The sequence below is a fragment of the Nelusetta ayraudi genome, unplaced genomic scaffold (genome assembly GCF_046127955.1).
Source record: "Nelusetta ayraudi isolate G7.1 ecotype Tasmania unplaced genomic scaffold, CSIRO-AGI_Nayr_v1 ptg000004l, whole genome shotgun sequence".
In the NCBI taxonomy this organism is placed as follows: domain Eukaryota; kingdom Metazoa; phylum Chordata; class Actinopteri; order Tetraodontiformes; family Monacanthidae; genus Nelusetta; species Nelusetta ayraudi.
In genome coordinates this window covers 16147860-16206070 of record NW_027466054.1, presented here as the reverse complement: position 1 = coordinate 16206070, position 58211 = coordinate 16147860, and the positions used below count along the sequence as shown (strand labels likewise).

At 47.5% G+C, this 58211-nt stretch overlaps 3 protein-coding genes across 3 annotated transcripts; 2 read left to right on the top strand and 1 right to left on the bottom strand.

The window, feature by feature from the left end:
- The first annotated feature begins 4354 nt into the window (after positions 1–4354).
- Positions 4355–10325, top strand: LOC142896541 (germ cell-specific gene 1-like protein). Its single transcript, XM_076038250.1, has 5 exons — positions 4355–4814; positions 6258–6305; positions 7065–7217; positions 8234–8345; positions 8963–10325. Exons 1-5 carry the CDS (start codon positions 4526–4528, stop codon positions 9255–9257), a joined length of 897 nt encoding a protein of 298 aa, XP_075894365.1. The 5' UTR covers positions 4355–4525; the 3' UTR covers positions 9258–10325.
- Positions 10326–12640: 2315 nt separating this feature from the next.
- Positions 12641–21581, bottom strand: tmc5 (transmembrane channel like 5). Its single transcript, XM_076038192.1, has 19 exons — positions 21507–21581; positions 20618–20689; positions 19485–19601; positions 19285–19387; positions 18632–18713; positions 18289–18549; positions 17417–17559; positions 17144–17288; positions 16483–16635; positions 15985–16151; positions 15069–15144; positions 14882–14979; positions 14697–14792; positions 14519–14594; positions 13956–14089; positions 13682–13855; positions 13449–13527; positions 13211–13306; positions 12641–13128 (listed from the first exon to the last, which is right to left on the bottom strand). The coding sequence occupies exons 1-19, from the start codon at positions 21559–21561 to the stop codon at positions 12682–12684; spliced, it is 2574 nt and encodes an 857-aa protein (XP_075894307.1). The 5' UTR covers positions 21562–21581; the 3' UTR covers positions 12641–12681.
- Positions 21582–23532: 1951 nt separating this feature from the next.
- Positions 23533–47643, top strand: LOC142896482 (BOS complex subunit NOMO1-like). The gene is given in 48 exon segments (XM_076038181.1): positions 23533–23722; positions 24496–24757; positions 24843–24991; positions 25092–25247; positions 26169–26254; positions 26333–26478; positions 26590–26737; positions 26836–27018; positions 27676–27821; positions 27949–28063; positions 28214–28311; positions 28873–29056; positions 29140–29270; positions 29472–29627; positions 29735–29813; positions 30699–30881; positions 31889–31954; positions 31956–32114; positions 32685–32774; positions 32856–32901; positions 32996–33096; positions 33236–33342; positions 33423–33495; positions 33799–33951; positions 34083–34220; positions 35443–35532; positions 35609–35714; positions 35809–35959; positions 36064–36241; positions 37008–37149; positions 37238–37369; positions 38201–38337; positions 38448–38535; positions 38765–38828; positions 38904–38999; positions 39849–40073; positions 40151–40233; positions 40854–41013; positions 41166–41292; positions 41645–41758; positions 41844–41971; positions 42697–42838; positions 42952–43035; positions 44256–44366; positions 44477–44578; positions 45258–45377; positions 45615–45707; positions 46679–47643. Coding segments are annotated over 48 exon segments (5976 nt in total). The 5' UTR covers positions 23533–23706; the 3' UTR covers positions 46811–47643.
- The last annotated feature ends 10568 nt before the right edge of the window (positions 47644–58211 follow it).

The following is a 58211-nucleotide window of genomic DNA, read 5'->3' as shown; positions in this document are numbered from 1 at the left end:
AGTATGATTTCGAGGATCAGTGAATGGCAGATTATGAGGACTAATCCTCGGGGGGCCTATCTGTTTGGAGGCGAGTTCCACTCCTAGCAGCTCCGAGCGGAAGTCACAGCTGGAAATAAATAATAAATGAAATACAGAGGAAGGGGGGAAAAAAACAACAAATGAGGTCTTGTGTCCGTCCGGAGCTTAAAGGGCCACATGATGGTAAAAGCACGGAAACACATATGCTCCAAAAAAAGGTATTCGGGGGGGGGGCTTGACGCACTGCAAGCGAGCGGCTCTTTTAATCTCTCTCGGATACGGCGGACACTCCCTCGCTGGCCGTGCGCGACACGCACCTCTGACGTCCAGGAGCAGGGTTCTCTCTCTTCTCCCCTCTCCTTGACTCGCTCCAGCGTGCAACGCTGATCCAAACCGTACATGGATATGAGATGATCTCATAAAGTCCATATAATCATCATGTCCCTTCCACTCTAATCTGCTGCTGCACCACACTGCGATGTGCATGGCCCCCTTGTCTTGACACATGCAGCTAAAACCGTGCGTGCGTGTTTGGTGACGCACAACATGCACATTAATATTTTTTTCCTTCCCACCTCTCACGCTTTTTTATTTTTTCATTTGTTTATATCTGCGTCCTCGGAGGTCGGCGCTGATGCTCTCGGCCATGTGATTCCCGGGCTTAAGGGCCAAAGCCGCGAGGAAATGTGTCGTCTTATTATCTCCCATCAAATCCTAATGGATCAGTTGGGCCACAGAAATCCATTCTGGCTCCAGGCCCCCCATCTCTCACTTATGTAAGATTGTTTCATATAGAATATGTCACCGGCGTGTTTATGTAACCGCGGCTGATACGTGGCGTGGAAGTCAGATGGACGCGTCGGAGACAAAGGGCGGTTACTGCAGGCTCTGGGTGAGATTACAGGGCGGCGCAGCGTTTAATGAAGAGAAAGTTAATGACGGACGGTCGTCCTGCATCTCTTGACCTGCACGGCTGCTCAAGAAAAGACATTTATTAGTTTGGAGATAATGAAAGGAGACAAAGGACCAGGACGAGTTCTGTTTTCACACCCAGATGATGGAGAGAAAAAAAACCCACTCTATCCACACAGCGGAGGCTCTCTTTAAATACACTGAAACCTCTCAGTAAACTTCGAGGATCATCTGAGTATCTCACTGCCAGGTCAAGTGTACTTTCACTTGACCTGGCAGTTTTCAGTCATCAATATATGGAACATTACAACAACTACAAAACCACCAAACAGAGAGAAATCTCAAAGCAAAATCGGAGCAGACTTCCTTGTTTACAACAAATCAAGAAAATAAGGGTAAATCAACAGCACTGATACAGAGGAAGTCCCACCCCCCATAACTGAAACTACCAACACACAGTGTTAGAAAGCTGCCTTGTATCTGACTGGAAGAGGCTGGTTGTTCTCAGAGCTACTCGTAACACAGTCAGACGCACACCTGAGGCACCTGTTGCATGTCTCCTCAGTCACTGGCTCTTTGGGAAAGGACCTTCTCCTGCCCAGCCAATCAGGTGTCCGGCTGGCTTAGTGAGACCTGAACTGACTCAGGTGTGCTTGGAGTATCAGTCAGGTCAAGGCAGAACCAACAGCGTCCTGGAGGAGGAGAAATACACAGAGTCACAGGGAAACGTAATCAGTCTGCGGCTTATTTCTGCAACTTGTGCTGCTGGAGTCCAGTCTGCCTCGACCGTCTTCACCGTGCAGGTGAGGTTACAGACATCCTCTAACAAGTCAAACGTCCACTGCAAATACAAGAATGCCAGAAGACCAGGATATACATCTGCGACGAATGCCACAGCAAGACAGGAGTATTTCGAGACCATGACCCAGGATTTCACTTCAGCTGTGGTGTTTACCGACATGTGCTGTCATCGATCGCCCCGCCTGCAGTGGAAAAAGGACTCACGATGTGTGAACTTGAGATCAGGGATTAACCTCCTGTTTTCCTTTGTGAACACGGGCGACGCCCTCTAGCCACACGCTGCAGCGCACGTCATAAGCAGTGTTTGTCGAGCTCGGCTAAGCGCAGCGTCTTCCAACATGGTGCTGATACTCGCGGGGCCTCGCCGTGTTGCTGTGGACCGCTGGATTATCTGAGGGCACTAAGTGGAGCAGCCAGATTTAGTCACACTAGTTGTGTGTGCGTGTTTTTTTCTGTCTTTACATGCTAGTTTCAAGATGGTTTAAACCATTCAGTAACTCGTAACAGGGAGAAATGGCACCGCTGATACTCCGCCCCCTGCTGGCCTGGTATCAGTCTCTTTGGTATACTGACAGGTTGAAATAGACTACTGAGCTAGCTTGCGTTTGTGAGGTTCAGGACTCCCGTTTTGCTGTTGTGGCAATGTCAATGTGACTAGTCCCAGGTAGAATAACGCCCCCTGCTGTCGACCTATAGCATGCTGGCTTTTGACACAGTGCCCCCAGCTGACCTGCCTAAATAACTGCAAGAACACGTAGACCAACAGTGACTCCTCTTACCCGGAACAAGCTAGGTGACTAGCTAGTTCAGAAGGCTCTGTATGTTCTTAATGGCAGAGGTGTCATTCTTCCTATTGCAAATCGATAAATAAAAATGATTTAAAAATAACTATTTTCAAACTAAAAAGAAAATGACTAACTAATTTTGAATGGGAAAAATACTTTAAGGCAACACTTACAACAATAATATTAGCAGTTCTTGCTGGGCTATAAGACGCTAGCTAGCTAACTCACTAGTCTAGTTCATTTCAGGGATGCCCAAGAGAGCAACCACAGTGAAACAGTCCTATACCAGGCTAACTGGGGGTGCTATGTCAGTGTCAGAGCTTCCCTTCTCCGCAATACAAATCATTCATTCATTCATTCATCTTCTATACCCGCTTATTCCTATTCAGGGTCACGGGGGTCTACTGGAGCCTAGGGGCCCAATACAAATCAATCACTTGTTTAAAAAAAGGACTTTTCACTCATTTTAGAGAACAACTCCAACTGTAGTGACCTCAGATAATCCAGTGGGTCCTGACAACACGTCGACTCCTAACCACCAGCTCCAGTAGCGGCAGCAGCAGCTGGTTCAACTCATAATGGCCACAGTTATTTTTGTGCCTAAGCATGTTTAAACCCTGCGTAATTGCAAACAGCATATGCGCCCTCCGGTGACCCGTCACCATTTACAAAGACTGGACCTTTACAATCATCCACGCACGACGCAGCCAGTTGGCTTCGATTGATAGTGAGATGTGTTGGCGTGTGAAGTGTCGCAAACGACGCAGCGAGACGTGTCAGCTGTCGGGCTGGTTGGAGATGAGCCGGCAGGCAGTCTGGTCAGCGGCCGCAGCAGCAGCAGCAGCTCATCAACCTCCCTGTGACCTCTGCCTCAATCAGAGCGCACATCACTTCTCAGAAGTCCAGCCGGAATTTATAGAGGGCATTCCACCTAATTCAGAATGAGTCTAAGTCGCTGTTATCTCCTGTCTGTTATCTCACTTTTCCCCAGGTGATAAAAGATGTAAGACCCAAAGTGAAAAAGGAACTCAAAGTGGCAGTGCACACATTCTAAAACACATTGCATATAAAAGTCCTTGTAGGATACTGAAAATAAACTTTTACAAACCTTTAAAGATAGAAATAAAGAAGAATAGAAAGTTGAAAAATAGAATGACTTACAAGTGTAGTTGCATCACTTTGGTCAAGATAGGAAACAAATATATATTTTTATCTATTTATCTATATCTATATATATATCTATATATCTATGTCTTTATCTCAATATCTGTATCTATACACACACACACGTTTGCAGCTTCTTGTCAGACCCTCTACGTCGTCACAAATAACAAACTTATGGCTGGGGGTGTGGTGGCTAACCTTAGGGAGGCAATTGTGAGCCATTCCTTCCCTCTGACATCACAAAGGGCCAAATACACACTGTCTGACAAGTGGAACAAGCAATGTTTAAAGACTTCCGCATTTCTGAGGAGTCACTGTAAGACCAGACAGGCACAGGAATTAAAAGCTGTTCTTTTGCTTTGCTTTGTGCGTTTTGCTTTTGTTTCCACTCAGTCAAAGCCTTTTCCAGCTCTCAGTCACAGGGGTGATGACGGTCCCATCAGTTACTGGGCCGCCTGACTGTTGACAAGTAGAGACCGGAAGGAGGGAGAATACGCGGCGAAAATCCTCGCGGTTGACGCAAACGCGCGTCAAATCCGTTAACAACGTGACCTCCCATAGGCTGGGGGGATGCGCGCGCGCGTGTGTGTGAAAGAGAGAGAGAGAGAGAGAGTGAGAGAGAGAGAGAGCTGGTGAGGGAGGAGGTGTGGAGAGCAGCGGCAGCAGCAGCAGCAGCAGCAGCAGGTCTCACGGCAGCAGGCTGGGATGCGGACGGTCATGATGAGAGCTCCGTACAGCGCGCCCCGCGTGACGTCGCCAGGTGCGCTCGGACAGTGAGCGCGCGTCGCTCCCATGAACTTTTGGGTCCCGCAACATCTTCATCACCCCCGCCGCCAGGGACCATGAAGACCAGCCGGAAGTGCAGGACGCTGCTGTCGGTCGGCCTCAACTTCTTCGCGCTGCTCTTCTCCATCACCGCCTTCATCACCACCTACTGGTGCGTGGGCACGCAGCGGGTGCCCAAGCCCAAGTGCAGCAAGCTGCGCACGCACCAGTGCATCGACTACGGCGTGAACGAGACGGACCCCAACAAGGTGGTGTACAGCTGGGAGACCGGCGACGACCGCTTCCTCTTCCGCCAGTTCCACACCGGCATCTGGTCCTCGTGCGAGGAGAACATCCACGATGAAAGTAAGGCCAGGTGTGTGTGTGTGTGTGTGTGTGTGTGTGTGTGTGTGTGTGTGTGTGTGTGTGTGTGTGTGTGTGTGTGTGTGTTATATTTAAATACTACAGTAACTTAGGAGGCCGTGAGATAGTTTTCAGAAGATCAGAAGAGTTTACAGAGCTCAAGTTCCACCTGTTTTCTCATAACTAGTCCAACTCAACTGTAAAGTGTGTCTGCAATGACATAAAGTCGTATCCGCACATCTTCTCCAGCACATCTTCTTCTCCCTAACTGTTGGTCATATGATAGAACACAGCAAATGATTAGTGACACCAGTGGGTCACTGTCTGTTTCCTTCGCTACATTGAAACTGACAGTAAGTAACTGCGGCAGAGTTGACTGGCGATACCAGCGTCTCGTTTTCCTTGTGCTGTTGTTCCTGTCTGAGGAAAATGAACAGCCGACACGCACATCTGACGAGTGATCGCTGGAGTCCAAGTCTGACAGACTTCCAGTAGAAATCAGTCCAGTGTATTTCAGGGTAATCGCCCTGGAATATTGACATTGTGCTTAATTATTTCTGGAAACCAGCGGCTTCTGTTTTCATTCCTTCATTTCTTTATTTTTCATTGAAAATCTCCTCAACGTGCGCACAAGAGGTCAAATGAATGGGAGCATGCGGTGCAGATAGCGCAGCTCGCGGCAGGTGGCAGCCATTTGAAAGCTCAGGTCAAAGGTGAGCCGCTGCGCACGCTTTTGTCGCACGACCCGTGTACGCTGCGATTACTACACAAAGCAACACGCCTCCGTGCCTCATCGAGCGGCCCATGCGGTGTGATGGGATGGTGGGTGGGGTGGGGGTCGGGGGGGGAGTTGGGGTCTTCCAGCCGGGGCGGCTCCACTTAATGAGGGTTATGCAACAGGCGCCTTGATGAGTTTTCCCTCTAAACAGCTGTCGCCACAACTTCTCCCACCTGATTAACGAGCTCGGCACACTGCAGCAAATCCAGTGACACGGCCCCGCCCCTCCCCCCCGCACCCTCCCCGCCTGCGGCCCCCAGCGCAGTGCAGTGTGTCAGGGGTCTCTTTTCATTCCCCGTGTTCCCTCGCTGATCTGACACACTTTCCAAACACTTTCCAGACCACGCGCTGAAAGGTTGGCGGACGCCGTGCGTCTCCTCGCTCTCGGGGGTGGCGGCAAAAAAAAAAACCCAACAAAAAACGCAAAATGAGAAGCACCTGCATGAGTGGCAGCAGATGTCGGGTGGGCTTTGCCAGGGCAGCAGCTGGCGGCTGCAAAGCTGCGTTGACGACACGTCCGCCTCTTGTTCATTGTTGTGTTTGTTCTCCTCTGCTGGGACGCCGGAAATGTCGAAGAGTTGGAGAAAAAAAATTGCTTAATATTTATTTTGCAAAGCCCTGTATTGTGGTAGAAATTGTTACAGATGTGCTGTTTATGTGCGTTGCAGGTGAACGATGCCGGAGCTTCATCGACTTGGCTCCCCCTTCAGAGAAAGGTGAGTGTGGAACTCCTGGACCACCTGAACTGCCCAACATTAAAACAGGACTGAGATATTTTCACTCTACTTTCACTAAACTTATAATTTAGTATAATGCAGTAATATCCACAGCAAGCATGTAATGACGACTGAATTACCCTGTTTTGTAGATTAGCACTCACAAAGCAACAGAATTTGAGTTATTCAATTGAAAGGATGTGAGCTGGCTTTTGTGAAAACACACAATCAAGGAATGTCAAGGGTTTCCAATTTAGACTGCAGGCAGAAACTAAAAAGAAAAAAGCTCAGTCTAAAAAAATGCTGTCTGTCACTTTAAATATTCTATACAAATCCAGCATATTCAAATTTTACCAGAATCTAATTTAAGTTTTGTCCTCATTTTTCTACATCTTTCAAAACTTGAAACAAATTGCATTTGTTGCAAATATCACCGAGTGTCGCAAGTGCCACTAAAATATGTTTTGATAATTTCAGTTTTCAAAATTTTTAATTTTAAATTTGATAATTTGAAATATATATTTTCCATATCTACCTGTACACTGCACAACAGCCTAAAGACCAGTTCTAATTTTAAGTGGCGTGTCATTTTATTCTCGAAAATTAAATAAAAAGCCAATAACAACGACGTTCCGCAGACCAGCTGGACCTGGTCGGCTCTATTGATGACTGAAGATGTGGTCCAGCCCGTCTGTCCTTCACATTGCCATTGTTAAAGCTGAGAGAAAGCTGACCTCTGACCTTGGTGTGGGTGTGCAGGGATGCTGTGGCTGTCGCTGGTGTCTGAGCTGCTCTACATCGTGCTGCTGGTGGTTGGTTTCAGCCTCATGTGTCTGGAGCTCGTCCACTCCAGCAACGTCATCGACGGCCTCAAGCTCAACGCCTTCGCCGCCGTCTTCACCGTGCTCTCAGGTACGAAAGCACAAAGTGCAAATCAAAATTCATCACATTCACACATCATTCACAGCTAAGCCCACCCACAGATCTTCCCCTACCCAGATTATTGGAACAAAGTGCATATGGATTATATGACCTCTTCCTTTTTTATACATATACAATTTATCAATGCTGTGATTCAAAATAGATCCCATCCGCTTCCTTAGTTCCTTAGTTCCTTAGTTAATGAAAACCTCTTGTGGACGCAGCCAGAGACTAGAAACCATGAGAGCGGAGCAGGAGGACGAGAGCAAAGACTTTCAAATTCAAAAGTTGATGATGTGCAAAAAAAGACCAGAAAACAAATAGCAGCTGCAGTGAGCAAGAGAACTTTAAAGCTTTTTGTTTAAATGTGTGAATGCAGCAGCCAGAAGTTTCCCCCCAGTTTCCTCCAGTTTCCCCTCCAGTTTCCCCTCCAGTTTCCCTCCAGTTTCCTTCCAGTTTCCTCCAGTTTCCCTCCAGTTTCCCTCCAGTTTCCTCCAGTTTCCTCCTGTTTCCCTCCAGTTTCCTCCAGTTTCCCTCCAGTTTCCCTCCAGTTTCCTTCCAGTTTCCCTCCAGTTTCCCTCCAGTTTCCTCCAGTTTCCCCTCCAGTTTCCTCCAGTTTCCCTCCAGTTTCCCTCCAGTTTCCTTCCAGTTTCCCTCCAGTTTCCCTCCAGTTTCCTCCAGTTTCCCCTCCAGTTTCCTCCAGTTTCCCTCCAGTTTCCTCCAGTCTCCTCCCAGTTCCCTCTAATTTCCTCTACTTTCCTGTCTGTTTCCTCCAGTTTCCTCCAGTTTTCCTCCACTTTCCCTCCAGTTTCCCTCCAGTTTCCTCCAGTCTCCTCCCAGTTCCCTCTAATTTCCTCTACTTTCCTGTCTGTTTCCTCCAGTTTCCTCCAGTTTTCCTCCACTTTCCTTCCACTTTCCTCCAGTTTCCCTCCAATTTCCCTCCAGTTTTCTCCAGTCTCCTCCCAGTTCCCTCTAATTTCCTCTAGTTTCCTGTCTGTTTCCTGCAGGCCTCCTCGGGATGGTGGCTCACGTCATGTACACGCAGGTCTTCCAGGTCACGGTGAGCCTCGGCCCTCCCGACTGGAGGCCCTACAACTGGGACTACGGCTGGTCCTTCTGGTACGGAGATGATCTCACTCTCGCCTCCTACATTATTTATCATCATCATTATTGTTGTTGTTAGTTTACTGTTTCATCAGGAGAGCAGAGAGAGAGAGAGGAGGCCTTTGGCAGCGACTGGCAGCTTCCACCTCTTCTCTCGGCATCACTGTCTCTAATGAAAAAAGCCCAAAGCTCTCATGTTATGGCAGGATTAGGCTTTGGTGTCCAAAGCCCCACCACGGGCCAGATTGGGATTGCATAAGGGGATAATATTTTCGCTCATTTACAGCGAGCGCAGTATGCTGCGGAGGCTAAACAATTCTTGACCTTTTGCAGGGGCTTCGACCAACCTGAGTGAAAAAAAGTGCATGACACGCTGAATCTAAGCACGCGTGTGTGTGTGTGTGTGTGTGTGTGTGTGTGTGTGTGTGTGTGTGTGTGTGTGTGTGTGTGACACTAATCCCTGAGCAAAATATTGAGGGTCAAAATGTCAAAATGGAATCTGGACGGCAGCCCTTCACAAGAGCCGGCCCCTTAATTTATTTTTTCCATTAAATTTCACATTTTGGTTGAATTTCAGATTACAAAAAAACAAAAATAAACAAAGCCCCTCCCCTCTCTGTGTCCTCCTCCAGCATGGCCTGGGCCTCCTTCACCTGCTGCATGGGCGCCTCGGTCACCACCATCAACTCTTACACCAAGACCGTCATCGAGTTCCGGCACAAGCGCAAGACCTTCGAGCAGAGCATCCGCGAGGAGCACGCCCGCGAGGCCTTCGGATACTTCCGCGAGCGCTCCGTGCTCTCCATCTCCAAGACGGTGGACGTTTACTCCTGCCAGACCCCCCAGAGCGGCAGGAAGACCCCCATACCGGCTGACTCTCTGGACCTGAGCGACATCGCGGGCTCCCTGGGGGAGGAGCAGTGTTGAGACAAGACCCAGACGCTGAATCTGAAGGTCGTTCAGACGCTTTTATTTCTCATCCTGATGGGCTGCAGTGGACCAGTTTCGCTGTGCAATTCGAATTAGCAAAAAAAAAAAAAACTGCACATTTAGCCCTCTGTTTACAACCCCCCTGCAAAAAAGACTAAATTTTAGCTTCTTGTTGGAACTGATGATTTTAAGAGGCTGGTGTCCGAGGGCAGAAGGATCACCTGGTTAGGGCCACTGCCACCAACCATCAGTGATCTTCGTGACATCACAAAGGGCTCATTTTGCGGTTTAGCACCCACTTCCCGCTGAGGCTGAGATGTCACCTTCCATGTTGTTTGGAAGCTGTGGCAATGCCACCTGTGGCATCAACACCAGGCCTGGGGGTGTTGCCGGATACCCTTTGTGACATCACAAAGGGTTCCTTTTACAACGGATGGATGGACTTTTCTCATTCCCTGAATCACGATGATGGGCTCCAGACACAGAACACTGGTGCAGTGATTCAGTTTTCAATCTGCCTTAATTGTGTTTTCGCAAACATCAGCAGAGCCAGAAAAGGAGAAGACAATGTGGACAGCGTCACTTGGTGGTTTGAACAGAACTGTTTGTAAATTGGAGAACAATGTGCCTTGGTGGACTAACTGTACAGTTTTTGGAATTTGTGTGTTTGATGTTTTTGTATATAGTATGATTGTGACAAATTGTGTTTGTTTTATCAATTTCTTTTTTTTCTTTTCCCCCCAAAAAAACTCAAATAAGGACTGGCATATCAACTTTGACAGCCAATATATTTTGACCAGTCTTTAGTTGAATAAGTAATTTCTCAAATCAAAGTTGTGAAAATATTCATATTAAAGTCTCAGTCCAAAAATATGTATATGTATGTTTTCGGTTTCTCTGACATAACCATAGAGTTCATTGCAGATTGTTTTTTTCCCCCTGTTTGTCTTAACTTTAAAACATACCCATCATGCAATCTGCTTATTGATTGGTTGTCTGACTCAAGGAGGATTGAGCAGAAGGTGGACTCGAGTGCAAAGAGTCAAAAATATTAACAAGTAAATATTCTGTTTGCATCAAGCATGTGTGAACAATAAATTCTATTCTGGATAAAAAAGGTGTTGCATTTCCCCATATATGAATACTTTGGATTCTTTGTTTAGTTTAGATAATACACTGATAGGATTACATTTAATCATGTGCAGACTTATTCAATCCAGCTGCTTGAACATAAACCCATTAGTCAGCTTCCTCTGTGCTGTACAAATATCCATCAGTAGAAATTACATCAATGCTCAATTTCCTCCAAAACATAAATTTGCCCCTGCTGTGGCCACCCCGTGTTTTCATTATTTATCTAAAAAAACATTTAATTGAATTGTTGATAACAGACAAGGAATAAATAAATACTATGGTTTTGTCTCATTAATTGTGCTGTTTAAATTAGCGAACATGTGTGACATCAATATCAGGGTGTTTTGGTCTGTTGGTTAATGAATCAAATATTTAAACATTGCAGACGCAGATTGGATGAAGGTCCATGTTTCTTCAAACAAAAGAATGTTGAAGAAGCAACAAGGTGTAACAATGCACTGTAGGGGGCAGTATTGATCTAACAAACTGTAAAATGCAGATTTACATGATGGCGGCCTCCTGCTTTTAGCAGAGCCTGCTGCTGCTACTGGTGTGTTGCACCTCGCAGGTGCACCGTGGGCGGAGAAAATCAGTGCAACCAGGAGCACCTGGCTGGGCTGCCAGACAGAGAGGACTCGACTCAGCGTGGAGCTGCAGCAGCCTGTCGACGGTCTGCTGTTCTCTCCTGCTGCTGCTGCTGCTACTGGTCTACTTCCTCGGCGTCGTGCTCCAGTTTAGCAGACTCAGGCCTGGTTCTTTGATTAAATTGTTGCACCTCACAACCAGTGTTGGTGAGTAATCTATTACTAAGTAATCCACTACTGTAATTAAACTACTTTTTTAGTAATTGAGTAATGTAGCGGGATTACTGTGGCAAAATTGGTAATTATAACATAATCGCTTTAACAAGTAACGATTCCATTACATTTCTGAAATATTTTGCAAGCTAAAAATGTCTTATAATCCACAAAATGAAGGAATGAAATTTAGAAAAACAACCAAAAACAACAATGTCGCAAATTGATGATGCAGCCATGCATGCAACGTCATTGATATGCGATGACGCACCAAAACAAGCATGGCGGTGGCAAAAGAAAAAACAGCGATTGCTGGAAATACAAACATTATTTTCAGTTCATCTCGTCTAAATCAAAGGATATTGTGGTTCGTTGTACTTTATGTGCAGGAAACAAGACGTTCTCAACTGTTACTGTTGCGGAAAAGAGCAAAGATGCCGATGCAGGAATACTGAGAGAATAAGTAATTTAATGAACAGACAAATAAAAGATCGGAGCTCCGAGGCACAAACACAATACAACCAACAGAACAGATGCAACAAGTGCAACAGCTCAAATGAATGCAAGTGCAAAGAGGAAAGGAAAGAGAAGGGCTTTTATACAGTGGACCGGGAGGGGACAAGATAAGGGAGAAGGAGGTCCTTTATCCCTTGGACTGGGAAGGATGAGGATAGGGAAAGGGGAGGGGAGGATGAGAGGAGACAAAAAAATGAATACATCACCCTGGCGGGCCACGAGGAGAATGTCTCGAGACGGTTATACAGTGAGACATAACAGATTACACGGATGCCAAGAATACTTATTTTCCATTACAGTTACTTTATCTTTTTTTTTTTTTTTAACTAAAGTAAATAGTAATTAGTAATTGATTACTTATGAAGCAAAGTAGTTAAAGAAGTAATTAGATTACTTTTATGGAGTAATCTCACAACACTCAGCACCCATGGAGTGAAATGCTGATTTCACTGTCACACTAAATGACTGTGAATGCTGTGAAACTCTTGGTTCACCGAGGTCCTCCTGCTTCTTGTCATGTCTGTGACATCATCTGCGGTAAGTTAGCGATCAGTAGGATCAGTGCTGCCGGTTTATGTTGATAAAAAGTTTGGATTCACAAAGACACTTTTTTAACAGAGTTAAGAACAACTATTCATTTTATTCATTTGATTGTGACGTTTTTTTTTTATATACATGAACTGGATCATGCTGCATACATGGCATGAAATCACACCAAGTGGATGCATTGTGGGAGTAAATAGTTCTTATTTCAGGACATTTAAGTTGAGTATACAGTATATACAGGTGGTGCCCTGAGAGGTGGACCTGCACTCTCTTCTATGAGCACCACCAGCAGCAGCAGCAGCAGCAGCGGTGCATGGATATTCACCTCCTCCTCTGTGATGCTACACGACTCTAATGTTGATTCAATGACAGTAAAGTCCAAGAGTCGATTGTGTGATCCATCGAGTCCCCATTCACGTCCTCAGAGTTCAGTAACCGTCGTCGAATTCGTTCTGGGCCTGCTGCCGCGCCAGCATGGCCTGTATGAGGGCGCTGGAGCCTCCCGCCGGCGCCACCCCCTGCCGCGGCTCCTCTGCTCTCTGCATGACTCGCCTCATGACGGCGGATGGCGATAAACGTTCCATGTCGTCGTCATAGTCGCTCTGCTCGGCTCTCCGCCTGGCCAGCAGGGCCTGCGCCAGGGCTCCAGGGGGCGCCGACGTCCGCTGGAGATCCGCCTCCTGCTGCTCGATACTCTGGCGGGACAGCATGGCCTGTATCAGAGCGCTGGGGGTGAAGATGTCGGAGGGGGTGGGACCTCCACCCGCTCTGTATCCTCCTTCTTTTTCTTCTTCTAGCGTCCTCTGGGCGAGTAAAGCCTGGACCAGGGCGCTTGAGCCTGAGGGGAAGTTGTTGCCTGGCTCGTTGGTTTTGTGCTGCAGGACGGGAGAGAGGAGGCGAGAGGTGAGGCGAGGTGAGGTGGACAGTGAGATTTCAGCAGAGAAGCGGTGAACAAACCTCTTTTGGTCTCTTGTGTCTCGGTTTTTTGTCTGTATTGTCAGAATTATGAAGTTTCTGCAGCTTTTCCAACAAGAAGGTCTTGTCTTTTCCCTCCTGAGGAAGGAGTGGAGTGCAAAAGTAAAGCAGGAGATCAGCGAACTTCTCATCAGTGAAACCATTATAAATATGAGGGAAAGTCAGTGTGCGCCACCGAGTGACGGCGCGGATTTGAAGATTGAAGTAAAAATGCACTCACATTTACGATTTGTCGTCGGAGTCGAACAATAAGTAACTTGCGACCTTCAATGACATGCCAGATGATGTATACAGCGACTCTGAAGGTTGGACAAGAAAAAGTTTCTGATAAAAGGTCAAAAGGTTGTTTTTTTCAATTTGCTGTGTCCATGAACACGAAAAAAAATAAACTATCATACGTTAGCGTTAGCTGCCTGCTGTTGACTAACAGCATTGTCTGCACTTTGCACTTACATAACGAGGAGCGTGATGAAAAAGTAGAAGACTTCACTCCTGATGATGTTTCTGTATATCCAGACGACCCAATCAGAACCCGGGATCTCTTTCAGACCGTCTATCCAGCTGTCCACCACGCTGAAGATGTTGCTGAGTCCCCGGAAGGGACCGCACTGCTTGGAGGGGGTCAGGCTGCGGAGCGGAAGGCACCAAACGGAAGAGGTTTGGACTGGTAAAATCCTTTTTTCGTTCTTTATGCAGCTCTGCTTGCAACGCTAATGCGTTTCAGTACCTCCAGGCAGAGTAGGCCACGATGGACAGGGCGCCGACGAAGAAGGGGAAGAAGAGGAACGCGATCAGAATGGTTTGCATCTGGGCCGCTCGGCCCGTGTGCCGCGGAGGCTGGCAGTTCATGGTGATGCTGACCTGCAGCAGCGAGGACAAATGAATTTTTTTTAATGTCAAAAGGCACAAGAGCTTGTATGAAGCTAAACGTCAGAGCTGTTTCTCTCCATTTAGCCGGTTGATGAAATATTCATCGACGCTGCATCCAGCCTGGCTCAAGTTACCATTCATACGCCCCTCTGGGATTGATTAGCTTTGCCTCCTTTAATACAAACAAAAGGCAGAGGGGGGAGGAGGGGGCACGCCGCAAATCCGAAATCCCATTTGATTCTCAGCGAGGCTCATATTAGAGCGCACTGCCGCGGTGGTGAAAGCGCGGCTATTAATTATTGAACCAGGTGCACAAACAGAGTAACAGGATCTGGGGCGTTGTGCGAGTCCACGGGAGCGTGCAAATCATCGCAGCTCTCCGACACGTCGACGGGGACCTCGAGCAAACAGGCCGTTTACCTTCTTCAGGTAAAACAGGAGCAAGAACTTAAGAGTCTGGATGACGGGCAGCAAGGGAGAGAAGAAGATTCCAAGCCTTTGGAGAGGAGGGGAAAGAAAAAAAATAGAGTCAAGGTTGGTGCTTAAAACCAAGATTTAAGACTTTAATCCCAACTGAGCGAGGATAGATGTGGCTCACCAGGACAGAGTCTGAGCGTAGATGAGTTCAATGACGTTCCTGGCGACGTCAAACTCTGGGACCCCCAGCTGCGGTAAGAACCTGGTGCCAATCACACTGTCGCAGGAGGAATTAATAACACCATGCGTGTTAAGAAGTTTCTTAATAAAAAGAAGAAATGAACACACTCTTGGCGCTGAACTCACTTGCTGAGAAACTCCCCGAAGAAAGAACCCAGCATCAGGAATAAGAAGTCAAATATGACCAGGCGGTACAGAGCCTGTCCCACAAAGGACTCCCAGCACTGCGGAAAGCACTTTTAATTAGTCAAGCGGCAGGAGGACACGGATGAGCAGTCCGTTTGAAGACGCGGATCTGATGAAGTGTTCGTACCGAAAACTTGTCGGCCACCTCTTGCATCCAGTAATAACACAGGATGCCCAGAATGAACATCCTGAGCAACACATTTCTGTGGAGGTGAACAAAAATACATATATTTCAAATGGCAAACACAACTAACATCTATCCATCCATCTACTGTATCTATCTATCCATCTACTGTATATATCTATCCATCTATCTATCTATCTATCTATCTATCTATCTATCTATCTATCTATCTATCTATCTGTCTGTCTATCTGTCTATCTGTCTATCTATCTATTTTTCTATCTATCCATCTACTGTATCTATCTATCCATCTACTGTATCTAACTATCTATCTATCTATCTATCTATCTATCTATCTATCATCTGTCTATCTATCTATCTATCTATTTATCTATCTATCTATCTATCTATCTATCTATCTATAGTCAGTATTTACGCAAGCAGCAGTAAACAGAGGGCTAACGGTGCTATTTATTTAGCATCGTTAGGGTTTATTTTGCCGGGTAATAAACCCTGCTGCCCTGGAGTCTTATATCATTATTATTATTGTGTACTATCGAAACATCTGCTCAACAGTGGAAAAAAATTTTTTTGGACTGCTTTAAAATTTTTGTGTGTTTGTGTTTCAAAAGGTTTGGCTGCATCATAGGCACACAAACAAATGGAAATAATTTAGTTGTTTATTATTAATAAGGCAAAACAAGAAAACAAAATTGTTGTAGTTGTGTTACTCTTGCACTCTGGATGTGTTGCATGTGGGTAAAGTTGGTGACTGCATTCAAATAAACTGCACTTGGAGACTTTAGACTTAAGCGCAATGCACTGCGTTACAAATGCACGAGGCGTACAAAAACATTTTTTCCCCTCCATGGTATTTATGGCCCCATATTTATCTCTTTCTCTGTGGGAAGTTTCCAACCTGATGACCAGCACGTAGATCTGCCTGCTTTGGCTGGAGTAGATCTCAAACTTGTTGAAGAGGGAGTAGAAGAATGGGACCACCAGGTTGATCAGAGACACCATGAAGGGGACCAGGAGGGTCTTTGCTTCCTGGAGCGGTGACCAGTTGGAGACGTCGGTCATGTGCTGCAATAACAGCGCAAACGTGTGAGCAATAAAGTCGATGAAAGAACATACTGCGTCACTATCAGCAAGTACGTGGACAGCACTTAATGATATATTAGGATTTATTGTGGTTCACATTACACAGTGTGAGAGGTTATCATGCACAATTACCCGATCACGTCATCATTAATTGCTGCATTGTTGCACTAATGATTAATAAGACCTTTCTTATCCTTGCTTCTTAATAATAACAATAATCTTTGCATATCAGTGATTTTGCATCTGTCTGTCAAGTACAAGTAGTCAACAAACACTCTTTGGTCGCTGCCCGCCAGCTCCTGCTCTCGCCTACCTGCTGCTCGTACTGGCAGAGGAAGTAGATGCCGGCGGCGCAGCCGAAGGCCAGGCCTGTGGAGAGGAGCCAGGAGCCCAGGTGAACCCCGTACTGCTTCAGCAGCTCGGAGACCGTCAGCCTCTCTCTCTGCATCTTCTCTGACAGAGACTCCTGAGGAAGCGCAGAGATTGGTTTCACACTCGGCGTCATCTTGATCTTCCAGTTTGTTTTGAAGAGTCCATATTTGGATGTGTGGGTGGTCCCGAAGTCATGAGGTGAACAATGATTGGAGCATTTAGTAGCAAACTGTTCCGCCCATTCGCTGGTGAACTAAATACAGTTGGCTACTAAACTTAAGTCTAACCACAACTTCAGGGCCATTGTCATGCAAGATTAGATCAAGTCAGAAATATTTGCTTTCACTGATTTAAAAAAAAAAAAAAATTATCATTAATTTTTTTTTACCAGTATTTACTTTCCTGTATCTTTTTTTTTTTTTTTGGCTTCTTGCAACCAACTTTGGCGGCCTCTGCTGGTCAAATGTTAGTTTTCATGTTTTTGATACTTGCACATTGGCCTCTGTTTTGAAACTGGAAGCTCTGCCCATCTTTTTATACAGTCAGTGGTAGCACGCAGTTTTTGATGGTGTTTAATGACATATTTGCCCGGCCTTAAATACCTTGAGCTGAACACGCAGGTTGTTCTTGAGCTGCCTCACGGCTTTCTCGTTGATGACGCTGAAATCCCAGCTGCACAGGAGCTGCCAGGCACTGCTGGAGGCCGAGTTGACCAGCACGTAGTTCCTCATGAACGACCTGGCCATGCTGCGCAAAAAGAGAGATTTGATCTCTATGATGTCTGAAGTCTATGTTTGCTATTTTCCCGTAATCAAAACACATGCGGTCAGCAGAGGTTAATGAGTGACGCTCTTCTAAAAGTCAGACGTGCCAACCTGAATATGAGCACAATTCCACACAGCACCATGTAAGCGGAAATGGTGAAGAAGTAGGCCAGCTGCATGTCGTAGTCCACCAGGCCGGCCAGGGTTTCATTGCTGTAGCTGCCGTAGTACATGACGGTGAAGTTAAAGTAACCCTGCACACACACAAACACACACAAAGCCACAAATAACATAACATAAAATAACATCAAATAAAACAAATAAAAGTAAAATCTCAATAATAGTTTCAACCTAATCTTGTCCCCATTTTTCTGATCAACCAAGCCTTCTCTTGTATCCCATAAAAATACCCAAAATAATCTCCAGAGAAAATATTTAACCCTGTGTTTACAACCTCCTTTAAAAATTGTTTTTGCTACTTTGTGGACTTTCCACCTGTTTGAATGTGAATGAAAACAATGTGGTCAGCAGAGAGGCAGAGGGTTTCAGCACCCGGCAGTGTGAGGTATCAGTGCCCTCTGTGACATCACAAAGGGCTTGTTTGTCCCTGTCAGAACCATGTGTTACAGCTCAAGGCTATCTGTAAAGAGGGGGCAGCAAATGATGCACTTGTCTCATCCCTGGGGAATGCACTGACAATGAGCCGTCTTGACACCATGTGATGACTGACAAGGATGAACGCTAACAATGAAGGTGTTGACAAAAAAAAATATCCAAGTGACAAAAAAGACTTTTACAACTGTGAGGGAAAACTGTGAAGATGATCAGTTGGGTTCTTGAGATACCTCTTTGTCAAACTGTACAGCTTTGAAGAGATACATCTCCTGATCTCTATGGCTCTAAATTAGTCAAAACATTCTGAAGATTACAGTAAATAAGGATCCCAGGGATCAACTGAATGAGAGATAAGAGTTGCTGCTCACCGCGCCAGTGAGGAGCTCCAGCCCCCTGAAGCTCACGTTGGCCGGCACGTTGGGTGAAGGGTCGAACACGAGCAGCGGGATGGTGATGAAGCCGAAGTTGATGAGGAAAGAGAAGAGATTGAAGAGGAGGAGCCACTTGAGGAAGAGGAAGTACGAAAGGACGCTGCTGCCGAAGGTGCCTCCGATCTCCTTCAAGGTGCCCTGCCATAACTGCAGCACCTGGTGGGCCGACTTCAGGCCGTAGCCCAGCCTGCGGAGAGACTGAGGGGTGGGAGGCGGCTTCGGTCAACACACCAGGCTCAGTCAGCCTCATAGTCAGCACACCAATGGCCGGGAAGCTCACCAGCGACACGGTGTCAGTGAAGTCAGCGCAGCACGTCAACTTGTGAGAATCTTGGGCCGACTTGAAGGCCAGTACTTGACTCCTGCGGACGACAAATTTAAGCGTCATCCTGCTCATAATCTGATGCAAACAGGGAAGCAAGAGAGTCTAGACCAGCAAATAAACATCCATGTTTGTGTTAAAAGGCAATAGAAAGTCAATTCATACTTATTAAAGCCAATGCAAGTATGACTCATAATTGTCATACATATGTATAACAACCTGTTTGCATTGTTATTGATGAGAATCACAAAGACCAGCTCAGAAGTGTAAGTAAATTTATTTCTAAACACACAATATATTCAATAGCCAGTTTATTTAATAATTTAGCTGTGAGAGCAAAGTATGATGTTTCTTCTCAGGAAGAACTCAACACTGTAATGGGCTGTATGAATGCGGTTACCAGAATTGTGTGATTAAAGCTACTAGTGAATTAGTGAGGTCTTGAGAGGGGGTTTATGGTCCCCATGACCGCTTCCCTTGCTCTTGCATTGAGACACCACAAATTGTCTCCGTTGAACCCTTGTTTTATGGTTCTTAGCCGAGTGTAATGGTTAACTTTGAGCCGGACAAAGCTTGCGTGCCCTCATTAATCTTCACCGCTTGCAACACACCGGATATTTTGCTTCTCCTCGAAGCTCTTCGGGAGGTCCCGGATGGCTCGGACTCGCTCTTGTGTGGACAGGGCCACCAGCTCCTTAACCAGGTCTTGTTCCTCTGTCAAATGTCAGGTAACAAAAAAAAGAAGAAAAAAATGTCACATTTGCGCAGGAATGCACTCAAAAAGGCAAAATTAGGCATCCGCAGTGGTTACCGTTCTCCAATTCGTCCACAATGGCGTTCTCCGTAATGGTGCAGTGGGCGTAGTTGGCGTCAGGGAACATGCTCGTCCTTCTCCTTGCCATTCCCCTCCACCTTACACTCATGGTACCTGGATACACAAGGCCACAACACATGGGGTTTTGAGTTGACAAACTTGTGAGTACACCACACCAATATAAGTTGGGAGAGGCCAGGACAGGCTAACATGACCGACTTCAAGTGATACTAGTAAACTTTACAAACTTGAATCTGTTGTCTCAGTCTTATCCAGTGATACAGTATATCGGTCCCTATTTTTTTATTATTATTTTTTTTTTAGACCAATTACCATTCTGGGCTAATGTTAACGCTGACAAGGACAAAGTTGAAAGACACGTAGAGTGGATGATATTTATGTTGTTTTTTTTGACTTTCAGCAAACTTCTGAACTAATTTTTCACAACACATTGATATGTAAAACTGACATGGCACATCCATGTGGTATTTCACTGCACACAAAAACCTTGCAGGCTTCTAAGATGTTAGCGAGCGCGCTTAGCTCGGTATGCTCATAGCAGAAAAAATAGACAAGAGAAGACGTAGCAGATGGAAAGAAAGCAAAGATAAGTGAGACAAGTGTGAATTCCCACTTCAGGGTGCTGGGCAGGCAATCAAGGTTATACAGTACTATACTAGACCAGCTTAAAAAAAAAACTATGATATCAAAGTGTGACTAGTGGTAACAAGTTAGAAAAGTGTACAGTAAGCCAACAAAATAGGCAACTGTAAATTATTTTTATGTTTCGTTTGACATGTGACTTTTTTTTTTTTAAGGCAACTGTTTTTCCACAACTGTCGAAGGCTCACAGCCAAATAACTAGAAAACCCCTCAGATGGGGATTTGTTTTTTCTGCTTCATCTGCCTGGTTGCTCTTCCTTGTAGGCGTTAATCATTTCCCTGCTTTGCCTCCACTAAAGAGGCGTCATAAATAGCAAGCGGTTGTCGAGAGGCATGCGCATGAACGTCCACATTGATCTGAAAGCACAATCTAGAAATGCTTTTTGCTGCCAGCCCAAAGGACTGACCACTGACAGGGCTTTCTGTTCTAAGAACAAGCCATTAGCATTAAAGTTTGTTCTGCTTACCTGACATTGAAGAAGGTTTTCGAACTTCCCGAGCACTGTGAGAGTCATCTGGGATGTGAAACACATTGTGATCTGTGGACACAAATGCCAACACAGGTGTCACTTGGCAACACACACAGAGAAACAAAATCTGCTGTTAGCCAGCTATCAGGATAATGCTGCGGCTTTTCCCTTCAGCAGACCTGTCAGTTCAGATCTCCATTGTGAGATAACTAAAAAAAAAATAGATGAATTTAAGATAAACTCATAATTGAGATTGTGGTGTATCTATTTGTCTTATTTTCCTGGAAAATGTACTGAAATAAATTGAAAAATTTCTTTCAGTGTCTGTTGTCCAAGACGCTCTGAGATGCTGCACCAACTTGCGTCTCATTGGCTGAGGCCATTTACTAAGATAAGGTAAGAGGAGATAAGATATGCTTTATTGTCTGTCTCAAGGGCCCCACGAACTCATTCAATTCCCATCACAACATAATGAAAGCAACATTTTTTCTTACAAGTTATATTGTCTGCTTTTGAGCTAAGCTGAGGAACGGTGAATTCCTTGGTTTGATAAGACTTTGCAGGAACTCTGTGCTAACGAAGCATGCAACGTCATGACAATGCTAACGTTGGCAACAATATGTAACCCAGCACCAATGAAAACATTTTTGATTGACATTGAACATTTTTCAATTATCTGTTTTATTAAAAACCCCAGTAAAAATAAATAAATACACAACAACCCCAAAATGTCAGTGATGAGTTAAACTCAGAAATGAAAATTTATACGCTTCCGTGATATTATACTGAAAACCTTATAGGATTTCCAATTGAAACACATAATCAAAAATGTAATTTGCTGACTGTGTGTCTGTGTTCCAAAGACACACTCGATTTGTCCACTCACCACCGGTGTCACGCTGCATTCCAGAACTGGGGTGTCGAGCTGGGATCGGACCCATGGGGATGTTGTCTCTGCCCCCCCAGCCGTCTTCCCTCCAGCCACCCGAGGGTGCTCGTCGCGGGACGTCATTGCCACCTCCGGCCCGACCCGATGAGTAGAACGCGTCCTCCCTCCGGCCGCGCCAGCCCTGCTCTTCCCCGGCGTAGGGGTTACTGTAGGGGGCCTGACTGGGAAACCTGGGCCCATGTGTGAAGTTAAAGATGCTTAAAACGAAGGCAACAAACAAGCTTGTCCAGAGAAAGACTGTCAAAATGTCTTTGTTCCTTAAAAGCCGGAGCACTGCACTGAGAAAACTTTTGAGTAGTTTTGCCAATTAATGCAACTAGATTTAAAAAAAAATATTCTTAACTATTTTTCAGCCAAAAAAATTAGCAATCATCACTTTGGATGTAGGATGTGTGGATGATCAAACTACCCTGGTATCTTTAGAATATATTACATAACAATGTTGTATTTTGCCCTTTCCTTAATATAATATACACATCACACTTTTAAAAAAGTTTTAAAACAAGACTCATTTTCTGTCATTGTTTTTATGTTTCTCAATTCAAAGTCTCACTTGGTTCCTGTTGCCACAAACCTTCTGTCAACTTCCAGGGTCTCGCTGTCATGGTAGGCAGGGTTGTAGACTCCTCCGCTGCTGTAAGTCGTCATGAGATTCTTCGAGCTGATCCACCGTTCAAAGCAAAATACGTTTTCCACCGGGCTTCTCACAGCCGCATTTTCCAGCCTCGGTGTCTCACAGACGTACCTGGAGGAAGCGGAGAGAGAAGGAAACGTCCTCAGTACATCTTTCACTGCTGGTTTGGTGGTTGATAAGGCCTAAACAGGGGGAGGGAGTATGTGTCATTTAATCCCCTAATCCCATTTGCTCATCATTAATTTAGCCGGTAGGTTTGGTTTCCTCCACTCTATTGAGTCACTGACACAGAGACCGGAGGAAAAATCTGAATGGCAAACAGACAAAAACAACAACAACCAAAAACTTAATGATTAGAGATCATTAAATTAGAAAACATGGGGTGACAAACAGTGTGCATCTGTGAATTATGACACAATGCATATTATCAACTGCCCTTTTACCTGGTTGACTTGCAGAGAGAGTTTTTATCCGTCCGGCAGTCAGGGACCCACAGGAAGATTGAGCTGCTACCAGGAAGTTTAAGGTAAAGGTAAAAGTCCACACACACACACACACACACACACACACACACACACACACACACACACACACACACACACACACACACACACACACACACACACACACACAAACAGAAAAGTGTGCGCACGCCACACAAAGAGAAATAAAAAGGTAATAAAAAAAAAGATTAAATGATATGGTAACCTTGTTGAAACTGTAGATGTGTTGATATGATCTGGATTGTTGGGACGTTGCCACTTTCCCTTAGATTAACTGACGTATCAGATACCAGGAGATGTTTTTAATGTCTGTGATTGATGGACATTCTAATCAAATATCCGATGAACAATTGAGAGGACAAAAGTTAATGCAAATGCTTAAATGTTTTTGTTGTCAATATGTGTGTTACTGTGTAAATATATCATTTGCAAACTTTTATACATTTTGGTGCACACTAGCGCAATAAAAAAAACTAAATGCTAGAGAAAAACTTGTATTCCACATTTGAAAAGGTGTGAGTCAACATTTTTTTTTGGCTTACTTTTCCTCTCTGGTTTTCAACACACACGAAAGGAAAATAAATAGAAAGGACCCACACACCTCCCCGTTTTTGCCTTAACACCTTTAATTAAAGATTTGACAATCGGGGTTGCCAGGTATTTAAGGATAGGTCTGAAAAAGAGAAAATTCGAATTAAACAGTATATTTGCTGATTTATTTATGCCAAAAAAGAAAAAGAAAAAAAGAAACGCGATGTCAGTGCAGAGCAGCTGATCTCAGGTCTGCGGTGTCTCCACTTTCAGGAAGTTGTTGTCTGCGGGAAAACTGAGCGGCTCTTCCTGACGGAGCTCGACCGTCCACTCCCTGTCTGTCCACAAAGCCCGTTTGTGAGAAGCTGCCGCCGCCGCCGCCGCCGCTACCGCCGCTACCGACGGCTCGTAGCTGCCTCGGCATTTTTAAACTGCCGGTGGTGGGAGGTGGGAGAGGAAACCAGCAGCCATGGAGGTGGACTCAGGTGAGTTTCACCCTCACTTTTAGCTACTAATGTCCCGATTCAAACCTGTGCGGCGGTGTTAGCCGACAGCTAGCTAGGCTAGTGCAGAAGTTGGCTGAACGGAGGCTAACAACACCAAGCGAACAATGCTGAGCGCACTGATAAACTGGGGCTTTTCTCAGCTGTCACCGAAACTCGGTTGTTGGCGTCTATGTTTTCCGCTGACTCTGCGTCTGGATTTCAAACCAGGGGTCAGAAGTACTCTTCGAAACAATCCAGGAAACTTGAGATGAAAAATGTTCCTGGTAGTGATGTTGAAACAATTAAAAGTTGAAAGGGTTGCTTAACAACTGCTTTTAAATTGGCAGAGAAAATTGTATGCTAAATTAAATCAGTGCCATTGTATGAATAATGGAACAATAGCTTTACAACAGATAATAAAGTAAATACAACTAAAAACTGTCTGAGAAAACTTTGAAAACTCTGCCCAAAAACGTTTCCAGTTGTTATTACACAACAACTCTGTTGTCACACTCTGTTTAACTACACCTTTTTAATGCGGGGATGGAAGGAATTTTCAACAGAAGATCATTAAACAATCTTAAATTATTTCCTTTTCTCAAATTAATTCCCTGCTGTTTTGATGCTCCGTAAACGAACTATCAAATGACGTAACTTCCGCTCAATCTAATACTGCATCGTCCTCCAGCTGTTAACGTCACACGGCTGCCATCTTTCAAACTTTTGTGTCTGATCATGACAACATATATATTTCCATCAACCTGCCTCCTCAGTCTTCTACACTGACCACAGTGGACGAGTCACCAGTAACCCGCTGCTGGACCAGCTTCCCAGCTACCAGTCGCTGCTCTACCGCAGGAAGTCGTCCTCAGCGGCCGCCAAGCGGAGGAACCCGAGGTCGCCGCTCAGCTCGTCCGGCAGCTGGAAGTGGAGCGGGAACACCTTCAGGAAGAAGGAGGAGAAGCACAGGAGCCAGACGGAGGTGAGACCCATCCGGGAGCTGGCCAAGTCCATGGCTGAAAAACGCAGAGACAAGTAAGGACGCCGTCGCTGCGTCATCCCGACTGGGCCGGGTGCATTGTAAACTGGAAGTGTGTCACACAACGAGTGTTGTTGTCAGAACGCAGCGTCTCGCTGAGGCCGGGGAGCTCAGCAGCTGGAGTCAGCTGAGGAGGAGCACCCGCAGATACCTGAGGAGACTGAGGGACGACGGCCAGGAGTGGCTGAGCTCCATGAAGCTCTGGAGGGGAGACATCCACGTGATCGAGGGTGAGAAGGCTGTGAATGGGGGGGGCTGAGGTTCCTCTGGCACTACGTCGGCTAATCTGTCCACTTTCATCCCCCCCCGCCCCCCACCGACCTCCTACAGGGATGTTTGGCACAGGGATCCTGTCCTACTTCTCCTTCCTGCGCTTCCTGGTCATGCTCAACCTGATCATCTTCCTGCTCATGTTCAGCTTCGTCATGCTGCCCATCATCGTGGTGCCCCGGGCCTCAGGGAACATCACCTTCAACCGGAACGACGGTGAGGGCCTTGTTCTTCATTTATTGCTCACAAACAGAGGTTTTCTACATGTAACTGGGGCTCAGGGCAAAAACAGCCTCTTTAAACAGCCGCTCGCTGCGTTTCCATCACCCCTAGAATTGTGCCAAACCCAAATATCGCAATAAGAAACTGGGAATGAAACTAAATTTCTAAAAACCTCTCAAATATCGCTAAAAGGTTTTTACGCTCTCATGAGGTGGTTTTTCAGACATATTGATATAAATGTATATTGCAAACGTGTAATGGAAACACTTTTTTCGCATTTACTCGCCACCGGACGTGAAGTACACACGTCATCTTAATGGCACGTTGTGTTTGGATGGAGGAGGACACAGATTATTTTTTACAAGTAATCAAAGAGAAAAATATAACAACTATTCTTCATGGCAAACATAAACAAACGGAATTCCCGTAAATCCCCCGGGACGAGATTTTACGAGAATTACGGTTTATGCGCTTCACACCATTCAATGGAAACACCTGCAAATTGCAATTGTACTTTGTCAAAACTTTAGAAATATCACTTTTATTTAAAAAAAGAAACACAAAAAAAAAACTAATGTAAACGCAGCTACTGCCATCTTTGTCAACCCACTACCTGCTTCTCAACACACAGTTGATACCAGGCACGTGATGCACAACAGTCAGTCATCCACATGTGTTCATAATTGTTTCACTCTGTTTGTGGGATAGTTTAGAGTGGGAATCCTGCTAATTTACTTTTATTGCAGGCCTGCAAAAAACAAATTGTCTCTCCCGTGGCAGGAAGGCCTTCGATTGATCTTTAAAAAAAAAATCTGACTTGAAATCTGTGTTTCATTCTGCACGTGGGTGCAAAAAGCTCCAAAAAACAAAAGTCAGTGAAGGGATCCTGATCAAAGAACGCAACTCTTGCCACAGGAAGCACTTGCAGCTCCTACCCCAGCAGTTCCCGACGCGGCCTGGTCATCTTCCACGAGCACATCACAGACCTGCTGTCAGGAGGAGTGAGTGCACTTCCTCATCCCGTCAGAGCCGACTGAAGCTTTGCCTCCTCGCTCACTCTCTGTCGCCCGCCTCCACAGGGCTTCCTGGAGCAGACGTACCTCTTCTACGGCTACTACAAGGTGGACAAAATCCACTTCCCGAACTTCACCTACAACCTGCCGCTGGCCTACCTGCTGGTCACCATCGCCTACCTCTTCCTCAGCCTCGTCTGGATCGTAAAGCGGTACCTCGAAGAGCGATGATGATGATGATGATGATGATGATGATGATGATGATGATGATGATGATGATGTGCGAGCACGGCGGCCTCAGATTGACCCCTCCCCTCCTGCAGGTCGGCCACTGGGTTCAAGCGGAACCTGGTCCAGGACGAGGATCGCTTCCAGAGCTTCTGCAACAAGATCTTCGCCGGCTGGGACTTCTGCATCACCAACGAGAACGCCGCCAAGCTGAAGAGGAGCAGCTTACTGTACGAGCTGCGGGTCAGCGCGCCGCCTCTGCACCGCAGCAGCGAGTTGACAGCGGCTTGTCGTCGAGGCGCCTCGTTGGTGACAGTTTTTCCGTTTTCTGGCCTCTGCAGACGGACTTGGAGGAGGAGAGGATCAAACAGAAAATTGCCGACCGCACCCGCAAGGAGAAGTGCCGCATCTACCTGATCCGCGTCATCCTCAACGTCTTCGTCATCGCTGTGCTGGCCGCCTGCTTCTACAGCATTTACAGGGCCACCATCTTTTCCCAGAAAGCACAGATGGACGACATCAAGGTAGCCAAACCGTCTGTGTCCTGTCCTTGGTACGTCTGTATTCTGAACAATACAGAGGCGGGGAAATGATCTGCGGCATTCCAGTTTTTTACACTGCCCTCGAGGCACAGATCAGACTTTGCTTTAAAGGTCCAGTTCACCAAACTTTGACATTTCACTCGCTCTTTACTTGCTTCTATTGTTGTTGGAGACTCTTGTGATCAAGATTGACAGAGGAGGAAAGTTCCCCCCCCGATGCCAGCACAGTGGAATCTCATTGTGCCTATATGCTCAAAAACAACATGACGTGTGACCACACTGCTGGTGTGGTGTCATCCAAGTGTCCCAAAGACTCCACTTTGTCTTGGACCAGTGAGTTTTTGTACCGCTGTTGCCTCCACTTGGCAGGTTAGTTGACCTGCTGTTAGAACTTCTCACACGACGACTGCCCTTGTTTTGTTGTATAGATAGTTTGCCCTAAAACTGCTGTTTTAGGGCAAACAGGGCTTCCAAGTCCTTCAGACAGCATGTGAGCACCGTCCAGGCCTGGTGGCCACGGTGAGCCTCCACTGTGTCGGTTGATGGTTGATGTTTTCTCCTGGGATGAAATCAGAAAAAGTGTTGAAGAGAAGTCTCCCTCAATAACGCACCTCACTGGTGGTGCCTGCTTGTCTGCAGGAGAACTTCATCGTGGACCTCATCTACGAGTACCTCCCCTCCATCGTCATCACCCTGGCCAACTTCATCACGCCCCTCCTCTTCTCCGTCATCATCAGCTACGAGGACTACTCGCCGGCCTTCGAGATCCGCTTCACGCTCATGAGGTGCTCAGTCGGTCCGCCCCTCCTGCAGTCGCTGAGCTGCTCTGTGGGAGACGCTGGCTGTGTATTAGTAGGTGCATTGGGTCAAGGTGTTGACACGCCGTATTTCTGCCCCTCCCCTCCAACCCAGGTGTGTCTTCATGCGGCTGACCAGCGTGGGCGTGCTGCTCTTCTCCCTCTGGTCTCAGATCACCACGTGCAGGGACGAGCCGTGCGTCTGCGGCTACAACCATCGGCTTTACTCTGTGAGCCACTTCCTCCACCCGAGTGGGATTTTGTATTCGCAGAGAGCCGGCGCTGACTTCAGTACCTGAACAGTCAAGCCGTGTCTGTGAACAGTCGCTGCAGAAGTTCCCTGTTTGTCCTCAATGGATTCATGTGTCTGGTGTCAACAGTGCTGGGAGACCCGTGTCGGCCAGGAGATGTACAAACTCACCATCTTTGACTTCATCATCGTCGCGGCAGTCACCATCTTTGTTGAGTTCCCCAGAAAGTAAGAACCAAAAAACATGTTTCAACATTTGTGAAGAGGATTTTGTTAACAGTTAACAGCCAAAAAACACCTTGACTACAATTCCTTCTTTAAAGAATGTAATCATGTGCATTGTAAAAGTGTATTGTATCTGTATGTGTGTGTGTATATATATATATATATATGTATGTGTATATATATATGTATGTGTGTGTATATATATATATATGTATGTGTATATATGTATGTATGTATGTATGTGTGTATATATGGATGCATGTGTATATATGTATGTGTATATATATATGTATGTGTATGTGTATATATTTATATATGTATATATATATAGATATATACATATATCTATATATATATATACACACTCCTGTAGATGTGAAAGCTCCAATAACACATCAGTTGCAGCAGGAAGCTGGAGGCAACAAACAGAGGGCTAAATGTCCACGTTGCCCTCTGCACGAGCGGACAGTTGAGAGTGGTTACCATGTGGCACCTTGATGGTGCAAACCTGATCCTCCTCGTCCTCTTTTGCTGTGACTCATGAGTGACGTGGCCCCTCTGCAGGCTGGTTGTGAAGCACTGTGACTGCGGCCTGGCCAAGTGGTGGGGCCAGCAGGAGTTCGCCATCCCTCAGAACGTGCTGGAGATCGTGTACGGCCAGACCATCTGCTGGATCGGCACCTTCTACAGCCCGCTGCTGCCGGCCATCTGCACCATCAAGTACTTTTTTATCTTCTACATCAAAAAGGTACAAAAGTGTTTCAATCTCCTCTCGTTTCAAATAGAGAAATGAGAGAAATGAATCCCTGACGTCCGGCTCTCGGTTGCCAGGTTTCATTGATGAACAACTGCCGCCCGTCCACGCGTCCGTTCCGAGCCTCCAGCTCCAACTTCTTCTTCCTGGGCGTCCTGCTGATCGGCCTGGCGCTGGCGTGCCTGCCCGTCATTGTTAGCATAGCGCAGTGAGTCACGCCGAGTCGTCCGCTGAGTCAGTGTTTGCTCGTGACATTGCACTTCGCCGACGATTTAATCAGCGCCGGGGGTTCGAATCGCTCCCGTGAGCGATTCTGAAATATAAACAGAGTCTCTGTTTGTCTTTTTCCTCCCTCCACTGCGTTGAGTGCGTGCGCCGCTCATATCTGTCTTTCCTCTCGGTGTATCAGGATCAACTGTTCCCAGGCCTGCGGACCGTTTGTGAACTACACCACCTCCTGGGAGGCGCTGCCCACCGCCGTCTCCCAGCTGCCCCACGGCGTGCAGACGCTGCTGTACATGCTCTCATCCGAGGCCTTCGCCGTCTCCTTCTTTGTCGTCACCTGGTATGACTTCCTATGCGGCGGTCGCCAACCGTGCCTGAGCTGTTCGAATCATCAGTAACGAGCCTCATTTTTATTTATCCTCCCCCCACCCCCACTTCTCTCTCCAGTTTGGCCATGTTTTATGCTATCGCGCTGGCCGGAGCTCACAAGAAAGTCATCAACCAGCTGCGGGAGCAGCTAGCCATGGTGGGTTTGCCTCGTGGTGGAGAAATGATTGTTGAACCGTGTGATCTGTGGCGACTGGACTCTTAGGGACGTTTCCCGGGGATGAGCAAACCTTCAGTGCATGCGGCCTCTCATGCAAGCCTTAAACAGGGCCTTCTGCAGTGCGTTAGCAGAGCGTTCGCGGCTGCGCAGCAGAACGCGGCCATTAAAGTCAGTGTGCAGGTTCTAACCAGGCGCAGCGCCGGCGCGTTTCACAAGCGTCCCACAAGCGTAAAAACACGACGCCCTGGTAAAGAACGCCGCCGTTTATTTATTGGCGCTTCTCGCGTCGCTACTGCGTTGATCGCAGCAGGTAGAAACGTTCAGGCAGGAAGTCAATGATGGGAAAACGCGGCGGATCTGCTTGATTTTCATCATAATATACAATGTGCTGGATCTTGTTTTTCTATGTGCTGGGTTTCACTGTGAAACGTCCACGCATCGGCTTCAACGCTGTTTAGTTCGGCCCTCAAATAATAAAGCAGGTTTCACTTTAAATCTGAAAGTATGACGAACCAAACGCATGGAGACTTTAAATACCTGCATTTTGTGTGTTACCAGCAGTTTGGTTTATCATTATTTTTCTTTGTTACACACAGATTCAACAAATGACGCATGCATCTGGTCATTATATACTCATGTTTATTCATCTCATGCTCCTGTTTATTCCACGGTATAAAAGACGTGTACTCCTGATGCTCTGGGAACACCTGTGTCAGACACACACACCGGCCGCTGGTCTCGGACACCCTTGTTCCTCTGGCGAGATTGAACACTTGCTTCTTCATCAGTCCAGAGCCATCCTTTACTGTTTTTGCTGCTTTCACTCACACAATCGCCTTCTGTCTCCAACTGTCCGCCAACCAGGACGGCCGCGACAAACGTTTCCTCATCCAGAAGCTGTGCCAGGCCCAGGAGGTGCGCACGGTGAGGTCCCCCGTGTCCAGAGCGCAGCCTCGCGGCAGCAGCTCCAGCTACCACACCAGCTTCTCCAACAATTACAACGAGGGCCTGTTCCTGGCCCACCCGCCCCCGGACTCTGCCACGCACGTGTGAGGAGGGGCCGGACAGATCAAAGAACGCTATGGCAGTGTTCTCTTGTGTACTGTCGGAAAGGCTACATGCACCGTGGGAGAATTTGTAGTCTTGCCTTCATTTACCTGTGGTTAAGTCTTTGTTTGTTGCCACTGTCGTGAGTTTATGTTTGTTATGAGGCCACGAGGGTCGAGTTCTCCTCCACCAAAACGGTTCTTTGTTTATGTGTGCTGTGTTTTCTATGCTGTGGTCTTTTCCTTCTGAGAAGGATTCCTATAGCAGCCACTGCAGAAAAAAAAGGGTTCTGTGCACTTTAAAGTATTAACACTGTTCTTTTCTTTCTTACTTCTGTACCGTTTATGTTTACAGGAGAGGGGGTTTTTGTGCATCCTGGGAGAGTTTGCCTCAACTATTTCTACAGCTTTAAGTCTTGGATTACAGAGGCTTAACGTGTCTCAAAATATCAACTGTAAATGTGTTGTTTTAACAATTCTGAGGTGTGTATTTTTGTTTGCTCTCCATCTTTACCGTTGGCATCGTGTCGTCTGTTGACACATTGATGACAGTGCACCACATGTCTTTTGCAGAAGTGTGTGAAGGAAAAACTTGTGTGCTTCTGTAGTTCATTTGTCAACTTCAAGCCCCTCAGTGCACCTTGGCTCTTACATTTTGTCAGGTTTTGCATATCACAAAATTAGTGGATGTGAGTCCTGTTACACCTGCCTGACTGATTATTTTTGTATCAAACTTAGATATAGAACATTTGTATTCTGAATAGTTTAGCTTATTGAGGTAGTTTTATTTGTTTTAGCTTTTCTATCATATCAATTAAATTTGTTCTGTAAAAATACACGTCCTTATTTATTTATTTATTCATTCATTCATTCATGCATTCATGCATTCATGCATGCATGCATGCATGCATGCATTCATTCATTCATTCATTCATTCATTCCATCCACTTAAAAAGACTTCCAAGCCGACAGAGGGCGCCACTGCTATTTGCAGCCTCCCTGTGACAGCAGCCCAGCTGGTACGGAACCGGAGGCAGCGTGCTGTGGCTTGGCTCAGCGAAAGACCAGTCAGCCGAAAATGTTGAGAATTATGATCCGGGCAGACGTGGGAGCCCTGTGGGCGCTGTTTTGCATAATTTATTCCCAGCTGTCCACCGTCTCCTCGGATGACATAGTGGTGGCATGCGGCGGATTCGTGAAATCCGACGTAGAAATCAACTACTCGCTGATTGAGGTGAGAGTGCAACCGTCACGGCTGGCTAGCGGCTAGCCGGGAGCTAGCCGCGTTATCGTAGTTCGCCGTGCTGAAGGTTAGACGTCGCTAAAAGTGGAATGAATGAATGAAAGAATTGCTGGAATGCTCAGAAGTGTGGCCCACTACACGCCGCACGCATTTCCGATATCAGTTGTCAGACTTTAATTTAGCTTCATGCTTAACTTGACAAACTTTTGACTAAACGGCTAACGGACCAATTGGCGACGAAGACGCTGTCATATTGCACTAGTATACTTGTCAAAAGGGAGGCTACAGTCGACTCCAGTCCGTACTACTACTACTACTACTACTACTACTACTGCTACTGCTACTACTGCACACAACCTATATTATGACAAGGCAAAGGCTAAATCTTAATCCGTGTTTGTTCATTCAACGTGTCCATGGGATTAGCTGGTGGGCTAATCGGTTGCGAAATTTTACAGAGAATCTCGCTGATGCACTGAAGATACCGTTAGCATTGTTACTAACAAGTCTGGCTTCATTATTTCCTGCTAATTTTCTCTCTGTCTCCTTCAACATTACTAGATCAAACTGTACACAAAACAAGGTTCCTTGAAGTACCAAACGGACTGCGCTCCAATCAACGGCTACTTCATGATACCTCTCTATGACAAGGTACGAGCTTCACCTGTTTAAACGCTTTGCCTGATATAGCTCCCAATGATAGTGGCGACTGATGAGCTGTCTTTCCCTCAGGGAGACTTTGTTTTGAAGATCGAGCCTCCTCTTGGTTGGAGTTTTGGTAAGTTCTCTTTTTTTCCGACAGGCTGCACCCCGCCATATTGTTATGATATAGTACAGGATTAGCTGAGTACGTTTGTTTGCTATTGCCACAGAGCCAACCAGTGTTGACCTTCATGTGGATGGAGTGAGTGACATCTGTACAAAAGAACAGGACATCAATTTTGTTTTCACCGGCTTCTCTGTCTTTGGAACGGTAAGGAAGGACCTGCACACTCTCTGTGCCCCATTAACTCAACCACTCTGTCTCACAACTTCATTGTTTGAGTTGGAGTTCCTTTCCACTAATTGTCCTCTCACCGGCGTGTTTTCTTTGCTCCTGTAATTTCTGTCAGGTTCTGAGTAAAGGTCATCTCTTGGGTCCAGCCGGAGTGGAAGTGAAACTCACCCGAACTGGAACTGATGAGAAGCTCCAGAGTGTCGTCACGCTGCCTGGGGGAAAGTGAGTGGCTCGCGACACACACACACACATATGTTTACTGTCGCAGCACAACTTCTAACGCTTTGTTTCCCTTCAAACAGATTCACCTTCTTAAAAGTTCTGCCTGGAAATTATGACATCACAGCTTCTCATCCTTCCTGGACTCTGGAGAAGGTTTGGCCTCCTGAACTTCAGCCTCACTTCACAGGAGACCGTGTCAATCGTCAGAATGTGGTGTAGCGATTGTGACATTTAAAAAACTGTTGAGACTCGCCGGTGACAATATGTCCAATGACAACAAATAGAAATCTGTGTCTTTGCACTCAAGTAAACATCTAAAAACTTTGCGGTCAATTTCACCCAAAATCATTAGATTGAAAATATTGTCAACAATGATGAGTCATTTCCATTCTCATGGATGAATTCGTCCGACCTTGAGTGCGGCTCACGGCGTGACCTTTTGTTGTGTTCCTGCAGAGCGCCACTACGGTGCAGGTCTCCAACGCCAACGCCCCCGCTGGCGACCAGCTGCTGGTTGGAGGCTACGACGTGTCCGGGGAGGTTCGCAGCGACGGGGAGCCGATGAAAGAGGTCTCCTTCCTCCTGTACTCAACCACAGTCAACAGAGAGGTAAAGCCACGTTATTGACCGTTTCAACAGAGAGTAAAGAGTGAGAAGTGGTCCTGGACTGGTGAGTTTTACCATAATGTCTCTATAAGAGTGTGTTTGACAGTTCTTGTGTTGTGTTGCCGGGTTTCCAGGATGTCGTTGGCTGCAACTCGTCCCCAGTGGAGGGGGCGGAGTCTGGCGACGACTCTCTGGTCTACCTGTGCAGCGCTCTGTCCGGGGACGACGGCGCCTTCGTCTTTCCCTCTCTGGCCAGTGGCGACTACACCGTGGTAAGAACTCAGAGCTCACACCTGTTAGACTTCAGTCCCAGCGGCCTTTTGTGGGTTGGCCCACAGTGGTTAGCGCTGTCGCCTCACAGCAAGAAGGTTGTGGGTTGGATTCCGGGCCTTGGACCTTTCTGTGTGAAGTTTGCATGTTCTCCCTGTGTCTGTGTGGGTTCTCTCCGGGTTCTCCGGCTTCCTCCCACACTCCAAAAACATGCATTGTCCATAGGTGTGCACGTGAGTGTGAATGGTTGTTTGTTTCTATGTGGCCCTGCGATGAACTGGCGGCTTGTCCAGGGTGTCACCCTGCCTTCACCCTAAGACAGCTGGGATAGGCTCCAGCAGACCCCCGTGAGCCTGAATAGGAATAAGCGGGTATAGAAGATGAATGAATGAATGAATGAATGAATGAATGAATGAGTGAATGAATAGAAGATGAATAATTGGATAAAACTTATGTTTGCTTAATTAAAGCCCAATTATAAATATACAATAGAAAATGAGACTGATCACTTGATAATAGCAACCAATTTGTTTCCTTTTTAAGAAAAACTGACATTTTATTGCATGCATATTATGCAAAGTAGTTTCACTCAAAATTTCCAATAAAAAATAAATGAAATTACTTTCAACTTAAGATTTCCTGAGACACAAAATTAAATAATATTTCTCGCCAACTCCCATCAGAAATCTCCTCTTTTTTTTATTTTTTTGGAAAGACTTCTTCTTGCTGATGTAAAGAAAGACTTCTGACCAAGCAGTGGGTTTGACTAGATTTGCATTAGCCCTGCCCACTGACTTTGATGAACGGAAGCACGTTGTGTCACACTAGAAAGAGTCCGTGGGAAACGTGAGCTTTACAGTGAGTTGAACGACACCTCGGCAGATGAAATTCCTCCATTATGTTTTGATATGGAGTTACTGGAGGAGTCGTTGCAGCCCCATTGCAGTGAGAAGCTCTTCCGGCTTTGTGTTTTACACCTCATGTCATTCAAAACGCTGTTTTATTTGATCTTCCTGTGTTCGGGTGAAGCATAAAATAGACGGCCAAACTCAACACAGCCTCTCTGTGGCTTTTTTAGCCAAAATGTAACAAAAGAGTAACTGCCTGCCCGCCTGCAGTGAGCTGAATGCTTTCCTCTGGCAGTGGAGCGGTTATGCTGCGAACAAAGCGCTTCGACTGCTTCCATGCTTCCGTCACCGTCCCGCCTCTGTTCCTTGGCTGCAGGTGCCTTTCTACAGAGGGGAGAGGATCACCTTTGACGTCGCTCCGTCCCGCATGAACTTCAAGGTGGAGCACAACAGCCTGAAACTGGAGGTAGGAGTTCCATTCTGCTCGCTCTGCAAATGCTCTCTGTCGTCGAAGGAGTAACACGCGATGACACTGTGTGCAGCCCATCTTCCGCGTGATGGGCTTCTCCGTCATGGGCCGAGTCCTGAACGGCGTCGACGGCGAGGGGGTTTCCGACGCCACGGTGTCCCTCAACAATCAGATCAGAGGTAAAGCTGGTGGCCGCATCCATTGCCGGGTCGTTGGGCGCCGCGTGTTTTTGACTGTCGCCTCGCGGCGTAACTGTAACTGTGCCCTCGGCAGTCCTCAGCAAGGAGGACGGCTCCTTCCGCCTGGAGAACATGACGGCGGGCACCTACACCATCCGCGTCAGCAAGGAGCTCATGTTCTTTGAGTCCGTCACGGTGAAGATTGCTCCCAACACGCCGCAGCTTCCTGACATCATCACTGCAGGGTGGGTCGCAGCTCTCTCACACGTTTAGATCTAAAAAAAAAAACCCAACAGATTTTGTTTTGTTGGATCTGATCTCTTCTCTCTCTCCTCCTTCTTCCACGCAGGTTCAGCGTGTGCGGCCAGATCTCCATCAGCCGTCTGCCCGAGGGCATGAAGCAGCAGGGCCGCTATAAGGTCACCTTGAAGCACCAAGACCCAGAGAAGACCTCCAGCAAGACCATCGAGTCGGACCCTCAGGGGGGCTTCTGCTTCCAGGCCAAACCTGGAGACTACAGCGTCCAGGTGAGGAGCAGGAGAACTCCGACCCTCTCAGCTGGATTCCAGGGGTGGGAAAATAAAAAGATTCTTAGATTAATTGCGACTGTGACGTTGCCAATTATGAATCGATTCACAGATTTCAAAGAATAATTTCTTTTAATGATGCTGGGACTCATGTGCGACAGCACTGCAGCGTTGTACCGGGCCGATTAAGGTGACGCACACTAGACACATGAGCACGCAGACATAAACCAACTCATGAGGCGAGACACCGACGCACACGGCATCAAAGACGACTGAAAAACAAATTTGACCGATTGCTTCTGGATTTACAGCCGGCTTGTGGCAGCATTTTGGGTTTTGCCAGGTTTAAGGGAAAAAGAAACTGGACAAAAGTCACACTGTGTATAAGTTGTGTCGCGCTACAAACAAATATTACAACGAACGTGAGGAACCATATCGCCCACTGGCACCCGGAGTTGAAGGAAAAGACAGAAAACCCTCCACTTGAAAACCCTCCAAAGCTGCCAATACAGTTGCAAAGGGCGATTCTCGATTAATCGTGATTAATTGCGTCGGAATCAAATTGAATGGTAAGGCACCCAGCGATTCCCACCCCTGCTGGATTCCATCTGGAAGAGTCTCAAAGAACAAAAGGAGCTCAAACAGCCTCAATGTGTTGATAGCTCACTGATTGACTGATTTTTATTGAATTCATTGGAGTTGAACTTGTGAAATGAATCTTCCAACCTGACACAAACCCACTCGCGGGAATCCTCTCCCTGTCCAGGTGTCTCTCCCTGAGTCGGAGGTGAGAGCCGGCCTGGCCCTGCAGCCTCAGTCCCTGGACGTCTCCCTGGTGGACCGGCCGCTCACCGACCTGCTCTTCACCCAGTTCATGGCCTCTGTGTCCGGGAAGGTCTTCTGCCTGGGTAATGCGGCCGTTCATTCACGAGGTCGACCGGCGCCTCTTCACCGTCACTGCTAACCTCTCCCCGCGTCCTCCGCTTCCACCTCCAGCGTCCTCGGACGAGCTGTCGGTGAGCCTGCTGCCGGTCAGTCGGCAGGGCGAGAGGAGGACGGCGGCGCTGCAGGGCGCCGGCGACGCGCTCAGCTTCTCCTTCGACGACGTTCTGCCCGGGAAATACAAAGGTTTGCCTGCCCGCACCAAGGACACCTAATAACTGCAAGGTGCACGTCGCCTCGCCGTCATCAGTCGCAGTGCAGGAAGTTGAATTTGAGCGCTGATGCCAATCCAGGCTGCGCATCTGCACTGGCCGTCGGCGACATCAAGTCTTTCCCCACCGTGTGTGTGTGTGTGTGTGTGTGTGTGTGTGTGTGTGTGTGTGTGTGTGTGTGTGTGTGTGTGTGTGTGTGTGTGTGTGTGTGTGTGTGTGTGTGTGTGTGTGTGTGTGTGTGTGTGTGTGTGTGTGTTCCTGCCTGCAAGCTGTCTGCGCAGCCTGCATCTGTGGAGTGCGTTTGCCCGAGCGGCGGCGCTGCAGCGCGCAGGCAAAGTTTGCTTCCCCTGAAGGCTTGAACAGCAAAGTTTTTCCTTTTGGATGGATTTAGTTCACCGTCCATCCTGGCAGGGGCGACGCATTTAAAGGAGCAGTCCACTCCATGTGAGGTTGAGGGGAGTTGTCTAAGCCGAACCTCACCTGTCCTCCTGTGTGACCCCTGTCGCCCTCTGGTGGTTCGCACGCTCTTCCTGCTGAAATGCACCTGTCATAAAGACAGAGAGAGCGAAACGGTCTCAGTGTGAGGCAGGGCCGCTGTTGAGAGGTTTTTAATGCCCTTTGTGACATCACTGTCAGGGCTGGTGTCCGAAACGGAACCCATTGACACACCATTCATTTGAACACACTGCTTAAGTTCGTTTCACACAATCTGGTTGGTTCTTCACTCACCTCGTGTTCTCTTCCCTCCTCCCCCTCCTCTTCCTCCTCCCCGTCCTCCTCATCCTCATCCCTCTGCGCCCGCCAGTGAACATCATTCACGACGAGTGGTGCTGGAAGAACAAGTCTGTGGAGGTGGAGGTCCTGGACTCGGACGTGTCGGGGGTGGAGTTCAGGCAGATTGGCTACATCCTGCGCTGCTCCCTCTCCCACGCCATCACGCTGGTCAGTGCGCTCGCTCCCGCAGATGCTCCTGCACCGTCGTCAATATTATCCTTCAACTTTGTAACCTTTTCTTCTATTTTGTTATTTTTTTTTCCCATTTGGCCCCTCAGGAGTTCTTCCAAGACGGCAGCAAGCCGGAGAACGTGGGCGTGTACAACCTGTCCAAGGGAGTCAACCGCTTCTGCCTCTCCAAGCCTGGTGAGGGTCTCCGCTCAGCCCCCCCCCCTCAGCTAAACATAGCCTCTCCATTAGTGTGTGTGTGTGTGTGTGTGTGTGTGTGTGTGTGTGTGTGTGTGTGTGTCTGCCCTGCCCCCCACCCTGAGCAATATTAGAGGTCAGCGTGTGGAGCCAGGGGGCGCTGTGGCACACTTTGCCCACAGAGAAAGTGGAGCAGGGTGATTAATGGGGCAGGTGTCTCTCTGTGCAGGTGTTTACAAGGTCACCCCTCGCTCCTGCCACCAGTTCGAGCAGGAGTTCTACACCTACGACACGTAAGCCACAAGCCCCTCCCCCTTCCCTCCCTCCCCCCAACCCTCCCTCACCATGTGACCCTCCTGCTTCCACAGCTCCGCCCCCGGCATCCTGACCCTCACGGCGGTGCGCCACCGCATGACCGGCCTCATCACCACCGACAAGATCCTGGACGTCACCGTCACCATCAAGTAACCTCGCGCTTTTTTTTTAAAAAAAAAAAATCAATTTCTTTTTATTCAACACTTTTCCACTTTCACATAGACCCTACTTGCGTCTGGTACACAAATGACTATTCCTTCTTTCTTTCCTCTTTTCTAAATACAGTATCTTTAGAATTGCATCGACGCTCTTCCTCTGTCTTTTACTGAGGGGCAGAGGAGAAAAATAACCACGGCTCGTCATTAACACAACTACAGTTATGCCCGGGACATAGTAGTGATTTGTATTCACCAAATGTAATAAACAATTAACTTAGTTTTACCATGGCAGCGATGTTAGAAAAATAGTCATTAAGACACAAAAAAGAGGAAAACTTTACATCTTTTTTTGGAACCTTTTGTTTTTAATTGAGCTTCTCTCTCTCTCTCTCTCTCTCTCTCTCTCTCTCTCTCTCTCTCTCTCTCTCTCTCTCTCTCTCTCTCTCTCTCTCTCTCTCTCTTTCTCTCTCTCTCTCTCTCTAACTCTCTCTGTCTTTCTCTCTACCCCTCCGTCTCTTCCTCTCTCTCACATTCTTTCTCTCTCTGTGCCACTTTCTTCCTCTACCTCCCCCTCTCTCTCTAACCATTCCTCTACCCCCTCTCTCTCTAACCATTCCTCTACCCCCTCTCTCTCTCTCACTCTTTCTCTCTCTGTGCCACTTTCTTCCTCCTCCCCTCCTCTCTATCTCTTTCTCTCTCTCCCTCTACCTCTCTCACTCTGTCCCACTTTCTCTCTCTACCCATCTCTCCCCCTCTTTACCTCTTTCTTTCTCTCTCTACCTCCTTCTCTCTCTCTCTCTTTCTCTCTCTCTCTCTCTCTCCGTCCCCTCCTCCGGTCAGGTCTTCCATCGAGAGCGAGCCGGCGCTGGTGCTGGGCCCCCTGCGGAGCCTGGAGGAGCAGCGGCACGACCAGCAGCTGCTGGAGATCCAGCAGCGGCGGCAGGAGCGCGAGCGCCGCGCCGCCGCCGAGGAGAACAGGGCGGCGCAGGAGGACGCCACCCCGGTCCTGGAGAAGCCGGACGAGCTGACCGGGCCCTTCCACTACGAGTTCTCTTACTGGGCCAGGTCGGCACCACTCTTGCCGCTCCGCTCCTCTGATGAAGCGGTGCGGCCAGGTGACGGGATCTCGTGTGTTTGTGCAGAGCCGGAGAGAAGGTGACGGTGACGCCGTCCTCCAAGGAGCTGCTCTTCTACCCCCCCGAGGTCGAGGCCACCATCACCGGAGGTTTGGTGGCTTTTCTTCCTCAACAAGCGTCTTCACATGGAGCCGTACGGCCCATTTTTTGTCATGATGTGAATCCACGCCCCCCTCAGTCCAGGCCACGCCCCCCACACCCGCCACCTCATATTCCGACTGTTAAGTCTAAAACTGAAAGAAAATAGATAGTGGAAAAAAAAATGTAAAACATGATAACTGTAAAATAAAATATGAATCAGAAAAAATGCAAACATGCAACTGAAAAAAATCTAAACTAATCAAACTCAAATCGAAATATATATACATATAAACATATATACACACACACACACACACACACACACACACACACACACACACATATATATATATACATACGCACACACACACACACACACACACATATATATACAGTATACAAGTATAATGATACAAAAGATTTGCCATCAATCAAAAATTTTTACCTCAAAATGTTAATTGACTTATTTTTTTATTTGAATACAATACATACAATAAATGGCTTTATGGCCTCAGTATGTCTCAGTGCAGTACAGATCTTTCAGTTGTGGCTGCTTTTCACCATGTTGTCTCTCAAAAGCCAGCCAGTTGTAAAGCATCAGTGCTTGTCTCCCCCCTCCCCGCCACAGAGTCGTGTCCTGGTCGCCTGGTGGACATCGTCGGCCGAGCGGGTCTCTTCCTGGCTGGCAAGGTGTCGCCGGAGCTGCAGGGTGTGGAGATCTCCATCAGCGAGAGAGGAGCCGCTGCGCCGCTCATCACCGTGGCCACTGATGAGAGGGGAGCGTACAGGTACGACGGCAGGGACTTTTCTCCTTCCGCTGATGGAGCATAGACACGGGTTACTGCCAATGTGGGGGATGATGTGGAGCCGGAGTTCAGTTCATTTCCGGTCTGAAGCCCTTTGATTCCTGAGCGGGTCTTTCCTCTCGGCTCTCTCCCAGTGTGGGGCCGCTCCACAGCGACAGACACTACGACATCAGCGCCAGTAAGGAAGGCTTCGTGCTGAGTCCTCTGGAGGGGAAGCAGGGAGACTTCAAGGCCTTCGCCCTGGCCGGAGTCACCTTCAAGGTAGCGGCCAAACACTCTGAGGTTTCCTACTGTTGCTTCCTTCAGAGTTTGCTTTGCTGCCAGTTTTCGTTTGGTTGTGTTTGCTGCTTTGCGACGTGTTTCGAAATGAATCTTTTAACTCTTTCTCACTCTTTTTGGCTTCTCAACTTCTTAACAAAACAACTGCGTCCTTTCCTGCCCTCCCTCTCTGTTAATCCCCACAACAAAGACCGTAAACTGCCCTTTAATTCCCCTTGTTAGCGTTGTGGCGAGAAAAAATTGGAACCTTGACTGATGCAATTAAAAACATTTGTTTGCTGTTTGGTATGGGCAGCAAATCCGCCGTTAATGATGATTAATCTCCTGGTTGCAGATCAAGTCGGAGGACGGTCACCCTCTGTCCGGCGTCCTGCTGTCTCTGAGCGGAGGACAGTTCCGCTCCAACCTGCTGACTCAGGACACCGGCCTGCTCACCTTCAACAACCTGGTGGGGATCCAGCTTCCGGATTCATCACCGGCCTGCTGACTCGCTGCCTCAAAATACATATTAAATCACTGCGTCCTGTCCTCAGAGCCCTGGCCAGTACTACTTCAAGCCCATGATGAAGGAGTTCCGCTTTGAACCGGCGTCCCAGATGATCACAGTGGAGGAGGGTCAGAACCTCGGCATCGACATAACGGGCATCAAAACTGCTTACAGGTGCGACGACGGAGCGCAGCGTGTCATTTGCCATCATGGGTTTTTTTTGAAGGGGGAAAAGGCTTTTTTTCTATTCACAGAGGCACAGGCATCACGCTCCTGGTTTACTGGAGGACACTTTGAATCCAATAGCCATTAGCAAACAGTCCCCCCCCGGCTGCAAACGTTAGCTTAGCCTGCTTAAACCTGTAGCGTCGTCATTTACAAGAAAACAGTTCAAAGGAAAACAGTTTCACACCATCTCCAATATTGCAATGAAATGTGACAATACCCACAAATATTCATCATCATTATGATTATTCAGGACTGAGCCTCAGCGAAGGCCTACTCTTTATTATTAGCATTATTATCATTTTCATTATTATTAACAAGAAAACAATGGCCAAACTGAATTTCTGTGCTTGTCCTTGGGTTGTATCTCGCTAAAACATCCAGTTTTGACCTGGACTGAGAGCATTCGAGACTTAACAGTGAATATCAATTCAATGTATCACAAATGCACGGGGGTTTCCACAACATTTTTTTCCACAGCTGTACTGCATCACTCCACACTGTCCGCAAAATGTCGACGGTCACATCACGTCCTCGTTTGCTCGGTTGAGGTTCGGCCGCCTTCCCCCTGCAGGCAGCCGGTTTGTTTTTGCAAACGTCCCGTCTGTGAAAAAAGACTGCCGGCTCCTCTGGTCCCGGGTCTGATGAGGTGTCGTGTCCGCTCGTGTCCTCAGCTGCTACGGAGCCGTGCGCTCTCTGAGTGGGGACGCAGAGAGGGACGTGGCCGTGGAGGCGGTGGGTCAGGGAGACTGCAGCCTCTACAGCGAGGACACCGTCACCGACGAGGAGGGTCGCTTCAGACTCAGAGGCCTGCTGGTAAGAACGCCGCTCCTTCAGAGTCCCAAGTGATGAAAAGGAAGAAAAGAAAAAAAAAAAAAAACCTGCACTACATCCTCGTCCTCTGCTGTTCTGCAACGTCTCCCCTGCAGCCGGGCTGCAAGTATCAGATTCAGCTGCGAGCCGAAGGCAACGACCACATCGAGAGGGCCCTGCCGCAGCAGCGCTGGGTGGAGGTGAGACACACACACACACACACACACACACACACACACACACACACACACACACACACACAAACACACAAACACACATGCAGCTGAATTGTACTTAAAGAGTGAATTGTTTCTTTCTAAATGCAAATGGCTTTGAACCTCTGGCTGCATCCTGAACATCTTCCCGCCTCGTGACTGGTGTGCAGTTGGAGCACGTGCCAAAACTAGGGCTGTCAAAGCATTCATTTTTTTTAATCGCTATTAATTGCAGAATCTTCGTAGTTAACTGCGATTAATCGTGGTTTGAATTGCGCGTGTAAAATTCTGTAATTTCAAGGCAGTTTTAACCCCATCAAGTGAAGTATTGTCAGCCATGCCATTTGCGATTTAAAAAAAAAATGCGTTATGGATTGTATTTAACTGATCGCGATTAATGCGTTAATGCCGACAGCCCTAGCCGAGACAAAAAGGAAAATCCCAAGCCGAGCGTTTATTTGGGGGAGCTCAGGTCACCTCCATGTGCAGCGTCAAGCAGAAATGAGTGAGTGTGAGTCAGATACAGAAGTGACGGCACATAAATTTGTTATCAGTCAATAAAAGCTCAGGAGTCCTCGAGGTGTCCGACTGGAGCTGATTGGCTGATGGTTTCCAGCGTTCAAAAGCAGCAGCATTTGTGAAGCACAGACGAGACTTAATGCAGCATAATTGTCTTTATTATCAAGTTTTAAAGGCTTATCAGTCCGTAGAAGCAGCTCACGGTGGACGTCGCGACTCGGCGGGAAGGAAAACGTGGCGGCGAATCAAAGGAGGTTCTGTGCTCTTTCATTTGCTCCGCGAGGGTTCGCCAGTCGCAGGAGGTTGTGGAAAAACTTGAGTAATTGAATTGTGGGACCTGCGTGCTGATGATTACCGGCAGCCTTATCGCATGCCTGCTTTTTTTCTCCCTCTTTTTTTTTTTTTTTTTTTTTTCCACCGGCAGAACAAAAGCAGCGATTATCCCGCTTGCAAGTTCATAATTTCAGTTTGCTGGTGCCCCCCTCCCCCAACTCCCACCTCCTCCCCCTAATCCTCCGCCAAGGCAGGAAATGCTTTAATTCCACCTAATTCCCTGTTATTATCGCACTGTGTGACTTTTCCCGGAGCCTTTATCTGCCGTTAACATTTCCTTCTTTTTGAAAGGCGGTCGGCGCCGCTTCTGTGCAGTAATCTCTGTGCCCCCCCCCCCCCCCCCCCCCCAACAGGTGGGCGGCAGCGACATCACCGGGGTCAACATCATCGCCTTCCGGCAGATCAATCAGTTCGACCTCAGCGGGAACATCCAGGCGTCTCCCGAGCACCTGGCCACACTGTCGGTGGGTCTGCCGGCAGCGCCTCGGCCTCCCACTGTGCTTTTTCCTCAAGCGACACGTGAGCCTCGCATGCTCACCCGCTCTGCTCTGCTCTGCTCTGCTCTCTCCACCAGGTGAAGCTGTACAAGAGCGACAATATGGACAACCCCATCAACAGCATCTCTCTGGGACAGTCGCTCTTCTTCCACTTCCCCCCGCTGGAGAGAAACGGAGAGGTAGAAGCCCGAAGCTCCTCACTTGGCTCGTGAAATTGAATTAAAAAAAACAAAGAAAGCAACCGTCTTTAGAAAATGAGCAAAGAAATCCGAGTTAAAACCATCATCCCAAGTGTATGTGACGGTAGCTGTGTTTCCATCACACCTAGACTTGCGCTAAACCTAAATATCGCAATGAAAGATTGCTAATGGAAACATTTCCTAAAACCTCTCAAATATGGCTAAAAGGTTTTTTCACTCTCTTGAGGAGGTTTTCCAGACGTCTCGATGTAGAGGTACAGTGTGTCGCAAGAGTGCAATGGAAACACTTTATTGGCATTTACCCGTCACCGGACGTGACGTAACAGGGTCACGTGACCAGTTCAAGTGAAAATGGCGCATTATGTTTGGACGGAGGAGAAGACGGAATATTTTTTTTCACAAGTAATCAAAGAGAAAAATATAACAACCATTCTTGACAGCAAACAAACGTAAACAAACGATCACAAACGCAATTCTCATAAATCTCGTGGCGCGAGATTTATGAGAATTGTGGCTTATGCGCTTGACACCGTTCAATGGAAACACCTGCTAATCGCAATTGTACTTTGTCAAAATTTTCGAAATATCGCTTTTATTTTGCGAAAACGGTGCTAGGGATGTCGTGTTTGATGATGTCACCGTGTCTCCGCCCCCGCAGAACTACGTGCTGATGCTCCACTCCACGCTGTCCCGCTCCCAGTACGACTTCACGCTGCCGCAGGTCTCCTTCACCTCCAGCGGCTTCCACAAGCACATCACCCTGACCTTTAACCCCACAGTAAGACTCCGCCCACCTTCACTCTGCCCCACAGACACACAGCAGCCTCTTTAACATCGGCGGGCGTGTTGTCGCGGGTTCTTAACACTCGTTAGTGTTTAGTATTGATGACTCATCTCGTGTGTGTGTGTGTGTGTGTGTGTGTGTGTGTGTGTGTGTGTGTGTGTGTGTGTGTGTGTGTGTGTGTGTGTGTGTGTGTGTGTGTGTGTGTGTGTGTGTGTGTGTGTGTACTCACAGCGTAAAGTGCCTGACCAGGACGTTGCCCAGGGCTCCTACATCGCTCTGCCTCTCACCCTGCTGCTCCTGCTGGCCGCCTACAACCACGAGAAGGTACAGCCGGAAAAAAAATCCCCCTGCTTGTCAGATTCTTTAGTGTCCCCTGCAGAAACAGTATAGCCAATATATTAGCCCTCTGTTTATAGCCTTCAGTAGAAACTCTTTGTCTAAAGGTCACATATTACGCACATTCCCAGATCTTTATTTTTTCTCCTTTCTTTCTTCTTTAACTCCGGCGGTGCAGCGTTGCACAAACAATTATCCACAAAAAAAACCTGCAGATCTCCAGTAAACCGGCATGTTTAGCCCTCTGTTTACAGCCTGGGTTTTATTTTCTTCAAAAACCAACGCTCTGTTGAACCTTCTGCATTTCAAAAGGTGGAGAAGGACGGAACCAACACCTGTCTGGGGTGGTGTGAGCGTTTTCGGTGTGATATCAGACCCCCTTTGTGACATCACAAAGGGCAGTTCTTTGAAGTAGAGAGAGTCAAAGTCGTCAGGTTTTAATTTAAAAAAAATTTGATCCATTTCTATTGAGTTCTAACTCCATGAAATGCACCATGAAGATTGTCACAGTCAACGGGACCATGAACAATTCTAAATACAACAAGATTATTAACCTTCTGTCTTTCTTTCGTCCTTCCTTCCTTCCTTCCTTCCTTCCTTCCGTCCCTCCGTCCTTCCTTCTGTCCCTCCTTCCTTCCCTCCTTCCTTCCTCCTTCCGTCCTTCCTTCCTTCCTTCCATCCCTCCCTCCTTCCTTCCTTCCTTCCGTCCTTCCTTCCTTCCCTCCTTCCTGTCTTCCTTCCTTCCTTCCGTCCTTCCTTCCTTCCATCCCTCCCTCCTTCCTTCCTTCCTTCCCACCTTCCTTCCTTCCTTTCATCCCTCCTTCCTTCCTTCCTTCCCTCCTTCCTACCTCCTTCCCACCTTCCCTCCTTCCCTCCTTCCCTCCTTCCCTCCTTCCTTCCTTCCGTCCCTCCTTCCTTCCCTCCTTCCTGTCTTCCTTCCTTCATTCCTTGCCGGCCAGGTGATCCCGCTGCTGCTGCAGGCAGTGAACCGCGTCCAGGGCGCGAGGGCCGTGAGCCAGGCCAGCGGTGACAGCGCGGCGCTGGACGAGGCCAAGCGTCAGGCCAAGAGGCCGAAGGCCAGACGGACTTAAAGGGCCAGCGGAGCTCCGCCCCTCCCGGCTCACGGCTGAGGGTCCCCGGCTGCAGCCGGAGCTGCTGCGGCTCCTCGTGGGTGTCGGGCAACCGGTCCACTCACTCACACACAAACCAGGACTCTGATCTCTCCACCTGGCCACTCAGCCACCTGACCGCCATGTGACTGTCATGTGACCGTCATGTGACCACCGCCTCAGCCAGTCCACGTTCTCTGGACTGATAGCTAAGATTTAACAGCAAGCTTTCTCATGTTTTTGGTTTTTGTTTTCTTCGTCACATTCTCTGTCTGAGAGAATCCTTAATGTTTGTCAGAAAGAAGGAGACACTTTGATTTTTTTTTACCTGTAGTTTAATTTATTATCCAGGTCAAATCAAACCGACGCCTTTGTGTTTGAGTGTTTTTTTTTGTTGTTGTTGTTAAAGCGAATGGATGCTTTTGACTTCGGATCAGATTTAAGCCACGACTGTGGGGTGACAGGGTCGCGACCTCTTTCTCTCGTTGGTTTGGGGCAGATTCAGCAACACACGGGACATTTTTGTGTCAGATCTTAAGTTTGACCTCTAAAATTCTTCCACCTTAACGTTGCATGGCCGCTACATTTCTACGTCGGACATGTTAATGCTGTGCAGAATTTTCCCCCAAAACTGACTCGTCAGAAGTGGAGGCGGAGCTTCGTTAGACCTGCCAGCAGCCCGACGTCAGGCCGCGTCGCATTAATGGAACAAATCACCGTACAGTTCTACACACTCCACTTGTCATGGTCTTCTGCTGCACCGTATCCACCAGCTCAGGAACCTGGTCCATACGGTGCTGACAAAAAAAAAGAAACTTGGGTTCAATACTGTGATATTTTTTTTTCTCCCTTAACTTTATTATTTCTTTGTGGGGGGTGTATCTGGGTCGGGGGTCGGGGTGCTGAGTAACTAGTAACTTTAATTTATTAACATTTTTTTTTCTAATCAGATGTGAATGATCATGGTCTTGTAGTTTTGTGTGATTATTTTTGAGGCCTCTGTCAGTTGAAGAAGAGTTTTTAACAAGAAGCTTTTGTGAAGATAATATTAGGTCGATAAAATGTAAATAAATAGATTCTGAAATGGGGAGGGGAAATGATGAGGAGTTTTAAGTCTGAGGCTGTGTCATGAGCTTGGGAGGAAAAAAAAAATCTCAACCCAAATTATATTTCTGTGTTTAAACCATCTGCCCTCAGTTTTGGCTGACATTTGATGAAAAGGCCTCTGACTATTTACTGAGATGAAAAATATTCCAATTTGGCAACATTTCAGGGCAGATAATTAGTTTATGTTGACGAGGGTTGGGGTGGGGTGGGGGGACGTGGGCAGCATCTGTCATTTGTGCACAATCATTTGTTTTGTTTCCTTTTTATTTTTTTGTGATAATAAAGTTTGAGTGGACGGACGTCGAGTGAATTGCTTTGCGACCTTGCCTGCAGGGGGCAGTGCATCACCAGTCAATGGGATTTTCGGAGAGGTGGGTGGGGGCGGTGGCTGTCAATCTCATCCAATCAGCGCTTAAGCACGTTTTGCACCTGTGTTCATTCTTTATTTAAAAAATTGAAAAGAAAAATGCAGATTATCCCTTTAAAGTAATTGGACGTCACAACGAGATTCCCTCTCTGCTCCTCAGCAGCAGGAGGGTGGGAGGTAAAGTGTGATCCGATGATGTTAGACTGGAGTGAAAAAGCTGATCTTTGCACAGGAGAGATCTCAAAATCTAGCGTTGGGAAAAATTAAAATCTTGTAGCAGTGAACTCGATTTTTGAGACGGACATCTGATTTAAAAACAGCAAAAGCCACTGCGGTTCTAAAGTGTTGCTGTTCTCTTTTTTCTTTCAGAAGTAATTCAATTTCCTGACTGGCTTCCCTGCTGTCAGCTTATCGTCTGCTGTCGGAAATTACACTGCGTGTGTGTGTGTGTGTGTGTGTGTGTGTGTGTGTGTGTGTGTGTGTGTGTGTGTGTGTGTGTGTGTGTGTGTGTGTGTGTGTGTGTGTGTGTGTGTGTGTGAACATCTGTGCGGTAAAGGTTTGGCTTCTACATAAAGGTTGCTTTTATCTCAGTACAGAGAGTGTTGACGGACAGACGGAGCCTCACATGATTAGGAACCCCTCAAAAAACTCAGAAGTGCTTCCTGTTAACACTGATGCCTTGTTGGGTCACATGGACACAAAACCAAGACGTTCTGGAGGAGCACGAATCACCTGGACAGGTGTGGTGCCCTTTGTGATGTCACAAAGGATGATTTAGCGCACAACTTTCTGAGAAGTGGAGCGAATGGGAATAAAACAAGGACGATACTTTCCACTCATAACGCTCGGCTAGAAAACATTGTTAGACTTCAGCTTCATATGGGGCCGTTAAAACAGACAGAATGTGTTTGTTTATTATTGGTGACATGGCGAAGCAACAAAGAGCAACAACCCGAGTCGGACATGAAAAGAAGTTTAATTCCAGAACCGGTTTCAACAGAGACCGTCCCAGCCGTGCTGCGTAAACAGCGCCCTGCACTCAGAGGAAAGTCTTTTTCCCTTTTTATTTCTTTTGTCAAAACGTCCTGCTAATGATTCATTTTCCCGCTTTGTTCGTGTTCATTAGTCTCATTCGCGCGTTGCCCTCCCCTCTCTTTCTTTTTCAGCCTTCAAAATGAGCCGGACGTCCTTTCCTGCCCGTCATTATCTCTCTTTTCTCTCTCTTGATCTTCCTCCCTTATTAGCGACGCGTTTGCTCGCTAGTGTCTCCTCTCTTGTCCCCTCCTGTTTCAAGACGTCTTCCAAAGGGCTCGGCGCTCTGCAAAACTGGCTTTCCGCCGCTTCGCAGAGAAACTTTTTGCCCTGATGAGATTTTAGCCAATTAACGTGATCCCTTCTGTTGGGCAGCAATTCAGAGAACAAAAGAAGCAAAACAAAACAAAACACAAACAGCCAACAAAATAAACCCAGAGTCTGTAGCTCAACAGGATGACTCATAGTTTTCTTCTTCTTTAGTTTCTCCAAAAACTGATTTCTGATGTGACTTCACGCCGTGCCGCAACGTGACTTCCTGTAGGACACAAGCGGCTTCCTGTCTGCCATCACTCTGGAGCAGGCCCTCTATCGTGCTCAAGGGACCCTCGACGACTTCCTCCAGTCTCACCGTGCCTGAAGGTGGATTAGCAGGAGCTGTTAAACCTTCAAGTGCTGATTGCCTCTTCAGTAGACGTCTTCCGTCTGCAGAAAACCTCTTCCTCTCTGGACTAGTCAGGGGCGTGGCCTGTGGATATTGTGGCCCCAATCATTTTGTAGCAAAGTACTTTTTTTCTTTTAGATAAATTAAAACTCATAAGAAAAAATAAAATGTGATATAATTTATTCATTCATTCATTCAATCATTCATGGGCGACGCAATGGTGCAGTGGTGAGCGCTGCCGCCTAACAGTAAGAAGGTTGTGGGTTCGATTCTCGTGCCTGTGGAGTTTGCACGTTCTCCCTGTGTCTGCGTGGGTTCTCTCCACGTTCCCCAGCTTCCTCCCACAATCCAAAAACATGCATGTGAGGTATTGAAAATGGATTGATAGATGGATGATTCATTAATTGGCTTGTCCCACTAGCCCCGCCCCTTTAATTGACAGCCAATCACCTGCCCTCCTGCCTTGCCGAACCGGCAAAATTACCAACCAATCGTTTCCTTTCAACACGATATAAAACATCTCTGCGCAAGCTAGTTAACACTACTTTTGTATGCACTGGCTAGCGTTAGCCTTTGAATTAGCTTCATCTCAGACAACACAGAACTGTTTTCCTGTTAATGTGAGTGCAGCAAAACTAAGGTTTTAGGTTCTGTGCCTTTATCTCCAATTGCAGCAATGCACAAGAGTCGGGCAGAACCGAAGTGGAGTTTAGTATTTAACCTTCCTAGCGGGACTTTAACGCACACAGAGGAAAAAAGGGGCATCAGCTGGCACGTTTCTTTTTAATTAACTTTCCCTTCCACTCAGGAGCAGCTCCACTTTATTGCCAACACAGATATGACTCCTTCTTGGTAATGTAACTTTTTTCCTTTTTTTTTTTTTTCTTCTTCTCAGGCTTCTGAATGGCTGCTGTGTCACGTTTGCCGCAGCACCTCCTGTTTTTTGTGACTCAGTATTTAGCAATGGCTGAAGTCTGTTTGTGTGTGTGTGTGTGTGTGTGTGTGTGTGTCTATTGCTGTGTCTCAATTCAGGGTCTGCACCCTTCAAACCGAGTGTCCTCCGTCTGAGGGAAGCGTTCTTCGAGGAGCCAGCCTAGACGTTTTTAAAGCATCAAGCTAACCATTGGTTCGCCATCTAACGATGTCGTTCGATATTCAAATAAATAAAAACCCGATATTAAAACTGCATATTTTATGTGAAATTTCAATACTTAAAATTTATATGAAGTGTCTTCCCAAGATCTCACGATGCTTTGCAGCAGCACGCAAAGCATCATGGGATACATAAGTACGCAAAGGATAGTAGCGCTGCATCCTTGGAATCGGCTAAAACGAGGGCGCATTCCGAGTACGCATTTTGAGCATCCTAAGCACCCTCGGGAATTGGGACGAGCCTTCGCGCAGTGCTATGACGCAACTTCCTTTCAAAATGCGTATACTTCAAGGATGCAGACCCTGAATTGAGACACAGCATATGTGTGTGGGCGCATACACGCGTGGTTGTGTGTGTGTGGCCCATAGACTCTTCAGTACTAACCTGATACCTGCAGCCCTGCACTGTGTGTCAGATGCAATCATCACAGCTGAGGTCTTCATCCAATCACAGAGGTCGGTCGGGAGTTCCAGGGAGCCGCCCAGCTCACCTTATTTCCCTGCGTAACTCTGTTTACAGGTGAGTGAACACACTCATTCATCAGCGTTCAGCAAAGCTGGACGCACTCAGACACTTTGTTCATCCCCGATGTTGGACACTGCAGACTCAAGGTCGCACGTTTGAAGGGTTGGTCTGCGATGTAAAGTGGCGTGATTAGAAATACACGTGCTTCTCAGTGTGAGCGAGTGAACTCTGTGTTGCGTTGAACCAGGTTCACACACGAGCTGAGTGACAATGACTGAGGCCGGCGGCCGCCTTCCTCTTCCTCCTCCACCTCCTCCTCTTCCTCCTCTTCCTCGTCCTCCTCCTCTTCCTCTTCCTCCTCCTCCTCTTCCTCCTCCTCCTCCTCCTCCTCCTCATCCTCCTCCTCCTCCACCTCCTCCTCCTCCTCCTCCTCCTCCTCTTCCGGCACAGGGCTGACTTCTCCTCCTCCCAGGCCGCTCGCCATGCGTTAAGAACTCCGCTCGGCTGCTCGGCTGCTCAGCTCTCCGCCGGCTACAAGATTTCTCTTTCTCCCGACTTCTCGACGGACACGGTGATAAAAGCGCCGACATTATGGCAATAAAAAAAAGAAAAGAAAAAGAGTGTGACAGGCAGTGGTGAGGACGGACTCCTCTTCTCTCTCTCCTCCCTCCTGCCCTCCGACTCAATCCATCTCGCTTTGTCTCCGCTCGGCTCCCGGTTCCGTCGGCCGTGCCGTCATTTGTACAGCCAGCGGAGCCTGACGGAGGGAGGGAGGAGTGGGGGGAGGAGGAGGGGGGCAAGGGGAGGAGGGGTGAAGAGGCAGAGATAGAGGGAACGTCCGCCGTCGGCGCGCAAAAGTTGTGTGAGTCCTTGAGGAAAGTCACGTGGCGGACGGGGACAAAGCGGCAGGGCTACAGGCTGCTGGAGGAGGGAAGGAAGGAGGGGGGGATGGAAGGAGGGAAGGCGGGATAGAGGGATGGAGGGGAGGCCTCCTGCACACTGAATTCTCCTCTTCCAGCTCTGAATGTTAAATATTTAACATCGGCTGGCGGCGCTGCAAGTATCGATTAATACTCGTCATTAAGCCGCCCTTCCAGGCCGCGTGTGGCTCGCACTCAAAGCAAAGCAGCAAGCAGGGAGGTCAAGGAAACTTCTTTTGGGAGGGGGGGATAATCCTCTTAAAGAGGGTCCACACCTAAAGCGTCCACTGGTGAAAATATCCAGTCTCTCTTTTGTAAATGTCTCAGTATTTCATTTCAGATGGACAGAACTTGTCTTGACGTTCCTCATTGTTCTATCACAGGAACACACGCTGACACTGAGCGGCCTGCTGATTGGTCGATCCAGCTACTGGGGGAGGAGCCTGTCCAAAGTAACAATTGAAGCATCCATCAGCACGGCAGATCTCCGCATCCATGTGTGAGCAAAGTACTTTTTATATTTTAAATCAATATAATTAAACCTTGTCTTAAAAAAAGAAGTAAATAGGAAACATATTCATCGCTGACGTTAATTAAAACTAAACTGCTGACACGAGTTGAAGGATCCCGCCCACAACACAATTTGCTGGAAAAAAAACAAACAAAAGAAACCAAACAGCCAAATTGAAAAGCTGCATTATGAGGAAAGTTAAATTCAGAGGACTGACAACAGCAACGACAACAACAACAACAAAAACAACACACTTAACGAGAACGAACGCGTTCACTAAGTTACGGCGGCTTTAAATTAAAGCTTTGCCTCATTTGAGCAGTAAATTATTCACGACGCACTTCGTCCCTCTTCGATTCCCGGAAAAGGTCCCGTCAGGAGTCGTCCTCCGCTGCACTGCCGGCACATATTAAAACAAAGCAATGCACACACACACACACACACACACACTATTCTAATGAGGCTTTTATTAGTTTGCTCCAGGCAAACATTAAACAAACAAACAAGGCGTCGCCGTCGGACTCGGAGCCAATAATTCCTGCATCTGTCAGCACTGTGCGATCAAAACAAGCTGTCGAGTCGGCGCCCGTGACTGTCGGACCAATATTTATATATTTATGTATTGTGTTTTCTTTTTTTCAAATGATGATTCGAAGATGATAGAAGATAATGAAATAAGGAAGGAAACCAGAAATGAAAGATTTTCTCTTCTGCCTTGTCGCCTCACCACCTGGCACACCCTGCTGGGAGGGAGTGGTGTTGGTGGTGGTCGGGGGGGTTGGCAGATACAACACACATGTTGTGATCAGCATGAGGGTGTAGCTTTAGCTGATTAATTGGATTAATTAAGTGGGCGAACACTCAAGATGGTTGGGGGGGATTTCCTTGGCAAATTAAATTTGATAGGTGGTGAGGCGGTGTGTGTGTGTGTGTGTGTGTGTGTGTGTGTGTGTGTGTGTGTGTGCAAGGAGGAGACTGTGTGTGTGTGTCTGTGTGTGCATGTGTGCGACCTTCGCTGTGGGTTCGCCCCGAGAATGGTGAGATGACACAGTGGGAATTGGGTAGGATGGTGTGGGCGAGAGGAAAGATGAGCCGAAGGAACGGCGTCGGAATTCCAATGGCCCGTCTGCAGCGAAAATCTCTGTTTATTACGGCACGTTTTCAGAGTGTTTCAACCAAGACCACAGATCTTTACAGTCCTGGACACAGCGCCCGACTCTTGGAGCACCGAGACCTGCAGAATCCTCAAGAATTCACTCTGGATGCTTGTGTGACGTCAAAGCGATGTAGTTCATATAAACAGGAGAACAAAACTGAAAAAATTAAAGATAATGTTCTCCTACTAGGAGGACTCTACTGTACGTCTCCTTGAATAATGAAGAATGAATGAATAGTTTGTGATGTTTTCGGAAGCTGTCGTTGGTGGTGTGGTGTGACTTGCGAGTTTCGACGGTCTTCTTTTGCTTTATTTTGGAAAGACAAACGTGATGGTTCATTTTGCTGCATCGCGATGGAACTACAAAATCCATCAGAAACCAAAGTCTCTTTTCTCTCCGCTTCGGGTCAGTGGAGCTGTGACGGATGGAAGAAGTGCCGCACACACAGCCAGGGGGAACACCCGCACTGACGACAACTGAACCACCGAACCGAACGGCTCAGCAAGTCACCGACTGGTTTCAAGAGGCTGAAACTGATGCTTTGCAGTTTTAATTGCCTGCCAGTACCTTGATTTACTCGCCTTGTCGCCTTCATTGGACTCTCAAATCGAGAGCCGGTTTTCATTTCCCATCACCGTTATTCCAATCCTCCGGGCCGAGACGCGAGGCAAGCCGGGGCGCCGTCTCCTCCAGCTCCCCCGAGGAAGCGGGACGATGACGGGATCTCCCGCGGGAGTGTGGCCGGGTCCGGCGAGCAGCGGAACGTGGAGTAGCGCAGCGACGAGAGGGACTCTCGACACATTAAAGAGCGGCCTGCAAACAGCCAATGAGGCGGTGCGGCCGCACGGCCAGAACCGCCAGACTGACGTGACGTGAGGAACGCGTGAACAAGAGAGGTGCCGACGGTGTGGGAACGGCTCGTCGGGAGCCGGGAATCAGATTTAGCTGCACGAGCTGCTGAGTGATAAACTGCCTTGCAGCCGCTCTCCATCGGCCTCAAACCGAGAGGAAGATGAGCGTCTCCTCCCCTCCGCCGGGCCGCAGCGCCTCGCATTGTGTTTGTAATTGCCAAAATGAAATGAGCTGTCAGGAGTGTTTCCCCACTGCCACAATCCAAAGCAGAGAAATTTACACCAAGAATGAAATGTTCCTGTCTGAATAAAGCCTGCAAATATGGCATTTTGAAGAATGTTGCAAGAAATTCAATCGAAAATTGAAGATTTTGAATATAAAAAAGAAACAGACTTCTACAAAATTAGAAAGAAAATGAACACTCACTTAATAAGTTTTTTTTTTTTAAATCTTTCAACAAACAGCTCGTGTGAGATGGAAACAGGTTTTCTAAATAAACTCTGATGAGTGCCTATACATTCATAAATATTGATATGAGTATAATGTATTTATTCATTTTGTACAAGCACAGCAATAACAGTCGCACATTGGTGAAATGTTGTTTGATATCTCCTTTGCCGTTAGCTAGCTAGCACTAGCATGGATGATTCAGAGCAACGAGTCAATAAAGTCAGGGACTCACAAATTACCAGTCACTAAAGCGACTCAAAATGAGCTGTTCGGGACTTGCGGGTCACTGACCTGCAGTGTTATGGTAAAGTCACGGATGAGGAAACACCTGAGGTTCATCTCAACACGGTGTATCATTTTTTTTTGGAGGGAAAACCCTCCAGTCCAATCACAGAGGGATTGGATCTTGGTGCCCACTGACATCCATTTCTGCTCCGCTGGAATCGAGTGGGCGCCAGATCCACTCAGACGGCGGAGCGGATGATTGGACTGATTATCTCCCCCCCCGTCTGACTGATGCTGTGCTAATCAGCGACACGCCTGCTTGGAAAACACACGTCTCTCTTGATCCGCGTCGTGTTTCCTCGCCTGAGCCGTCGTGTCTCTCGTCAGCTTCCTGGATGAAACACGGCCGCCCGCTGCCTCCTCTGCTCCCGCCCTCCTGCTGAGGTGTGTTCCCCCTCCTCCTCCCTCTCTTCCACCTCCTCCACCTCCTCCACTCTTCCACCTCCTCCTCCTCCTTCTCAGTAAATAATACATGGCCTCCCGGCTTATGGAAGTGATGGAAGAAAAAGATCTCTGGCCTGACTCTTTTTTTCTTTTTCTTTGCTTCCCCCCCCCCCTTCACCCGGGACCGTCACACTGACAGTATCTGGCCAGCTGATGAGAGGAATACTGAGCGACGAGCTCTGCTCAGCACCAGAGTGTCTCCTGGAGCTCAGCCGCTGACCACCTGCTATCTAATTTATTTGGTTACGCAGCAGATTTTTTACATTACCAGGTCACTGCAGACAGACAGACAGACAGACAGACAGATAAATAGACAGACAGACAGACAGGCAGATAGATATATAGATAGATAGATAGATAGATAGATAGATAGATAGAAAGATAGATAGATTCTATACTTCTGCATTCTTTTTTATCAAACGGCGATAACAAATTCACCATCGGACAAATGATGACATCGCGGCGGCTCCCCCTCTAATTGATAACCTCATTACCTGTGTCTAGCAGGCTATTAACACGCTGGCGCTCGGCAGCGCCGCCGGGGTCACCGGGGTCGCCGCTGGAACCTGCAGGCGACAGCAGCCGGCATTAAATTGGTACAAGCTGGTGGGTCTCTCACTGCGAGCTGCCGCCTGTCAGACGGCCTCTACGGGCAGACACACACATGCACTCGACGGGGGTGCCGCACGCCACCAGCTGCTCTTTGATGATACGAGGGAAACACATACACACACACCTGCATGAGAGTGTTGGACAGAGGAGTGTGGCTCTGGAAATGTCAGTCAGCCCCCAGATTGCTATCGCTAAAGTAGCTCCCTGTTCTTTTTGCGCAATTTCCATTGAATCAGAGGTTTTTGCTGTTTTTTTTTTTCTTTTTGAGGTTAAAACCTGCAAAATCACAGGTGTGTTTACTGCGGTGCCCATTATCGCCCACTTCTATGCCACTGAGATCATGTTGCTGCCACACACACACACACACACACAAACATGCACACGAATGTAGGACAGAGAAAATGTGGAAATGTCACCTGGCCGCAGATTGCTATCTCGCTAACGCCTCTGCTGCCGCGTCCTTTGTTGAGATTTCTGAAAGCGAGTTAGGAGAAGCGTTTGAAGAAGAAAGAGATTCACACAATCGCACGACTCCACACACGCCCCCTGTGGACAGTCCACCGATAAGAAAGCGCCTGACCCTCCTCGCCGAGTGCGTTCTGTGTGCTTTAGCTTGCGGGCTTCATTGCTGAAGATGGTGTAGGAACAACTAACTCCTGGTAAAGGCTCAATTATTTGCTTTTAATGTGGCATTTTATCAATAGCAGACATTATACAATACACAGTAGAGCACAGAACGTGTCAACTTTGCAGCCGCGTTGTAGCCGATACCTGAAGCAACAGCCGCCTCTGATGCGCTAGCATGCAGCTGAACAGGTGGACGTGTGCGCAGATGGCATCAAACAGCGGCTACTGCGGCGAGCTAGAGGTGAACCTGCGTGTTGACATCAAAGTGTCCGACTCAGAGAGCCTAATAAAACCTTAATGAGACGTATTGATGACTGATTTAATATTCTCCACCTGCGCTTTCAAATCGACCGCGGCACCTCGTGTCTGGCTTTTCGCTGTTTAAAATGCGACTCGCTCCACTTCCTGGTGATTATTTTTTCGTAAAAGCCTGAGCTTTTTTAGGCCGCCTCGTCGAGAGGAAACGCCCTCGCCTCCTGCTAACTTTCTATGGCTCCTTTTCCTGTGGTGTGGTATTTGGTTATTTCTCTTTTTTTCCCTCCTCAGCTGGAACAAATTACTCGAGCGCACGTAGCACGTGGCAGGACGCTTCATTAATCCACCACCAGGACAAGTCACAAGTCCATTTAGCAACATTGATCCGAGCCGGAGAGCAGAGTCACACTTAATGAAGCGCGACGCTCGTCAATACGTCTTGGATTCCTGCTCAAGACAGCGAGCAACATGTTTCATTGTGA

What these genes read in the sequence shown, in the direction of transcription:
- LOC142896541 (XM_076038250.1), top strand. Translation starts at nt 4,526, where the DNA reads ATGAAGACCAGCCGGAAGTGCAGGACGCTGCTGTCGGTCGGCCTCAAC. An exon ending in GGAGAACATCCACGATGAAA is followed by an intron (nt 4,815 to 6,257) that starts GTAAGGCCAGGT and finishes TGTGCGTTGCAG; the next exon opens with GTGAACGATGCCGGAGCTTC. An exon ending in GACTACGGCTGGTCCTTCTG is followed by an intron (nt 8,346 to 8,962) that starts GTACGGAGATGA and finishes GTCCTCCTCCAG; the next exon opens with CATGGCCTGGGCCTCCTTCA.
- tmc5 (XM_076038192.1), bottom strand. Translation starts at nt 21,561, where the DNA reads ATGGGTCCGATCCCAGCTCGACACCCCAGTTCTGGAATGCAGCGTGAC. An exon ending in TGTGGACGAATTGGAGAACG is followed by an intron (nt 19,388 to 19,484) that starts GTAACCACTGCG and finishes GACATTTGACAG; the next exon opens with AGGAACAAGACCTGGTTAAG. An exon ending in TGGAGCTCCTCACTGGCGCG is followed by an intron (nt 17,560 to 18,288) that starts GTGAGCAGCAAC and finishes GTGTGTGTGCAG; the next exon opens with GGTTACTTTAACTTCACCGT.